Source organism: Bombina bombina, chromosome 1, assembly GCF_027579735.1.
Source record: "Bombina bombina isolate aBomBom1 chromosome 1, aBomBom1.pri, whole genome shotgun sequence".
Classification (NCBI taxonomy): domain Eukaryota; kingdom Metazoa; phylum Chordata; class Amphibia; order Anura; family Bombinatoridae; genus Bombina; species Bombina bombina.
Window position 1 is genome coordinate 868,040,666 of NC_069499.1, and position 72,089 is coordinate 868,112,754.

General features: G+C 37.8%; 1 long non-coding RNA gene across 3 annotated transcripts; it reads right to left on the reverse strand.

Annotated features, from left to right (window-relative positions):
- Positions 1–15,942: 15,942 nt before the first annotated feature.
- On the reverse strand, positions 15,943–48,980 carry LOC128646077 (uncharacterized). 3 transcript variants are annotated; one of them, XR_008400184.1, is made up of 12 exons: positions 48,906–48,980; positions 45,841–45,982; positions 44,145–44,214; positions 43,156–43,262; positions 39,218–39,359; positions 36,530–36,636; positions 33,528–33,609; positions 32,576–32,651; positions 23,577–23,694; positions 18,213–18,300; positions 17,864–18,000; positions 15,943–16,151 (listed from the first exon to the last, which is right to left on the reverse strand). It is a non-coding gene; the product is annotated as an uncharacterized LOC128646077 (long non-coding RNA). The 3 variants fall into 3 exon arrangements; XR_008400183.1 differs by lacking the exon at positions 44,145–44,214; XR_008400185.1 differs by lacking the exons at positions 39,218–39,359; positions 43,156–43,262; positions 44,145–44,214; positions 45,841–45,982; positions 48,906–48,980 and adding an exon at positions 37,524–37,825.
- Positions 48,981–72,089: the final 23,109 nt, after the last annotated feature.

Genomic DNA, 72,089 nt, shown 5'->3' on the forward strand with positions numbered 1-72,089 from the left:
TCTAAAAGAATATAGTATAGTATAATAATATATCTCCCTAGATACAGATTTACGAGCCTGTAACATAGTATTAATCACAGAGTCAGAGAAACCTCTTTGACTAAGAATCAAGCGTTCAATCTCCATACCTTTAAATTTAAGGATTTGAGATCCTGATGGAAAAAAGGACCTTGCGACAAAAGGTCTGGTCTTAACGGAAGAGTCCACGGTTGGCAAGAGGCCATCCGGACAAGATCCGCATACCAAAACCTGTGAGGCCATGCTGGAGCTACCAGCAGAACAAACGAGCATTCCTTCAGAATCTTGGAGATTACTCTTTGAAGAAGAACTAGAGGCGGAAAGATATAGGCAGGATGATACTTCCAAGGAAGTGACAATGCATCCACTGCTTCCGCTTGAGGATCCCTGGATCTGGACAGATACCTGGGAAGTTTCTTGTTTAGATGAGAGGCCATCAGATCTATTTCTGGAAGTCCCCACATTTGAACAATCTGAAGAAATACCTCTGGGTGAAGAGACCATTCGCCCAGATGTAACGTTTGGCGGCTGAGATAATCCGTTTCCCAATTGTCTATACCTGGGATATGAACCGCAGAAACTTGACAGGAGCTGGATTCCGCCCATACCAGAATTCGAGATACTTCCTTCATAGCCAGAGGACTGTGAGTCCCTCCTTGATTGATGTATGCCACAGTTGTGACATTGTCTGTGAAAACAAATGAACGATTCTCTCTTTAGAAGAGGCCATGACTGAAGAGCTCTGAAAATTGCACGGAGTTCCAAAATATTGATCGGTAATCTCACCTCCTGAGATTCCCAAACCCCTTGTGCTGTCAGAGACCCCCAAACAGCTCCCCAACCTGTCAGACTTGCATCTGTTGAAATTACAGTCCAGGTCGGAAGAACAAAAGAAGCCCCCTGAACTAAACTATGGTGATCTGTCCACCACATCAGAGAGTGTCGTACAATCGGTGTTAAAGATATTAATTGAGATATCTTTGTGTAATCCCTGCACCACTGGTTCAGCATTCAGAGCTGAAGAGGTCGCATGTGAAAACGAGCAAAGGGGATCGCGTCCGATGCTGCAGTCATAAGACCAAGAATTTCCATGCATAAAGCTACCGAAGGGAATGATTGTGACTGAAGGTTTCGACAAGCTGATATCAACTTTAGACGTCTCTTGTCTGTCAAAGACAGAGTCATGGACACTGAATCTATCTGAAAACCTAAAAGGTTACCCTTGTCTGAGGAATCAATTAACTTTTTGGTAAATTGATCCTCCAACCATGATCTAGAAGAAACAACACAAGTCGATTCGTATGAAATTCTGCTAAATGTGAAGACTGAGCAAGTACCAAGATATCGTCCAAATAAGGAAATACCACAATACCCTGTTCTCTTATTACAGACAGAAGGGCACCGAGAACCTTTGTAAAAATTCTTGGGGCTGTAGCTAGGCCAAACGGTAGAGCCACAAACTGGTAATGCTTGTCTAGGAAAGAGAATCTCAGAAACTGATAGTGATCTGGATGAAGCAGATATGCATCCTGTAAATCTATTGTGGACATATAATGCTCTTGCTGAACAAAAGGCAGGATAGTCCTTAGTTACCATTTTGAATGTTGGTATCCTTACATAACGATTCAATATTTTTAGATCCAGAACTGGTCTGAAGGAATTCTCCTTCTTTGGTACAATGAAGAGATTTGAATAAAACCCCAGCCCCTGTTCCAGAACTGGAACTGGTATAATTACTCCAGCCAACTCTAGATCTGAAACACATTTCAGAAATGCTTGAGCCTTCGCTAAGTTTACTGGGACACAGGAAAGAAAAAATCTCTTTGCAGGAGGCCTTATCTTGAAGCCAATTATGTACCCTTTTGAAACAATGTTCTGAATCCAGAGATTGTGAACGGAATTGAACCAAATTTCTTTGAAAAAACGTAATCTGCCCCCTACCAGCTGAGCTGGAATGAGGGCCGCACCTTCATGTGGACTTGGGAGCTGGCTTTGGTTTTCTGAAAGGCTTGGATTTATTCCAGACTGGAGATGGTTTCCAAACTGATACCGCTCCTGAGGATGAAGGATCAGGCTTTTGTGCCTTGTTGTGACGAAAGGAACGAAAACGATTATTAGACCTAAATTTACCTTTAGATTTTTTATCCTGTGGTAAAAAAGTTCCTTTCCCTCCAGTAACAGTTGAGATAATAGAATCCAACTGAGAACCAAATAATTTATTACCCTGGAAAGAAAGGGAAAGCAGAGTAGACTTAGAAGACATATCAGCATTCCAAGTTTTAAGCCATAAAGCTCTTCTAGCTAAAATAGCTAGAGACATATACCTGACATCAACTCTAATGATATCAAAGATGGCATCACAAATAAAATTATTAGCATGTTGTAGAAGAAGAATAATGCTATGAGAATTATGATCTGTTACTTGTTGCGCTAAAGCTTCTAACCAAAAGGTTGAAGCTGCAGCAACATCCGCTAAAGATATAGCAGGTCTAAGAAGATTACCTGAACATAAGTAAGCTTTTCTTAGAAAGGATTCAATTTTCCTATCTAAAGGATCCTTAAAGGAAGTACCATCTGCCGTAGGAATATTAGTACGCTTAGCAAGAGTAGAGACAGCCCCATCAACCTTAGGGATTTTGTCCCAAAATTCTATTCTGTCAGATGGCACAGGATATAATTGCTTAAAACGTTTAGAAGGAGTAAAAGAATTACCCAAATTATTCCATTCCCTGGAAATTACTTCAGAAATAGCACCAGGGACAGAAAAAACTTCTGGAATAACTACAGTAGATTTAAAAACCTTATCTAAAAGTTTAGATTTAGTATCAAGAGGACTAGAATCCTCAATTTCGAATGCAATTAGGACTTCTTTAAGTAAAGAACGAATAAATTCCATTTTAAATAAATATGAAGATTTATCAGCATCAACCTCTGAGACAGAATCCTCTGAATCAGAAGAACCAATATCAGTATCACAATGATGATGTTCATTTAAAAATTCATCTGAAAAATTAGAAGTTTTAAAAGACTTTTTACGTTTACTAGGAGGAATAACAGTCATAGCCTTCTTAATGGATTTAGAAACAAAATCTCTTATGTTATCAGGAACACTGAGTATTAGATGTTGACGGAACAGCAACAGGTAATGTAACAGTACTAAAGGAAATATTATCTGCATTAACAAGTTTGTCATGACAAACAGTACAAACAACAGCTGGAGGAACAGATACCAAAAGTTTACAGTAGATACACTTAGCTTTGGTAGCTCCAGCACCAGGCAGGGATTTTCCAGAAGTATCTTCTGACTCAGCTTCAACGTGGGACATCTTGCAATATGTAATAGAAAAAACAACATATAAAAGCAAAATTGATCAAATTCCTTAAATGACAGTTTCAGGAATGGGAAAAAAAATGCCATAGAACAAGCTTCTAGCAACCAGAAGCACAAAATAATGAGACTTAAATAATGTGGAGACAATAGTGACGCCCATATTTTTTTAGCGCCAAAAAAAGACGCCCACATTATTTGGCGCCTAAATGCTTTTGGTGCCAAATGACGCCACATCCGAAACGCCGACACCTTTTGCGCAAAAAAAACGTCAAGTATGACGCCGGAAACAGAAAAAAAAATTTGCGCCAAAAAAGTCCGCGCCAAGAATGACGCAATAAAATGAAGCATTTTCAGCCCCCGCGAGCCAAACAGCCCACAGGGAAAAGTCAAATTTTTAAGGTAAGAAAAAATGATTTATTCATATGCATTATCCCAAATATGAAACTGACTGTCTGAAATAAGGAACGTTGAACATCCTGAGTCAAGGCAAATAAATGTTTGAATACATATATTTAGAACTTTATATAAAAGTGCCCAACCATAGCTTAGAGTGTCACAGAAAATAAGACTTACTTACCCCAGGACACTCATCTACATGTAGTAGAAAGCCAAACCAGTACTGAAACGAGAATCAGTAGAGGAAATGGTATATATAAGAGTATATCGTCGATCTGAAAAGGGAGGTAAGAGATGAATCTCTACGACCGATAACAGAGAACCTATGAAATAGACCCCGTAGAAGGAGATCACTGCATTCTAATAGGCAATACTCTCCTCACATCCCTCTGACATTCACTGCACGCTGAGAGGAAAACCGGGCTCCAACCTGCTGCGGAGCGCATATCAACGTAGAATCTAGCACAAACTTACTTCACCACCTCCATAGGAGGCAAATTTTGTAAAACTGATTTGTGGGTGTGGTGAGGGGTGTATTTATAGGCATTTTGAGGTTTGGGAAACTGCCCCTCCTGGTAGGAATGTATATCCCATACGTCACTAGCTCATGGACTCTTACTAATTACATGAAAGAATTTATACATATACACACATATACACACACATATATATATACACACACATATATATATACACACACATATATATATACACACACATATATATATACACACACATATATATATACACACACATATATATATACACACACATATATATATACACACACATATATATATACACACACATATATACACACACACATATATACACACACACATATATACACACACACATATATACACACACATATATACACACACATATATACACACACATATATACACACACATATATACACACACATATATACACACACATATATACACACACATATATACACACACATATATACACACACATATATACACACACATATATATACACATATATATACATACATATATATATACACATATATACATACATATATACATACACATATATACATACATATATACACATATATATACACATATATATACACATATATATACATATATATACACATATATATACATATATATACACATATATATACATATACATATATATACACATATATATACACATATATATATACATATACACACACACACATATATATATACATACATACATATATATATATATACATATATATATATACATACATACATACATATATATACATACACACATACATATATATACATACACATACACATACATATACATACACTGTATTAGGCTACAGTGTGTGATTTTTTTTAAATTTTGGGATGGTGGTGTGCCACAGGATTTTTTAATGTAAAAAAGTGTGCCACGGCAAAAAAAAAAAAAAAAAAAAAAAAAAAAAAAAAAGGTTAAAAATCACTGCTCTTAGGGACTGGAAAAACATCAGTGTAGGCAGGAACCTCTAGAAATCTGTCCATTTTACACAAATTTCTCGGGAACTACAATAGGGTCACAATCATCCAAAGTCGCTAAAACCTCCCTGAGCAACAAGCGGAGGTGTTCTAGTTTAAAATTAAAAGCCATCATATCCGAATCTGTCTGAGGGAACATCTTTCCTGAATCAGAAATCTCTCCATCAGACAGCAAATCCCTCACCCCCAACTCAGAACATTGTGATGGTACATCGGATATGGCTAATAAAGCGTCAGAGGGCTCAGCATTTGTTCTCACACCAGACCTATTGCGCTTCCCCTGCAACCCTGGAAGCTTAGATAAAACCTCTGAGGGTAGTATTCATAACTGCGGCCATATCATGCAGGGTGAAAGAATTAGACGCACTAGAAGTACTTGGTGTAAGGAAAGTGGTTGCAGTAATTGCTCATATGACACTTGCTTAAACTTGTGTGACTTTGCCTTTAAGAGAGTGTGCCTTTAACAGAGTAAAAGACATTAATTAATTTCAAGTAGATGACACTGAATTTCACCAAGTCATGCTACAAGTGGTAAACAACCGATGGATGCTGATGATAAGAAGTCAAAACCCAGACAGAACAAGGGTGTAACCTTGGCAGGGGTCACTTACTGACATTAAGGAACATCTTGATAACACATCAGTATAGGGGCTAAGTAATAAGTAATATTAATTGCAATAGGCTAAGTAATAAAGCCATTATGATGTTTAGCTATTAATTATATCTATGGAAAGATTGTTAAAACTATTATTGATGTATTTGACAGAAGTAACTGCATAAGACCACATAATTAGATGTATAATGTTAGGCAGAAAAACATGAAGGATGACTGCATCAGAGTTTAGGAATACGTCAGAAATAGTGACTGGGCATGCCCTGATAAGCTTGGTTGAGGCTAAGGCAGACTGGCCAGATGTCTTGGGTCACAGCCAACCTCAAAGGGAGCGGTCTCAGGATCTGTGGATATGAGCCAAAACTGTTACGTAAGTGAACAGTATAAAGAAGGGTACCTGTGGGCAATCTGATCAGTGTGTGTATTTTTGAGTGTATCTTTTCGGTGTATTTTTGAGACCTGTGGATGGACGCAGCTTCAGTGTAATTTTTCCCGCTGATCGCCTTTTTTCTCCGGGTCCAAGATTGCCCAGATGTCCCCTCCCATTGCGCCCCAGAAGCGGCAGGATAGGATGATGCAACCCGAGATCACAGTGATGTATTATTTGTTTGAAACTAGCTAGAATTGTTTTAATGGTAATACAACATAAGATTGTTATCAGTCGTTGCGCAGGCAACTAAATGTAACTGAAAGCTGCATAGATGATTATATAAGTATTACAATTGCATAAAGTGTTATAAGCATGAACAGTGGTTTATGGTATTTCGTTTCTATAATTATGTTGCAGAATAACATGAATTTATCAGGTAAGTTCTTACATAAATTATTTCTTTCATATTAGCAAGAGTCCATGAGCTAGTGACGTATGGGATATACATTCCTACCAGGAGGGGCAAAGTTTCCCAAACCTTAAAATGCCTATAAATACACCCCTCACCACACCCACAATTCAGTTTAACGAATAGCCAAGAAGTGGGGTGATAAGAAAAAAGTGCGAAAGCATATAAAATAAGGAATTGGAATAATTGTGCTTTATACAAAAAAATCATAACCACCACAAAAAAAGGGCGGGCCTCATGGACTCTTGCTAATATGAAAGAAATGAATTTATCAGGTAAGTTCTTACATAAATTATGTTTTCTTTCATGTAATTAGCAAGAGTCCATGAGCTAGTGACGTATGGGATAATGACTACCCAAGATGTGGATCTTTCCACGCAAGAGTCACTAGAGAGGGAGGGATAAAATAAAGACAGCCAATTCCTGCTGAAAATAATCCACACCCAGAATAAAGTTTAATGAAAAACATAAGCAGAAGATTCAAACTGAAACCACTGCCTGAAGTACTTTTCTACCAAAAACTGCTTCAGAAGAAGTAAACACATCAAAATGGTAGAATTTAGTAAAAGTATGCAAAGAGGACCAAGTTGCTGCTTTGCAAAACCGATCAACCGAAGCTTCATTCCTAAACGCCCAGGAAGTAGAAACTGACCTAGTAGAATGAGCTGTAATCCTTCGAGGCGGAATTTACCCGACTCGACATAGGCATGATGAAATAAAGATTTCAACCAAGATGCCAAAGAAATGGCAGAAGCTTTCTGGCCTTTTCTAGAACCGGAAAAGATGACAAATAGACTAGAAGTCTTTCGGAAAGACTTAGTAGCTTCAACATAATATTACAAAGCTCTAACAGCATCCAAAGAATGCAATGATTTCTCCTTAGAATTCATAGGATTAGGACATAATGAAGGAACCACAATTTCTCTACTAATGTTGTTAGAATTCACAACCTTAGGTAAAAAAATTCAAAAGAAGTTTGCAGCACCGCCTTATCCTGATGCAAAATCAGAAAAGGAGACTCACAAGAAAGAGCAGATAATTCAGAGACTCTTCTGGCAGAAGAGATGGCCAAAAGAAACAAAACTTTCCAAGAAAGTAATATAACGACCAAAGAATGCATGGGTTCAAAAGGAGGAGCTTGAAGAGCCCCCAGAACCAAATTCAAACTCCAAGGAGGAGAAATTGACTTAATGACAGGTTTTATACGAACCAAAGCTTGTACAAAACAATGAATATCAGGAAGATTAGCAATCCTTCTGTGAAAAAGAACAGAAAGAGCAGAGATTTGTCTTTTCAAGGAACTTGCGGACAAACCTTTATCTAAACCATCCTGAAGAAACCGTAAAATGCTCGGTATTCAAAAAGAATGCCAAGAAAAAAAGATGAGAAAGACACTAAGAAATATAAGTCTTCCAGACTCTATAATATATCTCTCTAGATACAGATTTACGAGCCTGTCACATAGTATCAATCACAGAGTCAGAGAAACCTCTTTGACCAAGAATCAAGCGTTCAATCTCCATACCTTTAAATTTAAGGATTTGAGATCCTGATGGAAAAAAGGACCTTGTGACAGAAAGTCTGGTCTTAACGGAAGAGTCCACAGCTGGCAAGAGGCCATCCGGACAAGATCCGCATACCAAAACCTGTGAGGCCATGCTGGAGCTACCAGCAGGACAAACGAGCATTCCTTTAGAATCTTGGAGAATACTCTTGGAAGAAGAACTAGAGGCGGAAAGATATAGGCAGGATGATACTTGTAAGGAAGTGATAATGCATCCACTGCCTCCGCCCGAGGATCCCGGGATCTGGACAGATACCAGGGAAGTTTCTTGTTTAGATGAGAAGCCATCAGATCTATTTCTGGGAGTTCCCACATTTGAACAATCTGAAGAAATACCTCTGGGTGAAGAGACCATTCGCCCGGATGCAACGTTTGGCGACTGAGATAATCCGCTTCCCAATTGTCCATACCTGGGATATGAACCGCAGAGATTAGACAGGAGCTGGATTCCGCCCAAACCAAAATTCGAGATACTTCTTTCATAGCCAGAGGACTGTGAGTCCCTCCTTGATGATTGATGTATGCCACAGTTGTGACATTGTGTATCTGAAAACAAATGAACAACTCTCTCTTCAGAAGAGGCCAAAACTGAAGAGCTCTGAAAATTGCACGGAGTTCCAAAATATTGATCGGTAATCTCACCTCCTGAGATTCCCAAACCCCTTGTGCCGTCAGAGACCCCCACACAGCTCCCCAACCTGTAAGACTTGCATCTGTTGAGATTATAGTCCAGGTCGGAAGAACAAAGAAGCCCCCTGAACTAAACTATGGTGATCTGTCCACCATGTCAGAGAGTGTCGTATAATCGGTTTAAAGATATTAATTGAGATATCTTTGTGTAATCCCTGCACCATTGGTTCAGCATACAGAGCAGAAGAGGTCGCATGTGAAAACGAGCAAAGGAGATCGCATCCGATGCGGCAGTCCTAAGACCTAAAATTTCCATGCATAAGGCTACCAAAGGGAATGATTGTGACTGAAGGTTTTGACAAGCTGATATCAATGTTAAACTTCTCTTGTCTGACAAGGACAGAGTCATAGACACTGAATCTATCTGGAAACCTAAAAAAGTTACCCTTGTCTGAGGAATCAATGAACTTTTTGGTAAATTGATCCTCCAACCATGATCTTGAAGAAACAACACAAGTCGATTCGTATGAGATTCTGCGAAAAAGTGAAGACTGAGCAAGTACCAAGATATCGTCCAAATAAGGAAATACCAAAACCCTGTTCTCTGATTACAGACAGAAGGGCACCGAGAACCTTTGAAAAAATTCTTGGAGCTGATGCTAGGCCAAACGGTAGAGCCACAAAACTGGTAATGCTTGTCTAAAAAGAGAATCTCAGAAACTGATAGTGATCTGGATGAATCGGAATATGCAGATATGCATCCTGTAAATCTATTGTGGACATATAATGCCCTTGCTAAACAAAAGGCAGGATAGTCCTACAGAAACCATCTTGAATGTTGGTATCCTTACATAACGATTCAATATTGATAGATCCGGAACTGGTCTAAAGGAATTGACCTTCTTTGGTACAATGAAGAGATAAAATAAAACCCCAGCCCCTGTTCCAGAACTGGAACTGGCATAATTACTCCAGCCAACTCTAGATCTGAAACACATTTCAGAAATGCTGAGCCTTTGCTGTGTTTACTGGGACACGGGAAAGAAAAAAATCTCTTTGCAGGAGGCCTTAACTTGAAGCCAATTCTGTACCTTTCTGAAACAATGTTCTGAAACCAGAGATTGTGAACGGAATTGATCCAAATTTCTTTGAAGAAAACGTAATCTGCCCCATACCAGCTGAGCTGGAATGAGGGCCGCACCTTCATGGGTACTTAGGAGCTGGCTTTAGGTTTCTATAAGGCTTGGATATATTCCTAACTGGAAATGGTTTCCAAACTGATACCGCTCCTGAGGATGAAGGATCAGGCTTTTGTTCCTTGTTGTGAGGAAAGGAAAGGAACGAAAACGATTATTAGACCTAAATTTACCTTAGATTTTTTATCCTTTGGTAAAAAAATTCCCTTCCCTCCAGTAACAGTTGAGATAATAGAATCCAACTGAGAACCAAATAATTTATTACCCTGGAAAGAAAGGGAAAGCAAAGTTGACTTAGAAGACATATCAGCATTCCAAGTTTTAAGCCATAAAGCTTTTCTAGCTAAAATAGCTAGAGACATATGCCTGACATTAACTCTAATGATATCAAAAGATGGTATCACAAATAAAATTATTAGCATGTTATAGAATAATAATAATGCTATAAAATGATGATCTGTTACTTGTTGCGCTAAAGCTTCTAGCCAAAAAGTTGAAGCTGCAGCAACATCCGCTAAAAATATAGCAGGTCTAAGAAGATTACCTGAACATAAGTAAGCTTTTCTTAGAAAGGATTCAATTTTCCTATCTAAAGGATCCCTAAAGGAAATACTATCTGCCGTAGGAATAGTAGTACGTTTAGCAGGAGTAGAGACAGCCCCATTAACCTTAGGGATTTTGTCCCAAAAAAACTCTAATCTGTCAGATGGCACAGGATATAATTGCTTAAACGTTTAGAAGGAGTAAATGAATTACCCAAATTATTCCATTCCCTGGAAATTACTTCAGAAATAGCATCATGGAGATTAAACACTTCTGGAATAACTACAGGAGATTTAAAAACCTTATTTAAACGTTTAGATTTAGAATCAAGAGGACCAGAATCCTCTATTTCTAATGCAATTAATACTTCTTTAAATAAAGAACGAATAAATTCCATCTTGAACAAATACAAAGATTTATCAGCATCAACCTCTGAGACAGAAACCTCTGAACCAGAAGAAACATTATCAGAATGATGATGTTCATTTAAAAATTCATCTGAAAAAAGAGAAGTTTTAAAAGACTTGTATGTATACTAGAAGGAGAAATAACAGACATAGCCTTCTTAATGGATTTAAAAAATAAAATCTCTTATATTATCAGGAACACTCTGAAAATTAGATGTTGACGGAACAGCAACAGGTAATGTAACAGTACTAAAGGAAATTTTATCTGCATTAATAAGTTTGTCATGACATGCAATACAAACAACAGCTGGAGAAACGGATACCAAAAATTTATAGCAGATACACTTAGCTTGGTAGCTCAAGCACCGGGCAGCGATTTTCCTGAAGTATCTTCTGACTCAGTTGCAACGTGGAACATCTTGCGATATGTAATAGAAAAAAACATATAAAGCAAAATTGATCAAATTCCTTAAATGACAGTTTCAGGAATGGGAAAAAAATGCCAGTGAACAAGCTTCTAGCAACCAGAAGCAATAAATAATGAGACTTAAATAATGTGGAGACAAAAATGACGCCCATATTTTTTAGCGCCAAATAAGACGCCCACATTATTTGGCGCCTAAATGCTTTTGGCGCCAAAAATGACGCTACATCCGGAACGCCGACACTTTTGACGCAAAAAAATGTCAAAAAATGACGCAACTTCCGGCGACCCGTATGACGCCGGAAACAGAAAAAAAAAAAATTTGCGCCAAAAAAGTCCGCGCCAAGAATGACGCAATGAAATGAAGCATTTTCAGCCCCCGCGAGCCTAACAGCCCACAGGGAAAAAGTCAAATTTTTTAAGGTAAGAAAAAATTGATTCAAATGCATTATCCCAAGTATGAAACTGACTGTCTGAAAATAAGGAATGTTGAACATCCTGAGTCAAGGCAAATAAATGTTTGAATACATATATTTAGAACTTTATAAAAAAGTGCCCAACCATAGCTTAGAGTGTCACAGAAAATAAGACTTACTTACCCCAGGACACTCATCTACATGTTGTAGAAAGCCAAACCAGTACTGAAATGAAAATCAGCAGAGGTAATGAGATATATATATATATATATATAAAAGAGTATATCGTCGATCTGAAAAGGGAGGTAAGAAATGAATCTCTACGACCGATAACAGAGAACCTATCAAATAGACCCCGTAGAAGATCATTGCATTCAAATAGGCAATACTCCCCTCACATCCCTCTGACATTCACTGCACGCTGAGAGGAAAACCGGGCTCCAACCTGCTGCGGAGCGCATATCAACGTAGAATCTAGCACAAACTTACTTCACCACCTCCATAGGAGGCAAAGTTTGTAAAACTGAATTGTGGGTGTGGTGAGGGGTGTATTTATAGGCATTTTAAGGTTTGGGAAACTTTGCCCCTCCTGGTAGGAATGTATATCCCATACGTCACTAGCTCATGGACTCTTGCTAATTACATGAAAGAAAAAAACATTGTTATCATAAGGATTGCAGAAAACCTGTGTCAGTCATTTCCTTGCTGAAAAGTGATATATGATAACATATCCTGAAAAAGAATCTCATAACACTTGGCGTCGCTTGTGCGGGCGTTAATGGTTGTGACACTTGGGGAGAATTAGATGGCATAACCCGATTCCCTTCTGACTGAGAATAATCCTGCGACATACTTTTAGTAGCTAAAATATGTTCTTTGCAATTAATTGACCTTTCAGTGCATGAGGGATACATTCTAAGTGGGGGTTCCACAATGGCTTCTAAACATATTGAACATTGACTTTCCTCAATGTCAGACATGTTGAACAGGCTAGTAATGACTACAAACAAGCTTGAAAACACGTTATTTAGTGAAAAAAAAATAATCTTAAAAACGGTATACACGTTCTGCAAAAAACTGCTTTAAAATACACCAATGTTTTCTAATTTTTGATATCAGACTCAATTTGTGTAGTTAAGTTTGCCCCACAAGAAAAACAAACATTTAACCCTTTATTGTGCAAACCAGATTGATAATAGGCCTAATTCCGGAAAAAAACACCCAGCACCTCGCCACAGCCCTGCTGTGGCGCCTACCTGCCCTGGGAGATTGGAAAAATGGGGTTAAAGCTTCGATTTGGCCCAAAACTTCCACAAGGGCCCTCCAGAGTTGAAGCTTGCTGCATCTAACTTTGTCTTTACAGCCTTAAAGAACCGCACCAGAGCGGTTTTGAACTAGCCATGTGGGTTCTGAGACCTCAAAAAATAAGTCAAGTGTACCCTCAAAGTTGCCAAAAAACGTTATGGCCCAAAAAAAATGTTAACAGCACTCTCAGTTCACAAAACGTTTGCCCACAAACATTCAAAAACTCAGTGTCAACCACTTTTTAATTAGCCCCTTATGCAAGCTTAGTAATGCCCTTCTATAGCTCTTAGGATTACTGCTTACCCTTACCATCATGGGGATACGGTCAGCCTTTCTGAAATACAGTCTCTCCAGAAAAAATGACTGAACATACCTCACTGCTATATAGCATGAAAACGTTCCTTACACTGAAGTTTCTTGTACCCCTCAGCCTCTGTGGGAACCATTCTGGATCTTAGTGACAAATGCTAAGATCATCATCCTCCAGGCAGAAGTCTTCATCCATCTGCTGCCTGAGAGTAAATAGTACACACTGGTACCATTTAAAACAAAAAACTCTTGAAGAAATTAAAAACTAATATTTTATCACCTTTCACTTTACCCTTCCTAGTACTTAGAGTAAGCAAAGAGAATGACTGGGGGGTGGAGCTATATAGACAGCTCTGCTGTGTCAGTATATTTATGAAAATCTAATTAGTGCTCTCCAAATAATACATCCGCTTATGGCAGGGTTATAACACAATACAAATAATAATCCTTAAAAATAGAAACCCTTAACCAACATGCATCTACTAGAAACCATACGATTAATATAAATACCTGAATTCTTTTATTTAGTTAATATCCATTTACATTTTGAAATATATTTGCAATACCACAATATGACAATATTATATGCGCTTCAAAACTATTTAAATATGCTATGCAAAGTTCATACACGCTTACCTTTAAAACCAGCCTTATTTACAAATAGCCTTTCATTCAGTTTACACGAGACTAAAATCTTTATCTTTTAACATCCAAGCGATACAATTCTAACAGTGCTTATAATCAATAGGAGATATATATATATATATATATACACACACACTGCAATTTAACTGCAATTTATCCTAATACAATATTAATTTACAATATCAGAACTTGCACAGATAAGTTACTTAGCCAATCAGATACAGATTTAAACAATATATAGGCTGTGACTACCAATTTGAAATACAATTTATTTCTCTGACTCTGCCAAACTCAGCAACAATGAATGCTTATTTTAAATTGTTTTTGCATACAAACAGGCCAGCTAAGAACTATCCAAAACAATGACACAGTTTAAAAGTACAATCTGCTCTTTAAATCTGTTATAGCAATCTTAATACATTACCAAAAAGAGTACCAAATCGATATTCAATATTCCTTGATAGGAATATTTTGACCTCAGAAAATACCAATAAGTATAATTTGCAGTCAATGAGAATAGATCATCTTTGCTTGAGTAAATGGTATTTCACGCCCAACAGGAACCAGTTTACAAGTTTAGCTTAGCAGAGATCTGTCTCTCTCTATGTTGCAATCACTTTATATGGGTTCTGAAATTGTTGTTACATTTTAATTAAACCAAATGCTCTATTGTTCTCACTTTAGCTAGGAATGTCTCTTTTAAAGTAATCTTTATGAGTTTCCTGTGTAATTGAAAAAGTGGGGGAGAATTAAACATGGTTGAGGTCAGCCCTTCTGAACGAAATGAGTCATTTTCTACTGACCAGCAAAATATCCGATTAAAGATATGTATTTATTAATCTTGAAATATATGATTAAAATATATTTACTAACCTTACATATACCTTGACAGCTGTGGTGCTCTTTGCCACTTCCTGTTAGCAGGAGGATAATATCCCACAAGGATGAATCCGTGGACTCGGCGTACCTTATAGAAGAAATTTATGTTACAGAATTCCCCCCTGTAGATTGTGAAACAAGCACACTTTCAAAACAAAAACAGGGGGTGTTCAACATCCCACAAGACATTTCATAATTACCTGTGAATCAGACAATTCTTAACTAGGAGTTGTCCTTTTCTTCAGGTCTACTCTCCCCCCTGCCTAGTTAGTTTTCCCTTGGGTCACCTAAAGCTTTACTCAATTTAAGTGGTCTGGTGCTCAAATATCCATGAAATATTTCCCTGTGATCTCTTACCCCACATGTGACCCTGCACCTTACCCAGCTCTCTTAGTGGGACACCAGGAACCTGGAAACCTTAAGCTGGCCGGTGATGTGGGTCCTGAATTTGTCCAAGCTGGAGACAAGGAGGAAATCAATCAATGACTCATGATAGCAAACAACCTACCCTTATTACAAAGGGGTGACGTTTTGTACATGTACAATTTCGTGACCCTCTATGGCTTATTGGATAATAGGGCTCTAAAAACCTGCTACTCCTTATCAATAACCACCCTGTTGCCCAAGGTTGCTGGTGATCCAGATTACAGTAATTCAACCTAATAAAAAAAGTCTGTTGTCCTCTATCAATTGTGGGTGCCTCATGACCCTCCAAATGCTCATGTTCCACCCCAAGCATGAGCCTCTTCCTTCATCCAAGTCCCCAATGAGTTAGACGTCATCATGGATCACCAGAATCTAGCAATGCAAATACTGATGTTCCTCAAGAGCAAGAGGTTTATAACTGTAGAACGTAAACATTTCATATTGTAAAGAGCCAAAAATAAACACACCCATGTAAGAGAAGTCAAAGCTTTATTGACACACAGCAACACAACACTTAAAATAGCAGACAGAGGTCATAAATCCAAATTACATCCATGTTTATCGTTCAAGGTAGTCGAAGAAAAATGCTGCACTTCTGCCATAATCACCTTTTTTTCCCTGTGCACATCGTGTGTATATAAGTTTAATTGTTCATCTTTAAAGAGACAGCTATGACAGAACCTGCAATAAAAAAAAAAAAAAATTAAAATGAGCACATGGGACAAACATTCATGCCAAACAGAAGTTTCCATCCTACAATACAATCATCTGAACAATAACATAGCTATTTCTTTCTCCATACATTTTTTGAAAGTATTGTTGAAATTCCTTTATCTCTAATGGCTGAGTAAGGACTTTATCTTTTACTTTAATGGAAGTTATATTTTTACTCGACTTCTGAAAATTGATAATTTTAGCTAGGAATTTCCCTGTCTTGTTACCATAGGACATGAACTTACTATTCCGCCTAATTTCTGCTTGTGTTTCTCACTATTATTCTGTATATATATTTGGTATTTGTTGATGACCTGATTTGTGAGTTGCAACCAATACTTATTATTTGCCTTCTTTGTTTTAACAAAGAAGGCTATTATTTCTCCCCGAGCAACTGCCTTAAATGCCTGCCACAGTATCTCTATATTTTCAACTGATTCTTTATTCTTGGCATAAGTTACTGGCGTTAATTATCAGAGAGCAGGACTGGTGCATGATCAGAGATGGTAATTGGGGTGATTGTTGTCTTTTGAACCAGGGTAAACAGATTCTTACTGATCAGAAACATATCAATGCGCGACAGAGATTTGTATGCCTTAGACAAACAAGTATATTCCTTACTGTCTGGGAAAGTATTCCTCCATATATCTAAGAGTTCCAAGTTATAACAAAACTTTTTAAATGTTCTAGTGTCTCTATTCCCCAATTGCTGCCTACCCGCATATTGTTACCTATGTAATAGTCCAGATGCTACCATATTCAGATCCCCACCCAAAATAACATTTCTGTCTGCCCCCATCAATTTGCCTTGAGATTGTTTTCCAAAAACACCTTTTCTTCTCATTTGGGCAATATATATTGCACAATGTTATTTTTTTTCCCTAACTACATTTCTAGAATAATAAATCTACTTTTCTAAAAATTTGATATTGCAAATTTTTCTTAAACAGTACGGCCACACCTTTTTTCTTGTGCGTACCTGGGGCATATACTACTTCGCCAACCCACCCCCATTTAAGCTTCTGACTTTCTAACTCGTCAAGGTGTGTTTCTTGTAACATACCTATATCTACTTTAAGTTTGTTCAAATGTTGTAACACCGCTTTCCTCTTTATATAATTTATAATAAAATCAAATTATATTAAATTGTGCAATTTGTGCTTTGGCTAGCTCAAAAAAGGGACACAAGTCAAAATTAAACCTTTATGATTCAGATAGAACATGCAATTTTTAACAACTTTCCAATTTACTACCACCATTAAGATGTGCAGTCTTTTTATATTTACACTTTGAGTCACGAGCAGCAACACAGTAAGTACCATGGGCTGTTTGGATTAACTTGATTGGTTAAATATATTGTAATATAATTTGAAAATACCTATTTTATTTGCACTGCCAATTGTACCACAGTCTGCAAAATTTTAAGAACCACTGTTCTAGACAACTAAACTTTTATAGGGTCCTCTTTATAAAAAGGGATTAAAAAAAATAGGAATGTATATTTTTATTTCATTAGGACAACACATTTTATTTTTCCTTCTAAAACAGACAAAAATCTGCACTTCCAGTCCAGTGCTTAAACAATACGCTGCATATTAAAGGAACATGAAACCCCAATTTTTTCTCTCATTAGAAAGAGTGTGCAATTTTAAACATTCTAATTTACTTCTATTATCTACTTTGTTTCATTCTCTTGATATTCTTTGCTTGAAAGCATATCTAGATAGGCTCAGTAGCTGCTGATTGGTGCGTGCACATAGATGCCTCGTGTGATTGGTTCACCCATATGCATTGCTATTTCTTCAACAAAGGATATCTAGAAAATAAAACAAATTAGATAATAGTAAATTTGAATGTTGTTTAAAATTGTATTCTCTAACTGAATCATGAAAGAAATTTTTTGGGTTTAGTGGCCCTTTAAATAAGTCACTGCTGTGATCAGTCCGATTACAAAGAAAGTGAGCAAATATGCTATTAACAATTCCTGAATGTCAATACACTACCAAACGCAAAACCGTTCATTCTTACCTAGCTTAATGTCACTGGGCTAAAGTCACAAGTTGTGTTCCAATTATTCAATAGTTGCAGAAAGGCGTTCGATTAGGTTCTCTGTAATCTGTGGGAAAAAAAACAAACACACTTAGCGTAAGAAACCAGACAACTTGATGCTTTAGGTGCATCTAGTATACAAATGTACAGAGCTGTTGCCTTTCCCATATTAGCATAAAAAAACAATTTGATTTGAGAAATGTCCTCCGTCTGTTTTGCATGAAAATCTAAATCAGCTCATCACATAAGGGAAAATTGTGCCAAAGGCAACTTCCCTAAAAAAACAAAACAATATTGTACACAATATCGTATCAGAGGCGTGCACACAAATAAAATATATGAATCAGACTGTAAAATATGATAGTACAAATCAAAAAAGGCAAAACAAATGATCACACAATTGGGGAAAATTGATTAAGACAGTAGAGAAATATCTGTGACCAGATGATCTCAATCCAATATTATGAGCAGTCAGCTCTTTGAACAGTGAAAAATAAAATGTCCTAAAAGACAAAACGTAGAAGAGATGCCTTATTATGCAGTCTCTCTTATACTTGGAGATTCACATGTATTCAATATACAGGGTATTCACAAGGAGAACGCACGGTGCAATTCAGACAAGCCAAGGCTTCGGAGCCACACGGCCGATTCACTTTCTTCACCAAGGAGCATGAACGCTTGTTGATTCCTCACACCTATGAAAGCATAAGCATCGGGCAAAGAAAATGCCCAATTACACAAATTGAAGTCTTTTCAGAGGATTTCTTGTAACTCTTCCATCAAGGTCAGTCACATCCTGAAGACCCCACCGGTAAAGAAATCTTTGAACCACTGAAGGTATGGAGAGACAAATAGGAGGGACCATTTACCTTTTAGTCACTACCTACCCAATTGCTAAGAATTCACAACACATGCTATCAGCTCGTCACATAAGGAAAAAGTGTGCCAAAGGCAACTTCCCTAACTATGCATGGCCAAAAGAACCGATTGCACTCTGCTTCCACTTCCCATGAACACAGAATGTGGGAACAGCCGCACTCTGCTCCCACAGCCAGTAGACACAGTTGGCAGTCACAGAATGAAAATGTTTACCTTCGGACCAGGTTAAGAAGAGACATTTCCCTAACTATTTCCCATAAGCTCAGAGAGATAGCACATGAAGTAAACATTAACTGGGTCTGCGCTCAAGCCATAAAAAAAAAAAAAAAATATTGTACACAATATCGTATCAAAGGTGCGCACAAATATATGAAACAGACTGTAAAATGACTGTACAATCAAAAAAGGCAAAACAAATGATCACACAATTGGGGAAAATTGATTAAAGAGACAGTTGAGAAATATCTGGGACCAGATGATCTCAATCCAATATTATGAGCAGTCAGCTCTCTTCGAATGGTGAAAAATACAATGTCCTAAAAGACAAAAGTAGGAGATGCCTTATTATGCATTCTCTTTTATACTTAGAGATTCACATGTATTCAATACACAGGGTACTCACAAGGAGAATGCACACAGTGCAATTCAGACAAGCCAAGGCTTTGGAGCAGCTTGGCTGATTGACCCTCTCCACCAAGGAGCATGAACGCGTGTTGATTCCTCACACCTATGAAAGCATAAGCACCGGGCAAAGAAAATGCCTGATTGCTGTAATTGAAAGAATGTTTGCCACATCCTGAAGATCCCACCGGTAAAGAAATCTCTTTGAACCACAGAAGGTATGGAGACACAAATTATGACTATGTACCCAAATTGCTAAGAATTCAACACATGCTATCAGCTCATCACATAAGGAAAAATTGTGCCAAAGGCAACTTCCCTAACTATGCATGGCCAAAAGAACCGATTGCACTCTGCTTCCACTTCCCATGACCACAGAATGTGGGAACAGCCGCACTCTGCTCCCACAGCCAGTAGACACAGTTGGCAGTCACAGAATGAAATGTTTACCTTTGGACCATGTTGAGAAGACATTTCCCTACCTATATCCCTTAGGCTCAGAGAGATAGCACATGAAGTAAACATTAACAACTGGGTCAGCCCTCAAGCCATAAATAAAAAACACCAAACTAACAATATTGTACACAATATCGTATCTGAGGTGCGCACACAAATAAAATATATGGAACGTAAGACTGTAAAATAGGATAGTACAATCAAAAAAGGCAAAACAAATGATCACACAATTGGAGAAAATTGATTAAAAAGTCAGTTGAGAAATATCTGTGACCAGATGATCTCAATACAATATTATGAGCAGGAAAACTAATCAAAACAAAAACAGACCGAGTGAAGACCGAGAGCTGCCTTCTTTCTTATACGGACTTTTGTGGGACTGTCTACTTACACTGTTCATATTGGCTACTACCCAGTGCCACGTGTGTATACACATATATACATTCATCTGTTGATTATAATAATTCTTTTAATCATTTTTGTATTTTATTTTGCTATCTCCACAATTTTTTAAATTTTTGGGGTTTTTATAAATGTATATTTACACTTGGGTAACCCACATTTGTTGATTAGCGCCTCCTATAGGTTATCTGTGGTATTACTATCACAGAGTTTCCAGTTTTTAATATTATGAGCAGTCAGTTCTCTTCGAATGGTGAAAAATAAAATGTCCTAAAAGACAAAAAGTAGAAGAGATGCCTTATTATGCAGTCTCTCTTATACTTGGAGATTCACATGTATTCAATATACAGGGTACTCACAAGGAGAATGCACACAGTGCAATTCAGACAAGCCAAGGCTTCGGAGCCGCTCGGCTGATTCACCCTCTCCACCAAGGAGCATGAACGCGTGTTGATTCCTCACACCTATGAAAGCATAAGCACCGGGCAAAGAAAATGCCCAATTACACAAATTGAAGTCTTTTCAGAGGATTTCTTGTAACTGTTCCATCAAGGTCAGTCACATCCTGAAGACCCCACCAATAAAGAAATCTTTCAACCACTGAAGGTATGGAGAGACAAATGGAGGAACCATTTACCTTTTGGTAACTACCTACCCAATTGCTAAGAATCCACAACACATGCTATCAGCTCATCACATAAGGGAAAAATGTGCCAAAGGCAACTTCCCTAACTATGCATGGCCAAAAGAACCGATTGCACTCTGCTTCCACTTCCCATGACCACAGAATGTGGGAACAGCCGCACTCTGCTCCCACAGCCAGTAGACACAGTTGACAGTCACAGAATGAAATGTTTACCTTCGGACCATGTTGAGAAGACATTTCCCTACCTATACCCCTTAGACTCAGAGAGATAGCACATGAAGTAAACATTAACAACTGGGTCAGCGCTCAAGCCATAAAAAACAAACAATATTGTACACAATATCGTATCTAGAGGTGAGCACACAATATATGGAACGTAAGACTGTAAAATAGGATAGTACAATCAAAAAAGAAAAAAAAAAAAAAAAAATGCACATAATTGGGGAAAATTGATTAAAAAGACAGAAGACAGTTGAGAAATATCTGTGACCAGATGATCTCAATCCAATATTATGAGCAGTCAGCTCTCTTCGAATGGTGAAAAATACAATGTCCTAAAAGACAAAAGTAGAAGAGATGCCTTATTATGCAGTCTCTTATACTTGGAGATTCACATGTATTAAATATACAGGGTATTCACAAGGAGAACGCACACGGTGCAATTCAGACAAGCCAAGGCTTCTGAGCTGCTCGGCCGATTCATCCTCTCCACCAAGGAGCATGAACGCTTGTTGATTCCTCACACCTATGAAAGCATAAGCACCGGGCAAAGAAAATGCCCGATTGCTGTAATTGAAAGAATGTTTGCCACATCCTGAAGATCCCACCGGTAAAGAAATCTCTTTGAACCACAGAAGGTAAGGAGACACAAATTATGACTATGTACCCAAATTGCTAAGAATTCAACACATGCTATCAGCTCATCACATAAGGAAAAAGTGTGCCAAAGGCAACTTCCCTAACTATGCATGGCCAAAAGAACCGATTGCACTCTGCTTCCACTTCCCATGACCACAGAATGTGGGAACAGCCGCACTCTGCACCCACAGCCAGTAGACACAGTTGGCAGTCACAGAATGAAATGTTTACCTTCGGATCATGTTAAGAAGAGACATTTCCCTAACTATTTCCCTTAGGCTCAGAGAGATAGCACATGAAGTAAACATTAACAACTGGGTCAGCCCTCAAGCCATAAATAAAAAACACCAAACTAACAATATTGTACACAATATCGTATCTGAGGTGCGCACAAAAATAAAATATATGGAACGTAAGACTGTAAAATATGACCGTACAATCAAAAAAGGCAAAACAAATGATCACACAATTGAGGAAAATAGATTAAAAAGTCAGTTGAGAAATATCTGACCAGATGATCTTAATCCAATATTATGAGCAGTCAGTTCTCTTTGAATGGTGAAATATACAATGTCCTAAAAGACAAAAAGTAGAAGAGATGCCTTATTATGCAGTCTCTTATACTTGGAGATTCACATGTATTCAATATACAGGGTACTCACAAGGAGAACGCACAGTGCAATTCAGACAAGCCAAGGCTTCAGAGCCACACGGCCGATTCACTTTCTTCACCAAGGAGCATGAACGTGTCGATTCCTCACACCTATGAAAGCATAAAGCACCGGGCAAAGAAAATGCAAAATTACACAAATTGAAGTCTTTTCAGAGGATTTCTTGTAACTGTTCCATCAAGGTCAGTCACATCCTGAAGACCCCACCGGTAAAGAAATTTCTTTGAACCAGTGAAAGTATGGAGAGACAAATAGGAGGGACCATTTACCTTTTGGTCACTACCTACCCAATTGCTAAAAATTCACAACACATGCTATCAGCTCATCACATAAGGGAAAAGTGTGCCAAAGGCAACTTCCCTAACTATGCATGGCCAAAAGAACCGATTGCACTCTACTTCCACTTCCCATGAACACAGAATGTGGGAACAGCCGCACTCTGCTCCCACAGCCAGTAGACACAGTTGGCAGTCACAGAATGAAATGTTTACCTTCGGACCACGTTAAGAAGAGACATTTCCCTACCTATATCCCTTAGGCTCAGAGAGATAGCACATGAAGTAAACATTAACAGCTGGGTCAGCCCTCAAGCTATAAAATGCATGAGCACCGGGCAAAGAAAATGTTTGATAGCTGTAATTGAAAGTCTGTTTGCTGATGCAAACACAAATGTAAGTCTTGCCAGTGGTCTATTGACAACTGGTTGAACAGGAGGTCACAAGAAATAAAATCTAGCAGTCACTGCAAGTTAATAACAATAAAGCATATGCCATATAGTAAAAGGCAACAGTAGCTCCAGTCTGCCCTTACCTGTAAACAGTCATGGTGCCATTGTAATGAGCGAGAATCATCTAGCGACAGCGTGGAAGCATTTCTTCTGCGTAAACAAGAGGTGAAGTGAGCATCTCTCCATACACGGTCACATATGCTGAGGAAGAAAAAAAAGAAAGCTTTAATGCTCTCGTAGTGCCATATAGATTTTACTGCAATTAGAAAATACCTCTCAAAACCACCTTGGTCCCACTAGAAACTAACAACCGTTATATTTTTCACCACAATAGCAAAATTAGCTTGCATTTTCTAAATACGCTTCCGTAAGTTGTGTCACCTTAAAAACAATGTTACATTTCAGCAGAGGGTATTAGAATACTTTTTTTTTTAGTGTTAAACAAAGTTATAAATTATAAAATGGAGCTCAAAATGTAAAATTTTGAATTAAAGAACCTGAAAGAATTTTATGGATAAAGTGAAAGTGTTCTCCCCAAGACCTTTTTGATTAGGGCACTAGGCTACTATTTTACTGACCCCAGATAAAATGTAAGCCAATATTAAGCTAAAATAGCCAATATTAATGTTTTCCAATGTTTTCTTGCCTAAAGTAAAAACTTTTATACAAAATTGTGCAATTAATGTGCGCTTTGTATTATAACATTTTCTGCCATAGTATTGCACTGCCCCCACTCAGCAACTTCCTCATCCCACCAGGGTGGCTACATTTTCTGTGAGTGTTTTAGCCCTGTATCATAAAATCTATAACCTACAGTGCGCTTTACTTCATACACTACTCCCTTTTCTACAGTTAGTATTCCTTTCATGGGACTTATCTGTTAATATATTCACAATCAGAAGGGAGATTAAAGGGACAAACCTTTCTGGTCCAGTAATTTTAAGAGACTATTTCCATTTACTTATATTAACAAAATGTACTGTAAATAAACGTAGAAGTGCAAAAAGAGTTCAAGAGATTAAAGTGAACTTCACAATAGAGGAAGAACAAGAGCCTGATAAATAACCATGTAGCCATCAAATCATGGTCCCTTTACACAAATACATTGGAATGGGTACACATCACAAAACACAAATGTATATTAGAAAGTGTTCTCCTCAGGGCATATTTAGTGGGTACCACCAGCTCATTTTACTGACCACCTAACTAAAGCCAGTATTCAGATAAAATAAGCAAATATTTGTAGTTCAGATTATCATTTAATCAACCTGTGTTAAACTCAGCAATTAATGTGCGATTTGGTTTAACAAGGGACACTAAACCCATTTGTTTTCTTTCATGGATTAGAGCAGCAATTTTAAGCAACTTTCTAATTTACTCCTATTCATTTTTCTGTTCTCTTGCTATCTTTATTTAAAAAGCAGGAGTGTAAGCTTACCAGCTGGCTCATTTTAAGTTCAGAACCCTGGATAGCGCTTGCTTATGGGTAAGTCGCCAATAAGCAAGCATAACCCAGGTCCTCAACCAAAAGCTAAACATTCCTGCTTTTTAAATAAAGATAGCAAGAGAACAAAGAAAAAGTGATAATGGGATTAAATTAGAAAGTTGCCTGCTCTAAATCATGAAAGCATTTTTTGGGGGGGGAATTTAGTGTCACTTTAAAGTAAATGTAAAGTTAAAGTGTTTACCTAAAGTGAAACGATAGAAGTTAAAAAAAAAAAAAAAAATGAATGAGGGTTTAATTCATGAAATCTTCAAGATATACTTAACCTTCAGATATATTTCACTATAAACGCTACACGGATAAGAGCTCAAGCTCCGGTCGCCATTTTCATCAATTGATTGACAGATGACTCATCTGCAATAAACCAATCGTTTTCCCCCCGGGCAGTGACAATTGTGCAAAGGGACTGAACGCAGACGAGTCATCTGTCAATTGATGAAAATGGCAACCGGAGCTTGCGCTCTTATCCGTGTAGCGTTTATAGTGAAATCTCTCGATAAGTAGATCCTAAAGATTTCAAAAATGAAACTCATTCATTTACCTTCTATCGTTTCACTTTAGGTAAACGCTTTAACTTTACATTCACTTTAAGTAATATTTATAAATAACATCATCTTATGATGAAGGCTGCTAGACATGAAGCCAACGCTATTAGACACTAAGGGCGTTTAAATGACAAAATACTAATTGTGCAACGTGTAATTCGGCTTCCTCTTATTTGCAAGGAGCACTGAAAGATGTTCCTGCAATTAAATATTGCTCGACTAGATTTACATTTTGCAATCTAATACATTAACAATGATTTATTGCTAGGCTTAAACAATCCAATTTATATTTTTTGTATAACAGCAAGTTGGAAAAAAAAAAAAAAAAAAAAACTTATACTTCTATTAGCAAATGTACTTTATTTTCATGCAATTCTTTAAGAGCTACTTCTGTAGAAAGTGTGCACTTGTCTGGAGAACTAGAAGGCAGCAGTTTTGCAACAATGCTTTTGAGCACTAGATGGCAGCAGACTACACACAATGTACAATATTGTTACAAGCATTTTTGCTAAACTCCTACAATATGGTTCTCCTGACACATGGATGCTCCTGAACCTGCCTATTTTTTTATTTTGTTTTATTTGTTTTACTTAACATAGGATAATAGAATATAAATTTGCTAATAGACATAACATGATACAGAGACATAGGTTGTCCTGAAAAATGAACAAGATTACCAAAAGTTCTAGTATCAGAGAAAAAATAAAACTGCTGCTGCTGATCAAGGCCTATAGATTGAGTTGTTTTTTGTGGTTTGCTCCCCAAATGTTAAGCTTTTTTGTGAGGTACCCATATAACATACATTAAACATTAGAAAATAACTTTAGTTTACAGAAATAGAATGAGTAAATGCCACCACACGCAAACTTGTAAAGATTCCACTCTCTATTGTATGAGTTAATGTGAAGTGTAAGGAACAGGATCCAACATAACTGATTTGTGAATGTGCGCCGCTTATGTCACGCAGGGTGCAAGAATACGAGAGATGGAAGCTTCATCAATTGGCACCACTAAAAGTTTAAAATAAAAAGTGCAGTTTTGAAGAACGCAGCCAGCACAGGAGGGAAAATAATGTCTTAGCGAGCATTAACCCACTACATGGTGCAGACACATTAAAAAGGGGACACTAAACCCAATTTTTTTCTTTTTTGTGATTCAGATAATGCAATTTTAAGCAAATTTCTAATTTACTCCTAATATCAAATTTTCTTCGTTCTCTTGCTATCTTTATTTAAAAAACAGGAATGTGATGCATAGCAGCAGGCCCATTTCTGGTTGAGAACCTGGGGTTATGCTTGCTTATTGGTGGGTAAATGTAAGCTTCCAATAAGCAAGCGCTATCCATGGTGCTGAACCTAAAATGGGCTGGCACCTATGCATCACATTCCTGCTTTTAAAATAAAGATAACAAGAGAACAAAGAAAAATTATTAGGAGTAAATTAGAAAGTTGCTTAAAATTCCATGCTCAATCTGAATCATGAAAGAAACCGTTTCGGTTCAATGTACCTTTAATAAGAAGCTACCTAGAACTAAATGCTAATCTGGATTAAGAATCTAAAACAACCCCCCCCCCCCCCAATTAAAAGTATACAGATTGCAAGCAGCAATATACATATGCTATGTTATATATCTAACACATACTACAAACAAAACACCTACCTATGTATCTACACAAAGAATACCATGAGAATGAAGCAAATTTGTGTGCAAAAAGAAATTGGAGAAGAGAGATTGTGGGTTTAATATCCCTTTTTAAAGGAATAGTAAGTGGTCGTATCCTTCACTTACAAATGTAACTACCACTTCCTATTCCTTTAAAAAGGGATATTAAACCCACAATTTATTTTCCAATTCCTTCTTGCTCTCAAATTTGCTTCATTCTCATGGTATTCTTTGTTGAGTAGATACATAGGTAGGTGTCTGGAGCACTACATAACAGGAAATAGTGCTGCCATATAGTGCTCTTGCAAATGGATAACATTCTTGTAAAACTGCTGCCATCTAGTGCTCTTGCACATGGATAACATTCTTGTAAAACTGCTGCCATCTAGTGCTCTTGCAAATGGATAACATTCTTGTAAAACTGCTGCCATATAGTGCTCTTGCACATGGATAACATTCTTGTAAAACTGCTGCCATATAGTGCTCTTGCACATGGATAACATTCTTGTAAAACTGCTGCCATCTAGTGCTCTTGCACATGGATAACATTCTTGTAAAACTGCTGCCATATAGTGCTCTTGCACATGGATAACATTCTTGTAAAACTGCTGCCATCTAGTGCTCTTGCAAATGGATAACATTCTTGTAAAACTGCTGCCATCTAGTGCTCTTGCACATGGATAACATTCTTGTAAAACTGCTGCCATATAGTGCTCTTGCACATGGATAACATTCTTGTAAAACTGCTGCCATATAGTGCTCTTGCACATGGATAACATTCTTGTAAAACTGCTGCCATCTAGTGCTCTTGCAAATGGATAACATTCTTGTAAAACTGCTGCCATCTGGTGCTCTTGCACATGGATAACATTCTTGTAAAACTGCTGCCATCTAGTGCTCTTGCAAATGGATAACATTCTTGTAAAACTGCTGCCATATAGTGCTCTTGCACATGGATAACATTCTTGTAAAACTGCTGCCATCTAGTGCTCTTGCAAATGGATAACATTCTTGTAAAACTGCTGCCATATAGTGCTCTTGCAAATGGATAACATTCTTGTAAAACTGCTGCCATCTGGTGCTCTTGCACATGGATAACATTCTTGTAAAACTGCTGCCATATAGTGCTCTTGCAAATGGATAACATTCTTGTAAAACTGCTGCCATATAGTGCTCTTGCAAATCTGCTGCCATCTGGTGCTCTTGCACATGGATAACATTCTTGTAAAACTGCTGCCATCTAGTGCTCTTGCAAATGGATAACATTCTTGTAAAACTGCTGCCATATAGTGCTCTTGCAAATGGATAACATTCTTGTAAAACTGCTGCCATATAGTGCTCTTGCAAATGGATAACATTCTTGTAAAACTGCTGCCATATAGTGCTCTTGCACATGGATAACATTCTTGTAAAACTGCTGCCATCTGGTGCTCTTGCAAATGGATAACATTCTTGTAAAACTGCTGCCATCTGGTGCTCTTGCACATGGATAACATTCTTGTAAAACTGCTGCCATATAGTGCTCTTGCACATGGATAACATTCTTGTAAAACTGCTGCCATATAGTGCTCTTGCACATGGATAACATTCTTGTAAAACTGCTGCCATATAGTGCTCTTGCAAATGGATAACATTCTTGTAAAACTGCTGCCATATAGTGCTCTTGCAAATGGATAACATTCTTGTAAAACTGCTGCCATATAGTGCTCTTGCAAATGGATAACATTCTTGTAAAACTGCTGCCATATAGTGCTCTTGCTAATGGATAACATTCTTGTAAAACTGCTGCCATATAGTGCTCTTGCACATGGATAACATTCTTGTAAAACTGCTGCCATATAGTGCTCTTGCTAATGGATAACATTCTTGTAAAACTGCTGCCATATAGTGCTCCAGAGCTTACCTCAGCTTTAAAAAAAAATATGTAATTTAATCCCTTCAATGCACAAAGGTGGGGAATCGCCGATCAAAATTGGTTTTTGGTAATCACATGCACTGCAGGCCGGGGACCATTAGTGACCTAATGGACGGCACTCCCAGGCTTCACAGGAGTGCTGGTGATGTCACCACGTACGCACGTGATGACATCACAAAGGGGCTGAACCAGGATGCACCGGTAGCAGAAATGGAGCTGGATGGGGGATTCCTACAAACCCTAGAGGATAACGTACAGTAGACATGGTGTACACTTTTCTCCTCAACGGCATCCATTTGAATAAGTTGTATTCAGGGAGCACCTACAACTGCTATCAACTCATTCAGCAATATGCATTGTTTCCGTTTAACCCCTTAACGAACAGTGCCGTACAGGCGCAGTAGTTTATTAGCCCTAAAGGATGCCGCTGTCCTGGGCTTTCTGCGGCAATCTAGCTGACAGTGGCGAGATTGCTCTATTCTGCATGTCCCACTCGAGAAAAGAGAGCAGTGTGTGAATCCTACACTGCGCAAAAGGAAAAAAAACACACTACAGCCACACTTAATCTTACAAGCTACATAATTAACCCCTACACTGTCAGGAATTTCATAAGTCTGTGCCAAGTTCATACTTTACCGTTATCTTGTGGGATTTAACAAAAAATTAATCATAGTAAACTTTCTTTAGCGGAGAACGGAAATAAAGGGACATCTAAGGCGCATGATCCTGTGCTAGTCCTGGGACATACGGATGCTGACATTTAGTCTATAATGGGAGGAGGCTACCAAAGACACAGAGGTCACATACGGTCATTTTTTACAGATACACTAAGGTGATATTTTATAGTCAGCCTTTTACAGATTTGCTACATCACTTTCAAATGATTCAGCATTTGGTTGTCGCTTTAAAAGTACAACTCCATCAGATCTGAAACCGTTTGTCTTAATACAGAATTAAAGGAACTGAAGTCAAAAACTTTGAATGATTCAGAAATAACATGCAGTTTAAAGACATCAAAATTTTGCAGTCTTTTTATATTCACACTTTCTAGGGGAACAAGCCCCTACTGAGCACGTGCACAAGCTCACAGGGTATATTTTTCTTTTTAGGAGCATGTCCGTAGGCTCAAGAAGTACGTGCCCATGTCTTAAGCACTGCATAAGCAAAAGGGTTTGCAACAATGCTCAAGACATCCACTCTTAAGCCTACCTCATTATGCTCTTATGAAAAGAAGTTTAAGCAAAAAAAAAAAAGGGGGGGGGGGGGTGTGAGGTACATTATAAAGAGAAGTAAAATAAAGCGTGAGGTACATTATAAAGAGAAGTAAAATAAAGCGTGAGGTACATTATAAAGAGAAGTAAAATAAAGCGTGAGGTACATTATAAAGAGAAGTAAAATAAAGCGTGAGGTACATTATAAAGAGAAGTAAAATAAAGCGTGAGGTACATTATAAACAGAAGTAAAATAAAGCGTGAGGTACATTATAAACAGAAGTAAAATAAAGCGTGAGGTACATTATAAAGAGAAGTAAAATAAAGCGTGAGGTACATTATAAAGAGAAGTAAAATAAAGCGTGAGGTACATTATAAAGAGAAGTAAAATAAAGCGTGAGGTACATTATAAAGAGAAGTAAAATAAAGCGTGAGGTACATTATAAAGAGAAGTAAAATAAAGCGTGAGGTACATTATAAAGAGAACTAAAATAAAGCGTGAGGTACATTATAAAGAGAAGTAAAATAAAGCGTGAGGTACATTATAAAGAGAAGTAAAATAAAGCGTGAGGTACATTATAAAGAGAAGTAAAATAAAGCGTGAGGTACATTATAAACAGAAGTAAAATAAAGGGTGAGGTACATTATAAAGAGAAGTAAAATAAAGCGTGAGGTACATTATAGAGAAGTAAAATAAAGCGTGAGGTACATTATAAAGAGAAGTAAAATAAAGCGTGAGGTACATTATAGAGAGAAGTAAAATAAAGCGTGAGGTACATTATAAAGAGAAGTAAAATAAAGTGAGGTACATTATAAAGAGAAGTAAAATAAAGTGTGAGGTACATTATAAAGAGAAGTAAAATAAAGCGTGAGGTACATTATAAAGAGAAGTAAAATAAAGCGAGGTACATTATAAAGAGAAGAAAAATAAAGTGTGAGGTACATTATAAAGAGAAGAAAAATAAAGCGTGAGGTACATTATAAAGAGAAGTAAAATAAAGCGTGAGGTACATTATAAAGAGAAGTAAAATAAAGTGAGGTACATTATAAAGAGAAGTAAAATAATAGCGTGAGGTACATTATAAAGAGAAGTAAAATAAAGCGTGAGGTACATTATAAAGAGAAGTAAAATAAAGCGTGAGGTACATTATAAAGAGAAGTAAAATAAAGCGTGAGGTACATTATAAAGAGAATTAAAATAAAGCGTGAGGTACATTATAAAGAGAAGTAAAATAATAGCGTGAGGTACATTATAAAGAGAAGTAAAATAAAGCGTGAGGTACATTATAAAGAGAAGTAAAATAAAGCGTGAGGTACATTATAAAGAGAAGTAAAATAAAGCGTGAGGTACATTATAAAGAGAAGTAAAATAAAGCGTGAGGTACATTATAAAGAGAAGTAAAATAAAGTTGTACACAAATATTCTGATAGACTGAAGCAAAGAGTTAGTGATCATTACAGCATCCCAGAACCAGTTCTCACCTATAGAGGCAATAGGAAATTAAGTAACTGAACAAGGTACAGTTTATATAGAGGGTGTGCGAGTTCTAGATGTGTTACAATAGTCACATTTTATCTATACTCATGAACCTATGAGATGGTGACAAAACAAGACGAAATCCTTAAAAAAGCCAATGCTTCAGTTTTGTGATTTGGAAATAAACAATTTTAAAACAGCTTTCCTTATTACTTCTAATATGCAGGAACAAATAAATAGCTAGCTCCCTTTACTGTAAGATATGTGCATATTCTTTTTTTGACCAGAAATACCAAGAGAAAATTGAAGTAAATTTAGAAATGAGGTAGACATAGATATTCCTTCCACCTGGGCCATGTGAATTTTTAAACCCGGAACCTTAGTGACTTAGCATTAAGTGCCATTGCTATGACAATGAGACTTATGCAATTTTAACAAAACCAAGTAAGCAGAACATAAAAGGGATATGAAACCCAAATGTTCTGGGTAGCGCTTGCCGATTGGTGGCTAAATGTAGCCAATAAATCAGCAAACGCTACCCAGGGTTCTGAATCAAAATGGGTGGCCTCCTAAGCTTACATTCCTGCGTTTTCAAAAAAAGATTAAGAGAACAAAAATTTGATATGAGTAAATTGGAAAGTTGCATGCTGTATCTGAATCATGACATAAAAACATTTGGGTTTTTATATCCCTTTTAGATGTAGGGAAACAAAAATGCAAGCATTGAAATATGTAAATGCTACATCTTCACAACCACTCATGCTTACCTGGGCTGATGTAACGGAGAAATGTTTCATGTAGACATTTTGTCCAGTGCTTGAACATCTGTATATAAAACAAAATCTATATACAGAAAACAAAATTAGTGTAAGAAACTAGACAACCTGGTGCTCTAAATGCACCCAGTGTACAAAAAGTACAGAGTTAAAGTTGCCTTTCCCATATTTAAGCCAAACATATTATACATAACAATCATACATAATAAATTATACATAATTATAGAAATTTTGTACGATAACCAAAAAAACTGAAATCTGATTAGCTTCCCATGATCATAAACAGTGAGAGCAGCCGCACTCTACACTCACTATCCGTGAACACTTCAGCAGACACAGAATTCAATGTGTTCAGTTACCATACTACAAATTCTAACTTTATACAGAATAATAATAAAACATTATACATATATCTCAACGTAGCGTTCTGAACACGTCTGAGGACGGATGAATCTGGTTGAATCCTTGTCATACTTGAATGGTGTCCCAGCGAAGTCTCATCTTGTGCAGCAGAATGACGTAGCAGATCTTGTGCAGCAGAGGTGTCCTCATGCAGCAAACAGCAGCTTGACCGGATAACCTTAAACAAATGTTAATGGGAGATGCACAGGAGACAGATATACATTCACAATAGACCAAGAAAAAAAAATGCCAAAAAGGCATTTGGAGGTAGAGATTGTTATCTGCCTAGCTTTCCATGATCACGGGTGGTGAGAGCAGTCGGCCGCACTGTCCCCACTGCCTATAAACACAGCTGTCAAACACAGAATACAATGTATACCTCATCCTGCCTTCGTTATGGCAAATGATCAAACATCAAATCATAAAACCTTAGCTTAACAGCAGCATTAAGGTTTCTGCTTTATAATTTATAAAGCAGTTTGTTACAAAATTGAATCTAATATATGGGAAAGGCAACAGTAGCCCCCGTCTCTGTCCTTACCAACTTGCAGCCTGGATGTCAGCAGACGCAGTTGAAGTGAAGACCTCTGTATATTATGGCCTCTCGCTTCACATTGCTGCATCTGTTGAGAGGAAACAAAGTTTCAATTCTTGCACAGCAATACATAAGTAGCTATAAAAAGTCATTTTTGTAGCTATCCCTAAAAGGCAAATACAGAGAAGGGGGGTGTAGTGAAGTGTGCTTCTCGCACTGCATGATAAACACAAATAGGATCATTCATGTACAGATTATAAGAGCAACACTCTTCCCCCCCCCCCTCAATATCTGTCTAAAAGGTCATGAAAAGAAAGTATTTTCTATCTTTCACATCTGTTTCCCAATGGTGTATATATAATATATATGTTAACATAACAAAAGTGACATAGGGACACAAACAAAATTAAATTACAACACATAAGAAAAAACAGTAATATTTAAACATGGTTTTAAAATATAACTCTAGGATGCTTGACTTATAAATTAAACATTCACGATTCAATTTGCTTTATTCTTTTTGGTATCCTTTGTTGAAGAATAAAGCCAAGTCGGCTGAAAGGAGCCCAGGAGTGTGCACGTAAAATACAAAGTGTCAAAAGAACTGAAATAAGAGGGCCGTCTGCAGAAGCTTAGATACAAGGTAATCAGAGGTAAAAAGTATATTTAATATAACCGTGTTGGTTATGCAAAACTGGGGAATGGGTAATAAAGGGATTATCTATCTTTTTAAACCATGACAATTCTGGTGTAGACTATCCCTTTAACAAAAGGATACTAAGCAAAATTGATAACAGAAATAAAATAGGAAACTTGTTTAAATGGATTAGATAGTGATTTTAAAAAGGACAGTTCACCTAAAAATGTTCTCCAATTTAAATTGTTCTCAATGATCCCTTTTACCTGCTGGAGTGCATTTAATGGTTTCTAATTAACTCCTTTACCCCTATTTTGGCATTTGAAATAGCTTATTTAGCTGGTGGTTTCCCAACCTATACTGGAGTCTCAGCTATTGCATAGCCTAAGTAAACACAGCCATCAGAAGAAATTACACTCACAGTGGGGTGCAGGATAGTAAAGTAATACAATTATTATTTTCCATTGTTCCCTCTATGTATTGAGCTTTAGTTTTCCAGAGAAATATAAGATAAGGAAGCAAGTGTGTGTACACATCGTGATAACATAATGAGATCTGATATCAACTGAAACTCAACCCATTGTAATAGGCTGTGGTTTAAAAGCACAAAACCAGCTACTTCATATACACAAATAAACCTGAAAATGCAATTTCTCACATTTTATCTACTGCAGCTGGTATAAACAAGTCATTGAAAATAAATTTATATAAAAACTATTTTATAGTGTACTGTCCCTTTAACACAGTTATATTTATATATAACTTACCTCTGTGATTATCTTGCATCTAAGCCTCTGCAGACTGCCCCTTTATTTGTTCTTTTGACAGACTTGAAGTTTGTGTTATCTATATGAAAAACATGAACTAACACCCTCTAGTGGTGAAAAACCTGTTAAAATGCATTCTTAAGAGGCGGCCTTCAAGGTCTAAGAAATTAGCATATAAACCTCCTGAGTTAAGCTTTCAACTAAGAATACCAAGAGAACAAAGAAAAATTGGTGATAAAAGTAAATTGGAAAATAGTTTAAAATTACATGCCCTTTCTAAATCATGAAAGTTTTTTTTGAACTAGACTGTCCCTTTAAGTTTAATTTTTTTTACCACTGGCTGTTATTATGATCCCATGTGCAAGCAAGTAAACATTTACATTAAAAGGGACAGTCTAGTCAAAATTAAACTTTTATTATTCAGATAGGACTTGTAATTTTATTCAACTTTCCAATTTACTTTTATTATCAAATTTGTTTTGTTTTCTTCTTATTCTTGGTTGAAACTAAACCTAGGTAGGGTCATATGCTAATTTCTAAGCCCTTGAGGGCTGCCTCTTACCACATTTTTTAAATTGCTTTTAACAACAAGAGACTGTAGGCCATATAGATAACACTGTGTTCAGGCACAAGGAGTTATTTAAGAGTTAGCACAACACAATACTAAATGCAACTCAATAGATTTAATATAGTCACATTCATGTGATCAGGGGGGCTTTCAGAAGGTTCTTAGATAAAAAAAATAAATAAATAAGTATTAACACAACTGCTGGCTGTGCAAAACGGGGGGGGGGGGTAATAAAGGGATTATCTGTCTTTTAAAACAAGAATTCTATCGTAGACTGTCCCTTTAATAAATAGCTGCCTATGCTCGTCAATCTTGCTTAAGAAGCTAAAACACTGTTTTATCTCAGAAAAAAAAAAAAAAAGCTATATTGCCCAACAACATACTATTTAATGCCCCTTTAAGAGACAAGATAGATATACAATAGGACTATCAAATTCTTTCCCTATTCCTTTAAGGATAAAAAGTACAGTCAGGCCTCAAAAAGACACTGCAAGGACAAGTGGACAACATTACAGGGTCATTATAGTGGTAAAATTACATTAGTTAGAATATGTAATTGTAAGACTAGTGATCCTGCACCACTGTGTGGGTTAACACACACAGTAGAAATACTGCTTGGGACCCCCAGAGCAGTGCCGGTCCCAATCAGCAGCGCTTTCTGCTTGGGACTAGCAGTGCTCTGTGGGTCTTGAGCAGGACATTGTCTAATGCTATGTGTTTAGTCCCAAGCAGATACAATCAGTAACACAACTCAGATATTTAACTAGCGCGACCAATTGGGACCAGCACTACACTTTGCTGGTCTGAAGAAGTACTTCTACTCTGTGTTTACCCCTTTGCGGGTTAAAACACACAATAATGCAGGGTCGCTAGTCTTAAAATTCCATTTGCTAATAACAAATTAGAGCATGTAATGGTTTGACTATTATCACCATTTAATTATACTATATGTCTGCAACAAAAATGATCTACTGTTATACAGGAAACAGCTTGAACACTATGAATTTAATGTATTTTACAACAATTTAACTCTTACCTGGTTTAACAAAGGAGACACAGACATTTCTTTTGACAATGAAGTAGACACTGTAAGTGTTGGCTGTATGTCACCTGGTGCTGTAGATCTGATAACTTTAGCATCACCTACAGATACGGGGAAAAAAAAAAAAAAATACATACTACTTAAAGGGACATTCCAGTCAAAATCTAAATGCACATAGATGAATTACATCTTTGAATAGAAACATTTATAATATACATTTATTAGCAAAAATGTTTCTAGTAAAAAGTTATCACTATTTTAGTATTAACATTTTTCTCTGCACGTGCATGTGAAGCATTGCTAGATATTGTCACTATACCCACATTTTAAATAATGCAGCTGCTCAGATCATCACTGGGGCTTGTATCATGTCAGCAATGAACAAATTGAGTAATTACCAGATGGTACCAGCACCTTAGGCTCTCTAAGCAAGTGCTGTGTTTAAAATGCTAGTGCACGGTGCATACTTAAATACACTTTGGAAACAGCTATAGCTTTTATTAGAAGCATTTTTGATAATACATGTATATTACAAAATTGCTTCTGTTCAATACCGAAATGCACCCAATGTGGTTTCCAATTTTGGCTGGAATATCCCTTTAACGTAAGAAACAGGACATTGTGGTAAATTTGCATTGCCTATAGTTAATACTCAAGTAGAAAATGCAGAGATAAAACACTTATAAGAATGAACCTTAGATATGAACATAAAGTCTTAAGGTCTATATTCTGGGCTGCACAGCATATCTATTTAGTGGGTTTAAGTGGTTAGCTATATGACCAAATGCTTCAAAACTACCACCTAACAGTCACTCCATATCATCATTTCATAAATGCTACAATTATAAAATAAAGAGCATAAGAAGGGAAAGAAGAGTAAGAAACCCAGGTGTCTGTGGAATGGTATAAAAGGATCAGGAATTGGATTAGTAAAGATTTGGTAATTATAGGCAGTGACAGAGCAATAATAAATACAACAAGAGTTTACCATGAATGTTAGCTGTGCATTTTCTAGGCTGGGCTTGCATGGGACGTATGATGGGGAGCATGACCTAAGGCTGAGGAGACAAACTTGTAATGTACCACAGTATAGAACTAGCCTTGGGTAGCTTCAGCAGGGGCCCTCTGCTTCCACTTCCCAAAGACACCGCTGCTATGAAGACCGTTTATTGTACCTACCGCTAATAAACATATGGAAGAGAGATCTTTGCCAAAGAGGAGTTACTTGGATATAGCATGTGTGAAGCAGTCATGTAGGAAAACAAGACAAGGCTCCTTAGAGTACTTTGAAAAGGAGAGATATAGTGGTCATGTACTTTAATAGGAGAAATGCATTAGGCTATTTTTATTTAATATAGACTATAAAGTCAGAAACTTTACTTTGAAAAATAGGGGAAAAAGGGAAAATTCAAAAGGCTATATTAGAGGTAAATTATTTTATTTTAAAATATCATGCTCATAGGCGTCAAGAGACAATTTACCATCCACCATAGCTTTACAGCTGTATCCATGGGCACAGGGAGCAGGCGCGCACTGCTCCATATGTCCAAAAAGACAGCTGCCACCATGTGCAGAGAGCTCACTGCAACATCTGCCAGTGACCATGTTGGGACTATCAGGAGGGAAGAAAGTAAAATTATGCTGTTAAGCAGCTATTGAAAATAAGGGGGGGGGGGATGCCATGCTAGAGGCAGTAATTTATTTTAGACTATACATGACCAAAGGCTTCAGAAACAGTTTACACCCCACCATAGCCTTACAGCTGTAGCCACGGGCACCAGGAGCAGGTGCGGACTGCTCTTAGTGTCCGTAACTACAGCTGCCACCATGTGCAGAGAGCTCACTGTAACGTCTGCCAGTGACCATGTTGGGTCTAACAGGTCAGAAGAAAGTATAATTATGCTGTTAAGCAGCCATTGAAAATAAGGGGGGGGAGGGATGCCATGCTAGATAGAGGCAGTAATTTATTTTAGACTATACATGCCCAAAGGCTTCAGAAACAGTTTACACCCTACCATAGCCTTACAGCTGTAGCCACGGGCACCAAGAGCAGGTGCGGACTGCTCTTAGTGTCCGTAACTACAGCTGCCACCATGTGCAGAGAGCTCACTGCAACATCTGCCAGTGACCATGTTGGGACTATCAGGAGGGAAGAAAGTAAAATTATGCTGTTAAGCAGCTATTGAAAATAAGGGGGGGGGGAATGCCATGCTAGAGGCAGTAATTTATTTTAGACTATAGATGACCAAAGGCTTCAGAAACAGTTTACACCCCACCATAGCCTTACAGCTGTAGCCACGGGCACCAGAAGCAGGTGCGGACTGCTCTTAGTGTCCGTAACTACAGCTGCCACCATGTGCAGAGAGCTCACTGTAACGTCTGCCAGTGACCATGTTGGGTTTTACGGGAGAGAAGTAAATGATGCTGTTAAGCAGTCTTTGAAAATAGGGGGAAATAAAATATAATCCTAGAGGCAGAAATTATTTTAGACTAGTCACATGTCCAGAGGCTTCAGAAACAGTTTACACCCCACCATAGCTTTACAGCTGTAGTCACGGGCACCAGGAGCAGCCGCGGACTGCTCTTAGTGTCCGTAACTACAGCTGCCACCATGTGCAGAGAGCTCACTATAACATCTGCCAGTGACCATGTGACACCTACATATTAATAACCTGTACTTACCTGCAACCTGGTCTCACAGCCTTGTGGAAGAAAATTAAGCTGTCATATGCTTGAAGTTTCCATAAAACCATTCTGCCATCCAACACCGTTTTCTAACCGCTGGAGCCATTTTTGAACTGGACAGATATTCCAAACAAGCCAGCTAGAAGAGACAAAATAGACTTAATACATTTATATTATAGATTCCAGAGAAGTAACCTAGCAGAGGTAGTCAGGCTATGGAAACAGTATACTAAGGTATTTATTATAATAATTTGAGAAACCATTAATTAGCCTGTACACACATATATATATATATATATATATCCTGCTGGAGTGCATTGCATTGTTTACAAGTAGCTAGTTTACCCTTATTTTGGCATTTGAAATAGCTGATTTAGCCTGTGGTATCCCAACCTATACTGAAAGTTTTTGGACTTAAAAAGGACAGTCATTTTGGGAACAAAAACCATTGGGAAAAAAAAAAAAAACTTGACATTTAAATTTTTATAATTAAAATCCATTAATATTGTTTGTGCATTTCAAATTTATGAGCTTCCCAGGGCAGGGCAGTCATACGACCCCTGTGTACACCTGCTCATGTACACTGCCTGGCTTATTCATCCGCGCACAGAAACTGAGCAGTGTTTGAGAATGCTGGTGCACCGGCAACCAATCAGCCTTCTCTGCAAGCTGACATCTCCAAGGCAACCACAAAGCGTCCTCCGTGTCTGCAGCTCAATGTGAGCAGATCTGCATGCAGTGGGTGTTCATTTTCTATTATGAGACCAGCAGAACTATAACAGATATGTTTTAAATGAAGAAAAGTGTCTGTTTTGTTTACCAAGCCCCTTACAGCGAGTGTCCCAGACTACCTCATCAACAGTGCTAAACTGGGAGCTCCCAAGTAAGTTTGTAAAAGGTTTTATACTGGATTTTTAGATCAGTATCTGTGTATCTTATTCTTTATAGTAGTGTCTATTACATGCAGTTAAAGGGACACTGAACCCAATTTTTTTCTTTTGCGATTCAGATAGAGCATGCAATTTTAAGCAACTTTCTAATTTACTCCTATTAATTTTTCTTCGTTCTCTTGCTATCTTTATTTGAAAAAAAAGGCATCTAAGCTTTTTTTTTCGTTCAGAACTCTGGATAGCACTTCATTGGTGGATGAATTTATCCACCAATCAGCAAGGACAACCCAGGTTGTTCACCAAAAATGGGCCGGCATCTAAACTTACATTCTTGCATTTCAAATAAAGATACCAAGAGAATAAAGAAAATGTGATAATAGGGGTAAATTAGAAAGTTGCATGCTCTATCTGAATCACAAAATTAAACATTTGGGTTCAGTGTCCCTTTAAATGAAAATTGGTGTATACTGTCCCTTTAATGATTTCATATACTTGTAGTTGCTTAATCAAAATAAAAGCAATTAACTTGTAATGTGTTAGTAAAATATATTTTACATCATAATCCCTTTATTATCTATTCCCTAGTTTTGCATAACCAACGCTGTTATAGAAATATACTTTTTACCTCTGATTAACTTGTATCAATGCTTCTGAAGACTGCCTCCTTATCTCAGATCATTTGACGGACTTGCATGTCAGGCAATAAATGTGCTTACTCTTAAATAAATCCACGGCCACGTGCACAATGTTATTTATATGAAACACATGAACTAAAGCCCACTAGCAGTAAAAACTGTCAAATACATTCAGATAAGAGGCGGCCTCCAAGGGCTTATGAGCCTACCTAGGTTAGCTTTACACTAATACAAAAAGAACAAAGCAAATTGGAAAGTTGTTTAAAATTGCATGCACTATCTGAATCATGAAAGTTTAAGTCTGACTAGACTGTCCCTTTAAGTCCAAGTAATTGACAAACTATGTAAACACAGCCAGCAGAAGAAATTACACTCCTGGTGGGTAGAAGAAATAATTAATTAAAATACTTTTCCATTGTAAGTATTGGGGTTTGGTTTACAAACAGACAAGATAAGGAAGCAAATGTGTGTACACAAACTGGTAACATAATGAGATAAATTGTACCTGCAAGGTCAACCAAGTTAAAAGCCAGAAATTTAATATCTTATAAATAAACCTGAAAATGCAATTCCCCATACACTTTATATACTCTGCAACTGGTATAATAAGTCATTGAAAATACATTAAGCAATAAACAATGTTACTGTATACTGTCCCTTTAAATAGGAAGGTAAAAACAGAAATGTACATCAATGCATTTATATAGAAGCATTTACACAATACTGTATACAAAACAGGCTCAAACACAAAGCCCACTGAATGAATTTAAAGAGTAATATACTAGCAGGCAAGTTTTTTCCTTTTTTTTAAAAAAAAAAATATTTAAAAAAAACCTTCCTTGTGCAAGTGAGTAATACACCCATTTATTTAAAATGTTGTCTATTTCTATTGGATACTTCTAGAGACATTTACAGACTGATCTCTTACACTAAAATAATAATCTGCCATTGCAAGAGTTTCAGTTCCTTCCTAGCCTAATTATGTGCTTACCCACAAACAAGCTGCACATCCCATTCAGTACAAAGCAGTTTGTTTTTTACACTGCAGAGCTGTAACTCATTTACTTAGGAACTTTTTATCCACTGAAATCAAGAGAACTGACTCTTATTTGTAATCTGAGCTATAGATCAAATCAATGCTACACAACTAAACGTTTATAAACATCAAGACATCTGTTGTAAAATGCTAAATGCTTACAGTATTAATGGGGAAAGCATACGTAATGAAGATAGTGCATTTATAGGTTTCTGCATTGCAGCTAAACAGTTTACTAGGTCACATTAAAAGCATAATAAGCAGACAATAATTATTACCTAGGTAGGGTCATATGCTAATTTCTAAGCCCTTGAGGGCTGCCTCTTACCACATTTTTTAAATTGCTTTTAACAAGAGACTGTGGGCCATATAGATAACACTGTGTTCAGGCACAGGGAGTTATTTAAGAGTTAGCACAGCACGATACTAAATGCAACTCAATAGATTTTATAGTCACAGTCATGTGATCAGGGGGGCTGTCAGAAGGTTCTTAGATACAAAGTAATCAGAGGTAAAGAGAAAAAAAAAAAAAAAAGTATTAATACAACTGCTGGCTGTGCAAAACTGGGGGGGGGTAATAAAGGGATTATCTGTCTTTTAAAACAAGAATTCTATCATAGACTGTCCCTTTAATAAATAGCTGCCTATGCTCGTCAATCTTGCTTAAGAAGCTAAAACACTGTTTTATCTCAGAAAAAAAAAAAAAGCTATTTTGCCCAACATACTATTTAATGCCCCTTTAAGAGACAAGATAGATATACACTAGGACTATCAAATTCTTTCCCTATTCCTTTAAGGATAAAAAGTACAGTCAGGCCTCAAAAAGACACTGCAAGGACAAGTGGACAACATTACAGGGTCATTATAGTGGTAAAATTACATTAGTTAGAATATGTAATTGTAAGACTAGTGATCCTGCACCACTGTGTGGGTTAACACACAGTAGAAATACTGCTTGGGACCCCCAGAGCAGTGCCGGTCCCAATCAGCAGCGCTTTCTGCTTGGGACTAGCAGTGCTCTGTGGGTCTTGAGCAGGACATTGTCTAATGCTATGTGTTTAGTCCCAAGCAGATACAATCAGTAACACAACTCAGATATTTAACTAGCGCCACCAATTGGGACCAGCACTACTTTGCTGGTCTGAAGAAGTACTTCTACTCTGTGTTTACCCCTTTGCGGGTTAAAACACACAATAATGCAGGGTCGCTAGTCTTAAAATTCCATTTGCTAATAACAAATTAGAGCATGTAATGGTTTGACTATTATCACCATTTAATTATACTATATGTCTGCAACAAAAATGATCTACTGTTATACAGGAAACAGCTCCAACACTATGAATTTAATGTATTTTACAACAATTTAACTCTTACCTGGTTTAACAAAGGAGACACAGACATTTCTTTTGACAATGAAGTAGACCCTGTAAGTGTTGGCTGTATGTCACCTGGTGCTGTAGATCTGATAACTTTAGCATCACCTACAGATACGGGGGGGGAAAAAAAATACATACTACTTAAAGGGACATTCCAGTCAAAATCTAAATGCACATAGATGAATTACATCTTTGAATAGAAACATTTATAATATACATTTATTAGCAAAAATGTTTCTAGTAAAAGTTATCACTATTTTAGTATTAACATTTTTCTCTGCACGTGCATGTGAAGCATTGCTAGATATTGTCACTATACCCACATTTTAAATAATGCAGCTGCTCAGATCATCACTGGGGCTTGTATCATGTCAGCAATGAACAAATTGAGTAATTACCAGATGGTACCAGCACCTTAGGCTCTCTAAGCAAGTGCTGTGTTTAAAATGCTGGTGCACGGTGCATACTTAAATACACTTTGGAAACAGCTATAGCTTTTATTAGAAGCATTTTTGATAATACATGTATATTACAAAATTGCTTCTGTTCAATACCGAAATGCATCCATGTGGATTCCAATTTTGGCTGGAATATCCCTTTAACGTAAGAAACAGGACATTGTGGTAAATTTGCATTGCCTATAGTTAATACTCAAGTAGAAAATGCAGAGATAAAACACTTATAAGAATGAACCTTAGATATGAACATAAAGTCTTAAGGTCTATATTCTGGGCTGCACAGCATATCTATTTAGTGGGTTTAAGTGGTTAGCTATATGACCAAATGCTTCAAAACTACCACCTAACAGTCACTCCATATCATCATTTCATAAATGCTACAATTATAAAATAAAGAGCATAAGAAGGGAAAGAAGAGTAAGAAATCCAGGTGTCTGGGGAATGGTATAAAAGGATCAGGAATTAGGTTAGTAAAGATTTGGTAATTATAGGCAGTGACAGATATATAATAAATACAACAAGAGTTTACCATGAATGTTAGCTGTGCATTTTCTAGGCTGGGCTTGCATGGGACGTATGATGGGGAGCATGACCTAAGGCTGAGGAGACAAACTTGTAATGTACCACAGTATAGAACTAGCCTTGGGTAGCTTCAGCAGGGGCCCGCTGCTTCCACTTCCCAAAGACACCGCTGCTATGAAGACCGTTTACTGTACCTACCGCTAATAAACATATGGAGAAGAGAGATCTTTGCCAAAGAGGAGTTACTTGGATATAGCACGTGTGAAGCAGTCATGTAGGAAAACAAGACAAGGGTCCTTAAGAGTACTTTGAAATGGAGAGATATAGTGGTCATGTACTTTAATAGGAGAAATGCATTAGGCTATTTTTATTTAATATAGACTATAAAGTCAGAAACTTTACTTTGAAAAATAGGGGAAAAAAGGGAAAATTCAAAAGGCTATATTAGAGGTAAATTATTTTATTTTAAAATATCATGCTCATAGGCGTCAAGAGACAATTTACAATCCACCATAGCTTTACAGCTGTATCCATGGGCACAGGAGCAGGCGCGCACTGCTCCATATGTCCAAAAAAACAGCTGCCACCATGTGCAGAGAGCTCACTGTAACATCTGCCAGTGATCATGTTGGGTCTAACAGGTCAGAAGAAAGTAAAATTATGCTGTTAAGCAGCCATTGAAAATAAGGGGGGGGGGAGAATGCCATGCTAGAGGCAGTAATTAATTTTAGACTATACATGACCAAAGGCTTCAGAAACAGTTTACACCCTACCATAGCCTTACAGCTGTAGCCACGGGCACCAGGAGCAGGTGCGGACTGCTCTTAGTGTCCGTAACTACAGCTGCCACCATGTGCAGAGAGCTCACTGTAACGTCTGCCAGTGACCATGTTGGGACTATCAGGAGGGAAGAAAGTACAATTATGCTGTTAAGCAGCCATTGAAAATAAAGGGGGGGGGGGGGATGCCATGCTAAAGGCAGTAATTTATTTTAGACTATACATGACCAAAGGCTTCAGAAACAGTTTACGCCCCACCATAGCCTTACAGCTGTAGCCACGGGCACCAAGAGCAGGTGCGGACTGCTCTTAGTGTCCGTAACTACAGCTGCCACCATGTGCAGAGAGCTCACTGTAACGTCTGCCAATGACCATGTTGGGTTTTATGGGAGAGAAGTAAATTATGCTGTTAAGCAGCCTTTGAAAATAAGGGGGGGGGGAATGCCATGCTAAAGGCAGTAATTTATTTTAGACTATACATGACCAAAGGCTTCAGAAACAGTTTACGCCCCACCATAGCCTTACAGCTGTAGCCACGGGCACCAGGAGCAGGTGCGGACTGCTCTTAGTGTCCGTAACTACAGCTGCCACCATGTGCAGAGAGCTCACTGTAACGTCTGCCAATGACCATGTTGGGTTTTACGGGAGAGAAGTAAATGATGCTGTTAAGCAGTCTTTGAAAATAGGGGGAAATAAAATATAATCCTAGAGGCAGAAATTAATTATTTTAGACGAGTCACATGTCCAGAGGCTTCAGAAACAGTTTACTCCCCACCATAGCTTTACAGCTGTAGTCACGGGCACCAGGAGCAGCCGCGGACTGCTCTTAGTGTCCGTAACTACAGCTGCCACCATGTGCAGAGAGCTCACTATAATATCTGCCAGTGACCATGCGACACCTACATATTAATAACCTGTACTTACCTGCAACCTGGTCTCACAGCCTTGTGGAAGAAAATTAAGCCGTCATATGCTTGAAGTTTCCATAAAACCATTCTGCCATCCAACACCGGTTTCTAACCGCTGGAGCCATTTTTGAGCTGGACAGATATTCCAAACAAGCCAGCTAGAAGAGACAAAATAGACTTAATACATTTATATTATAGATTCCAGAGAAGTAACCTAGCAGAGGTAGTCAGGCTATGGCAACAGTATACTAAGGGATTTATTATAATAATTTGAGAGACACAGAGAGACACAGAGAGACACAGAGAGACACAGAGAGACACAGAGAGACACAGAGAGACACAGAGAGACACAGAGAGACACAGAGAGACACAGAGAGACACAGAGAGACACAGAGAGACACAGAGAGACACAGAGAGAGAATATATATATCCTGCTGGAGTGCATTGCATTGTTTACAAGAAGCTAGTTTACCCTTATTTTGGCATTTGAAATAGCCGATTTAGCCTGTGGTATCCCAACCTATACTGAAAGTTTTTGGACTTAAAAAGGACAGTCATTTTGGGAACAAAAACCATTAAAAAAAAAAAAATTACTTGACATTTACATTTTTATAATTAAAATCCATTAATATTGTTTGTGCATTTCAAATTTATGAGCTTCCCAGGGCAGGGCAGTCATACGACCCCTGTGTACACCTGCTCATGTACACTGCCTGGCTTATTCATCCGCGCACAGAAACTGAGCAGTGTTTGAGAATGCTGGTGCACCGGCAACCAATCAGCCTTCTCTGCAAGCTGACATCTCCAAGGCAACCACAAAGCGTCCTCCGTGTCTGCAGCTCAATGTGAGCAGATCTGCATGCAGTGGGTGTTCATTTTCTATTATGAGACCAGCAGAACTATAACAGCTATGTTTTAAATGAAGAAAAGTGTCTGTTTTGTTTACCAAGCCCCTTACAGCGAGTGTCCCAGACTACCTCATCAACAGTGCTAAACTGGGAGCTCCCAAGTATGTTTGTAAAAGGTTTTATACTGGATTTTTAGATCAGTATCTGTGTATCTTATTCTTTATAGTAGTGTCTATTACATGCAGTTAAAGGGACACTGAACCCAAATTTTTTTCTTTCGTGATTCAGATAGAGCATGCAATTTTAAGCAACTTTCTACTTTACGCCTATTAATTTTTCTTCGTTCTCTTGCTATCTTTATTTGAAAAAGGCATCTAAGCTTTTTTTTTTCTTTCAGAACTCTGGATAGCACTTTTTTATTGGTGGATGAATTTATCCACCAATCAGCAAGGACAACCCAGGTTGTTCACCAAAAATGGGCCGGCATCTAAACTTACATTCTTGCATTTCAAATAAAGATACCAAGAGAATAAAGAAAATTTGATAATAGGAGTAAATTAGAAAGTTGCATGCTCTATCTGAATCACGAAAGAAAAAATTTGGGTTCAGTGTCCCTTTAAATGAAAATTGGTGTATACTGTCCCTTTAATGATTTCATATACTTGTAGTTGCTTAATCAAAATAAAAGCAATTAACTTGTAATGTGTTAGTAAAATATATTTTACATCATAATTCCTTTATTATCTATTCCCTAGTTTTGCATAACCAACGCTGTTATAGAAATATACTTTTTACCTCTGATTAACTTGTATCAATGCTTCTGAAGACTGCCTCCTTATCTCAGACCTTTTGACAGACTTGCATGTCAGGCAATAAATGTGCTTACTCTTAAATAAATCCACGGCCACGTGCACAATGTTATTTATATGAAACACATGAACTAAAGCCCACTAGCAGTAAAAACTGTCAAATACATTCAGATAAGAGGCGGCCTCCAAGGGCTTATGAGCCTACCTAGGTTAGCCTTACACTAATACAAAAAGAACAAAGCAAATTGGAAAGTTGTTTAAAATTGCATGCACTATCTAAATCATGAAAGTTTAAGTCTGACTAGACTGTCCCTTTAAGTCCAAGTAATTGACAAACTATGTAAACACAGCCAGCAGAAGAAATGACACTCCTGGTGGGTAGAAGAAATAATTAATTAAAATACTTTTCCATTGTAAGTATTGGGGTTTGGTTTACAAACAGACAAGATAAGGAAGCAAATGTGTGTACACAAACTGGTAACATAATGAGATAAATTGTACCTGCAAGGTCAACCAAGTTTAAAGCCAGAAATTTAATATCTTATAAATAAACCTGAAAATGCAATTCCCCATACACTTTATATACTCTGCAGCTGGTATAACAAGTCATTGGAAATACATTAAGCAAAAAACAATTTTACTGTATACTGTCCCTTTAAAAAGAAAGGTAAACACAGAAATCTGCATCAATGCATTTAAATAGAAGCATTTACACAATACTGTATACAAAACAGGCTCAAACAACACAAAGCCCACTGAATGAATTTAAAGAGTAATATACTAGCAGGCAAGTTTTTTCCTTTTTTTTAAAAAAAAAAATATTTAAAAAAAACCTTCCTTGTGCAAGTGAGTAATACACCCATTTATTTAAAATGTTGTCTATTTCTATTGGATAATTCTAGAGACATTTACAGACTGATCTCTTACACTAAAATAATAATCTGCCATTGCAAGAGTTTCAGTTCCTTCCTAGCCTAATTATGTGCTTACCCACAAACAAGCTGCACATCCCATTCAGTCAGCACAAAGCAGTTTGTTTTTTACACTGCAGAGCTGTAACTCATTTACTTAGGAACTTTTTATCCACTGAAATCAAGAGAACTGACTCTTATTTGTAATCTGAGCTATAGATCAAATCAATGCTACACAACTAAACGTTTAGAACATCAAGACATCTTTTGTAAAAGTTTAACAGCAACATACTTGCAGTATGGGAAAGCATAGGTAGTGAAGATAGTGCATTTATAGGTTTCTGCATTGCAGCTAAACAGTTTACTAGGTCACATTAAAAGCATAATAAGCAGACAATAATTATTGTCTCATATACACCCTCATCTGCAGGCAAACACATGATATAAATATCACTGCTGAATATAAGATACAAATCACATATTTAACACAACACAAAGTAATGCAACTCTCACCTGGTAAACACACAAACATCTCACAATTTTTTTGGCGCAATTTCAGCCTTCCAGAAGCAACCTCATGGCTTTATGATCATGTGGCATACAGCAACCAATCAGAATAAAGGTTTTTTTTTTTTCGTTGTTTTTTTTTTTTTTAACATGCTTTATTTGTATGTAACACTACAGTACATGATGAAAAGTGAATTTCTGACTAAACAGTTCATTTGTATTATGGTTTTTTTTCTAGCAGATTTAACAACATTTAATTAAATGTAAGTTATTTTCTTGGATATACAGCAATATTTTACTTTAACAATTGGTATGGGGTGACCAACAATAATGCAGGACTGGTTATATCTCCAAAAGCAAAAGGGAACAGTCTTAAAGGGACATGCACACACAGCCTTTAAATAGACAACTCATGTCACACACAGTCTTAAAGGGACAGATCACAGTATGTGAACACACTCTAAGTCTTAAAGGGGCAGGCACACACAATGCACACAGACTTAAAGGGACATGAAACATTTTTTTTCTAACATGTTCCAGATAGAGAATACAATTTTAAACAACATTCCAATTTATTTCTATTATTTAATTTGCTTCATTCTTCAGATATCCTTTGTTGAATAAATATCAATGCACATGGGTGAGCAAATCAGCAGCCACTGAGCCTATTTAGATATTCTTTTGAACAAAGGATATCAAAAGAATGAAGAATATAAGATAATGGAAGTAAATTGGAAAATTGTTTAAAATTGCATGCTCTTCCTTAATCATGAAAGAAAAATTTAAGGGGACAGCACACCACATGCATGCAATTATGGTACAGGCACACAAGAAACACTTAGTCTTAAAAGGATAGGCGCACACACATTTTGCACACAGCCTTTTAAAGGGACAGGCACTTAAAGGGGCAACACACCACACATGCAATCTTAATGGCACAGGTGCACAAGCACCCAAGAAACACTCAGTCTTAAAGGGATAGGCGCAGACACACATAATGCACACAGCATTTAAAAGGAACATGCACACACACAACGTACACATACTTAAAGAGGCAACACACCACACACATGCAATCTTAATGGTACAGGTTTACAAGCACAAACGGAACACTTAGTCTTAAAGGGATAGGCACAGACACACAATGCACACAGCTTTTAAAGGGACAAGCACACACACAATGCACACAGACTTAAAGGGACAGCACACCACACGTATGCAATCTAAATAGTACAGGCACATAACCACCCAAGAAACACTCGGTCTTAAAGGGGTATGCATACACACAGCTTTTAAAGGGACAAGCACACACAATGCACACAGACTTAAAGGGACAACAAACCACACGCACGCAATCTTAATGATACAGACGCACATGCACCCAAGGAACACTCAGTCTTAAAGGGACAGGCACACACACAATGTGCACAGCCTTTAAAGGGACAGACACACATACACAACACACACAGACTTAAAGGGGCAACACACCACACGCATGCAATCTTAATGCTATAGGCGCACAACCACCCAAAGAACACTCAGTCTTAAAGGGGTAGGCATACTAGGGTTGCCACCCGTTCCTTAAAATACAGAACACTTATAAGTTACACATGCTGCAGGGTGTGCAGAGAGGAATATGAATAGTGCTGTCTATAAACACAATACATGTTCCTCCCTGCACACCCTGCAGCATGTGTAACTCATATGTGTCCAGGAAAAAATGGCTGAGGTGGCAACCCTAAGGCATACACAAATAATGCATACAGCCTTTAAAGGGACAGGCACAACACACACAGACTTAAAGGGATAACAAACCACATGCATTCAATCTTAATGGTAAAGGTGCACCCAAGCAACAATCAGTCTTAAAGGGATAGGTGCAGACACACCACACACAGCCTTTAAAGGAACCGGCAGATACAACACAGACTTAAAGGGGCCACACACATGCAATCTTAATAGTACAGGCGCACAACCACCAAAGGAACACTCAGTCTTAAAGGGGTAGGCATACACACAATGCACACAACCTTTAAAAAGGGACAGACCACCTTATGTGCACACACACAACCTTGTACTCTCTCAAAGCAATGCACTCAGCCTTAAAGGGTCAGACACGTACACTCATGCACACAACTCACTCAGCGTTTAAAGGAACTTTAAACACTTGTCCTTAGGATTTTGTGTTTTTTTTATTCATAAAGTTTTTTTAGTTTTTAAAATGCAAATCCCTTTTTTTTTTATTATAGGTGTTCCAATTTGTGTTTTTTTTTACATTTACTTGTGCTTTCTGAGCGCTCCATGCCGAATCCGTGCAGACATGGCTGTGAGTGGACAAAACCGGAAGTCTGTGCTTATTGTTGTGAGCGCACAGGAATGTAGACGCTCACAGCATAACTAAAAAACTACTGCTGCTATAAAGTTTGCAGCTATTATCTTTATTTTTTTCTCAAGAATATCTTTTAAACCGGCATCAGCTAGTGTTGCTATATAGCTATAGCTAATACACTTGTAAGCTAATCATTCTTTTTTACTCTATTCATAATGTAAAATTCATTCTTGTGGTGTGAGGGAAAGAGGGATGGGTAGGGATCGCCCAACACACTGTTCCATCGGCGAGGCGGCTGCTGTCTCAAATTTATTCTGGTATCTTCAACACTAAGCTGTGTCACCCTTCTACCCCTCTGCTTTCTCTCCAAGCTCCCGGGGTCCCCCTCAAGCCATACATTTTTTTTCTTTCCTATAACTTTCAGAGTTTGTTTAGATCGGACCCTTTGCAAATCTTCTCCTTAGTTTTTTATTTGTGGCTTTGACCAGCAGCTCACGCTCTCTGTGCTCCTCATGTTATAGCATCAGTGGCTTGTCTAATTAGCAGGTATTAGGAAGATCATAAAAGATAATGTAGGTAATGCTTCATTTGTCTTGTTTAGGAGTAGGGAGAGGTCAGCTATAGTGTAGTGTTCTGTGCACACCATGGATAATAATGATCAGGCAGCCATATGATCATTATTATCCATGGTTTGCACAGAACACTACACTATAGCTGACCTCTCCCTACTCCTAAACAAGACAAATGAAGCACTCCCTACAGTATCTTTTATTACAATCTAAACATAAATGGTAAAAATAAATGACAATTACATGGAAACAGAAGGTTTTTAGGGTCCCTTTAAAAAGACAACTTACACCACACGCACACAATCTTATTGGTAAAGGAGCACAAATACCCAAGGCACACAGTCTTAAAGGAACAGCTGATACCATACACAGTCTGAGAGGCAAACACAAGTCTGTGTATCCTTCAGACTAGTACCAGGCTCCTCTCCCCTTGAGTTTTATGTCCCTCAGGCATTAAAGGGACATAAAACTCAAACATTTTCTTTCATTATTCAGATAGAGCATGCAATTTGAAACTTTCTAATTTACTTCTATTATCTAAACTGTTTTGTTCTCTTGAATTCTTTTATTGACAGGGATACCTAGGTAGACTCAGGAGATGCTGATTGTTGGCTGCACATATATGTCTCATAGGGTTGCCAGGTGTCCGTTATTAGACCGGACTGTCCGGTATTTCAGGCTACTGCCCGGTAATTTTATTTTAAAAAAACCGGACATAGCCTTTGCAGTTTTCTTTAAAAAAAAAATTATGCCTGGCTTGTGGCTGCTGCTAGCTGCTTACCCGTAACCCCACACAACCAACCAGCCCCTGTTTAGCTAATAGCCCATGTGTCTCAGTCTCACTCTCAACTCAGGCTCTGCTCAGCTGTCTGATCGGATCATCATCTTTCTGATCCGATTCCTGACAGTGATGTGCGGAGCCGGAGTTGAGTCGGGGCCTCTCTCTGCGCTGCCTGCCGTATTGCACGTGATCACGCGGGTCACTTGAGCGTGACGTCATCACGCCAGAGAACAGAAGACCCGCTCTCAGCAGCCTCAGTCTGTGTGTCATTCATTGCCTGCAGGCGCGGCAGAGGCAGAGAGAGAGTCTGAGTGCAACTGCAGAGTGACAGCCAGCAATAAGTTAGTGAGTAGTGACAGCCAGCAATAAGTTAATAGTGCGTGCTGCCCTGCTAGTCTGCTTCCCTCCCTTGTTGTGAAAAATTTTGAATTTTGAAATAATAATGTGATAACTCTGCTGTTATATTAATTTAACAGACACTGTGAAGGCAAGTGTGTGTGCCTGAATAAGTCATCATAAATTATCTACACTGTGTCACACAAATCATTGAAGCAGCAGCCAGCCAATATAATATATATATATATATATATATATATATATATATATATATATATATGTGTATATATATATATGTATGTGTGTGTGTGTATGTATATACTGTATATGTGTATATATATATATATATATATATATATATATATACTGTGTATATATTGTATGTGTACATATATATATATATATATATATATATATATATATATATATATATATATATATATTTATCTTTTTCAGTAAATTTCACCGCAAACTAAAAAAATTTCTTGGGTGTTCGGTATTTTTGTGGAGGACACCTGGCAACCCTAATGTCTCATGTTATTGGCTTTCCAATGCTCCTAGTAATGCATTGCTGCTGCTTCAACAAAGGATACCAAGAGAATGAAGCAAATTAAATAATAGAGTAAACTGGACAGTTGTCTAAAATTGAATCATGAAAGAAAGATTTCAACATCCATGTCCCTTTAAGGCCTAATTGATCTTTTATGCCTCCTTAAAAGGTACAGGACACCTTACTGCAGCATGAACAAAAATCACTCTTTGACAAAAGCCTTTTATGATACTACCCCTGTCACATAAATTACACATTTGGGGCTGTTAGCTACTGGGACCCATGAAGCACCTAAGCTAACAGAGCTTTAAAAGGACACCGTCTTAAAGAAACAGGCACACAGGCAGCCTTTAAAGGGACAACTGCACACAATTTAAATGGTACACGCCTTAAAGGAATAGATTACACCACACACAGACAACAAACAGTCTTAAAGGGACATATGCTCTCACACAATACATACAGCCTTAAAGCACTCTAAATACAGTATTAAAGGGACAGATCACAGCATGCACAAAGAAAGGTGGTGCATGCAGTCTTAAAGGGAGAGCTCACACCATATGCACAGTGTCTTCAGGGTACAGTCGCACGCAGAGTCACACAACCTTAAAGGAACAGCTCACACCATGCGGACACAGTCTTAAATGGGCTTACACACACACTTACAGGGACAAACAAACAGCAGGTACAAAAACACACAGCCTTAAAGGAACAGCTCACACCATGCGGACACAGTCTTAAATGGGCTTGCACACACACAATACGCGCAGGCTTACAGGGACAAACATGCAAAAATGAGATATCCTTTTGGAACAACGTGAATCCTATTGGATTTTTAAGTTGGATACCCTGGAGCCGAGGGGGCTGAATAGAGAGATTGATTGGTCTGTATTCTATTGAACTGATGTTGCTCTTGTGTTCAAGATTCTTCAGCACATTGTTTTTGTTGCAAATTAACCTGTTAATGTAATATATCTATTATTAGTTGGATGAAGTTTTCTCTATACTATATTCTTTGTATATGTGATCCTTTTTTCAGAGGCTTCATAGCTGTATGTTTTAAAAAATGTTGTACTTGTATATACCTGTTTTTGACCAGTAGATGGTGCTGTTACATTTATAGTAAGCATTTCATAAGATTGTAAGGGTTAAAATCCCAGTGTAAGGTATTTAAACAGGTGCACCTGTATTATCACTTACCACATGATTAAGGGGCATAGCTCCCCGAAACGTTGTGGCTGTATGACTCTGCACTCATTCCAATAAAGCATTAAATAATTGGGCATTTTGGAGAGCTTCATCCTCATTTTTGCATTATTGTTGGGGAGTTTGGTAGTGACTCCTTGAAGCTCTATCCACTGGTTTTGTTGCTGGATAAATCTGATATTGTGTTACAGGTTCAAACAAGCAGCAGGCACAAAAACACACAGCCTTAAAGGGACAGCTCACAGTTTTCATTCACAGATTCAAATGGTTTAAAAATGTTATTGTTTAAAAAGATAGATAATCCCTTTATTTACCATTCCCCAGTTTTGCATAACCAACACTTAAAGAAATATACGTTTTACCTCTGCAATTACCTTGTATCTAAGCTTCTGCACACTGCCTCCTCATCTCAGATCTCAGCATACAAATTTAGACAATTTTCCAATTTACTTCTATTATCAAATTTGATTAATTCTCTTGGTATAATTTGTTGAAGGAGCAGCAAAGCACTATTGGGAGCTAGCTGGACATATTGCATCAGTCAATAACAAGATGCATATAAGTGCAGCCACCAATTAGCAGCAAGCTCCCAGTAGTGCATTACTGCTCTTGAGCCTACCTAGTTTTGCTTTTGAAATAAGGATTCAAAGAGAACAAATTAGATAATAGAAGTACAATGTAAAGCAGTTTAAAATGGCATGTTCTATCTGAATCACAAAAGTTTCATTTTGACTTTACAGTCCCTTTAATCCCATAGTTCCTCTGCAATTCTATGTAAATAGAATCAACCCCTTACTAAATTTCAAGAAGCACAATGAATAGAATTTTGTTTGGATTGGGACAGATCTGCACAAGGACCTAAGTGTGAGAAGGGAGGGGCAAGCAGTAAAAATTAAAATGAAACTTATAATTATTTTAAACTTTATTATTATATTTATTTTAATTGTTATTAAGACAATTATTATGTTTCTTTGCTGAAAAGTTGATCAAATATGAACAATTGACTTATTAAACTAGAGATAATTCACCTCCCAATAATTTCATAATACAACTGGAAAAAAAAAATCTGAAATCTTATTCTAAAAATTAAACCTTTATGTAGAAAACCATGATTTAAATCGAGTCTGACTCTAGTGATTTCAATTGTGGTTTAAAAATTTGTAATTCGGGATTGAAATGAATTTGATTTTCTTTTTGTCTGGTTATATTGATGTAATGAAGGTTAAATCATCATGCTCTTCATTGGCTGCCTTATCCCGACTCAAGCATATAATTAGCATAGGAAGAATACTTTTCCAACAAGAACAAAGTCAATTATTAACAATTCGGAATCTGTATAGAAGGACACCACAAAGCATCCTGGTTTATATGATGTTACACATCCTGAAATTATGCATGAGGAAGGGCTGAGCTAGGCCCGAAACGTTTCAGATATTTGTTGACTCATGTTGTAATATTAATAAAGGTCTTTTATTATTGGAAGTGCTGGAGGACTTGTTGCTTTACATATGATTTGAGACTTGGTAAGTCTCCTCCGGGCACTCAGTTTAACCCTTTAACGCCGTTAGGACATTGTATTTTGTCCGAATTTTTCTGGTGCTTTAGCGTTGAAGGACGAAATACAACGTCCTAACTGCTTTCCCGAAGCCACTGGCGCTTCCCTGATGGGATCGTGATCTGGAGGGTGTGCCTAGCATCATAGGGACGCCCCCTGACGCGATCCCATCATTGAAATCTTGTGATCACTTGCACGATCGCAAGATTTCAAATTTGTTCCGATGTAGACAAGTTAACCCCGGCAGGAAAAGGGTTAAAAAGTGCTGTTCCTATTCCTGGATTGCTTACACATCCTGAAATTAGTCAGTGTTATTACCTCAGTATGTTTAACCTGCTAACCTACTCCTGTCATTGGACTGTAGTAATCAAGAACAATATATACACACGTTTTTGTTTATGTTTTACTTCTACTGAAACACTAATGAACGTTTAACAAGTAGGCGCCATTTTATGAGGTAAATAGTCATTTTGCTGTTGCAGTGATAGAAGATTTTAATTCAGTTCTCTGAATCAGTGGGATGTGGGGGTTGGGAGGTCACTGCTGGGGATCCACTGCCAAAAACTCTGTAGGCAGCAGCGGTGTCCATAGGAGACCATAAGCACTGGCCCCATAAAGCTAGCTCAAAGATGGGCCTAGAAAACAATTACATTACCAGCACACAAAGAGTCTGATATCTTAAAGGGACATAAGACCAAATGTTTTTCCCTTTCATGATTCAGATAGAGAATGTACTTTTAAACAACTTTCCAGTTTACTTCTATTATCTAATTTGTTTTAATCTCTTGAAATCGTATGTAAAAAAGGGATACCTAGGTAGACTCAGAGGCTGCTGATTGGTGGCTGCTCATATATGCATTCAGCGTCCTCCCAGTAGTGCATTGCTGCTTCTACAACAAAGGATACCAAGATAATAAAGCAAATTGGATAATAAGTGAATTGGAAAGTTATTTAACATTGTATTCTTTCTCTGAATCATGAAATAAAATTTTGCATTTCATGTCCCTTTAAACCTTGCTAAGCCCTGAAATGAGCCGAACAGCATGAGCGGCCGCCTACTTCTTCATTCTGATCCTCACAAAGGATCTGAATGCACATATCTAGACTAGGGTTCCCCCCTCAGTCATGTTTTCCTGGACACTTATGAGTTACACATGCTGCAGGGTGTGCAGAAGACAACATGCATTGCACACCTAAACATCACACGAATAGTGACCCTAGAAAGCACTATTCATGTTCCTACCTGCAACATGTGTAACTCATAAGTGTCCAGGAAAGCATTGCTGAGGTGTCAACCCTAATCTAGCCTATATATATGTCAATTAAAGTGATATAAAACAGTTGCAACAATCATTTTAATAAAACATATCTTATTTGCTCGTACATCAACTGCACAGCATGGTAAAAAAATGTGCATTTTATGCAGAGTATTACCTATATATTCTCCTTTGCTAGCAGGCTCCATAGCTTCTGGTAGCAGCCCTGCAAAGGGGCTGGGAGCTGTACAGGAAGTGGGCGGTGCTAACAAGTGCACGGAGACTTATTATTTAAAAAGTACTTTAAGTTAAAATTAAATAAATATTGTTTATAAGCTTTACATTAAAAAAATATATGTATTGCCTTCTGTCTTACAGTAGTGGTGTGTGTAGTGCTCAACTTACAGTTGAGGTGGTCATTTTTAAAAAAAATCACTATATCCAAAAACAGAGAGGGACTGGTCCGGAGTAGGGTGGTAATTGCCTCCTGGTCACTATTTATGGACTAAATCAGGGCCAATTGTTAATAATAAATGTGTACTGTTTGCTTTTTGTGTGTGTGTCAGCAGCCACGATAGAGAATTGCTGTGGGTATAATGACCCAGCTTCCTGCTAGCACTGCAGACTATTTCTCAGACAGTTCTGCATCTGATATCTTGCCCCTCTTTCCCTCTCCCTTCTCTCTGCCCGAATGCGGTGCTGACAGCCTATAACTTGAGGCAGGCACTGCATGCAGCTATTGTACAGTAAATCAATTAATCTCTATCTAAGAGGGGCAGGGGGGCTGCTAAACTAAGGTAGGATGACCAGACATCTTGTTTTTAATGGGATTGTCCCACTTTTTCATACACTGTCCCCAGGGCCGCCATCAGGGGGTGACAGGGGTGACTCCTGTCAGGGGCCCAATGGGCTAGGGGGGCCCCATGAGGCAAGAACTAAAAAAAAAAAAATTTTTTTTTTTACATTTTGGCAGCCACCAGTGGGTACTACAGCAGAGTGCTAATTGAGCATGGGAAATGTTATAACAAGGAGTAAAGTATTAGCATTTGAGAGGATTTCTGAGTGTGCACTAAACCACTATGCACAGTGTGAGACAGACTTGGCACTTTGTTTGTAGAGTGTGTGCCTGAGTCAGACGGCTGATCACTTTCAATTGCAGAGGAGGTAGAAATTACTTAGCAAATGTTTTTTATTTCTTTGTGCAATTTAAGATTGTAACTTCAGTGTGGTAGTAGTTGTATGGTGGGGCCAGGGGTCCATAAAAACACATTTTTTAGCAGCAGTGTATTTATGATTATTTGACAATGCTATAGAAATTCTATATTTAAAACCATGCAGAAATGTTTCCTCCTCAATACACAAATGATATATATTACATTTCAGTTTACTGCCCCTTTATGCAAGGACTTTCCAGATACAAGGAAGCATTGTATCTAAGATTTTTACATCTGCATAACATGTTATACTCTGAGACTAAGATTGCTCAGTGTTGGAAATGAGACAGGTTAACTTAAAACTGTTCAGTTTACTCTACAGCTGACTTAATTTTGAAATGCATACCAAAAAAACTTAAATCCTGCATTTAACCAGATCTAATGGTATGAGTACCACAGCTTATGGTTCTAACAAGACTATATAGAGTACAGCATTTTCAAAATCCACAAGTACAGCTGACAGATGGGAACATTTGTACACTATATTTGAAGTGGTGCTCTTGGTTGGGGAAAATATCAAACAAACATATGTCAACCTTTTAAAAGTAATTTTCTTCATCTAGCCATCTACCCAGATCATTAATGTACAATTTTGAATTCACAGAATTATTTTTGTTTGCACATTTACAAATATGATTCTTTAAAAAGTGATCTCTTAATTTCTGCATTTTTTTTTATCATGCATGTCACACACTGTTGATTTAGGGGATGCAAGGTGCATAAATGTTTCCTCCTGTGAGTGTTTCTGTGGGTGTCTGTGTTTATGTCTTTGTGCTTTGGTTTGTGTCTCTATGAGTGTGTATGTATTTTTTTTTCTGTTGGTATCTCTTTGAGGATGGGTGTGTGTCTTTGAGCTTTTTCTATGGGTGTCTCTGTGAGGGTGGGCGTGTGTTTGACCTTGTGTATTTTCTCTGGATGCCTCTGTGAGGGTGGGTGTGTATGTCTGTGGATGTCTCTGGGAGGGTGTGTGTGTGTGTGTGTGTATGTATGTCTGTGTTTTCTGTGGATGTCTCTGTGAGGGTGTGTCTTTTCTGTGGGTGTCTCTGTGAGGGTGTGTGTTTGTCTTTGTGTGTTTTCTGTGGATGTCTCAGTGAGGGTGTGTATGTATGTCTTTATGTGTTTTCTGTGGGTGTCTGTGTGTGTGTGTGTGTATGTCTTTGTGTGTTTTCTGAGGCTGTCTCTGTTGGTGTATGTGCAAGTTTGAGTTTGTGTGTGTGTGTGTGTCCATTGTCTGTTCCTTTTTAGGACATTTTGACCTTACTACTGATTATTCACATCTTTCTACAGACTTTGAGACTAATGAGACCTTTCCGGAAGTCACTGATCTACCATTTAACCTTTAAATTATTGTTTAGGCAGTTCAGGGCCCTTCCTTTCAGCCACTGCATGCTGTTGTCATCATTTAGTTGGCATCTTCCTTTACAAAAAGATAATCAGAACTCCATATTTTGTTTTCTAAATCTCCTTTTTTTACAAAACTGTAGTTTACCTCATTACTTGTCAGGTCAATGTAAACAAGTGCTAAGTGTCTGTTTGGGTGTCTGTGTCTGAGTTTCTTTCCGTGTTTGCTAGAGTGTCTATATGTGAATCCTTATGTGTGATTGTGTTTGTTTCAGTGTATGTTACTACCTTTACAACATTTCCAAGTTTAAATAGACACTTAAGAATAAAGTGCATATACGTTTTAGTCACTTGGTCAAAAATTGCACATGTCAAAGGAGGGGAGGGGGGGCCCTGATCAATGGTTAAGTCAGGGGCCCCAAAATTTCTAGTGGCGGCCCTGACTGTCCCAGTGTCTCCATAACTTTTTGAATCGCACCAAATCGTCCTGTTTTTTTACATGAGTAGTAATCATACACTCGCCTAGTACATTATATAGCACAGAGTTATATACACAGCCGATAAAATATACAGCTCTTAGACTTTTAGCATTAGACAGCATGGCATTAAATACACAGAACTACAATCTCCAGGCCAGCATGCCTTGTGTCAAGTAAATGCCACTTCTGTTCCTGTGTGAGATCTCTGGAGTGTATTAGAACCCAGAGTCAGAATTTGGTTCAAGTTGGGATTCTCTAAGTCCAGGTATAGACTTTGGTTTCTGTGCAAGGAGGTGCGGGTGATGTGGGGTGACCACAGTTGTCCAGACCTGGGGTGCTAACCTAGGGTTGCCACCTTGGCTAAAGTTTCCTGGACACTTATGAGTTACACATTCTGTTGGGTGTGCCAGAAGGAACCTGTATTGTGCTGTTCATCAGCAGTATTCATGTGATGTCCAGAGACGCAATACATGATCCCCTCTGCTCACCCTGCAGCATGTGTAACTCATAAGTGTCCAGGAAAACATGGCCGAGGTGGCAACCATATGCTAAGCACTCATAGCGCCACTTGTGTTCTACTGTGTAGCCAGCCAGCCCTACAGTGTATATGCACACTCTGGCTCCCACATACTCCAGCTACCAGGACCATTGTTGCTTTCCCTCTGCTGCAGGGACCGCAATCAAAACCCAGATATGGTGTGCGGATCCGGCAGCAGTGTCCTGCATAGAGTCTGGGAGTGCAGAGGGTTGGCCATGGTCGAAATAATGAGAGGATGGGGTAATGGGACAATTATAACATGGGAAGTGAGTGGCTCAGATGTGCTATTGATTTAGTATGTATAGTTTAAATATATAGTACATAAACAATAGTATCTTATACTGCAGTGTCCTATTGGTTAAATATATAGTACATAAACAATAGTATCTTATACTACAGTGTCCTATTGGTTAAATATATAGTACATAAACAATAGTATCTTATACTGCAGTGTCCTATTGGTTAAATATATAGTACATACACAGTAGTATCTTATACTGCAGTGTCCTATTGGTTAAATATATAGTACTTACACAATAGTATCTTATACTGCAGTGTCTTATTGGTTAAATATATAGTACATACACAATAGTATCTTATACTGCAGTGTCCTATTGGTTAAATATATAGTACTTACACAATAGTATCTTATACTGCAGTGTCCTATTGGTTAAATATATAGTACATACACAATAGTATCCTATACTGCAGTGACCTATTGGTTAAATATCTAGTACTTACACAATAGTATCTTATACTGCAGTGTCCTATTGGTTAAATATATAGTACATACACAATAGTATCTTATACTGCAGTGTCCTATTGGTTAAATATATAGTACATACACAATAGTATCTTACACTGCAGTGTCCTATTGGTTAAATATATAGGATATAAACAATAGTATCTTACACTGCAGTGTCCTATTGGTTAAATATATAGTACATAAACAATAGTATCTTATACTGCAGTGTCCTATTGGTTAAATATATAGTACATACACAGTTGTATCTTATACTGCAGTGTCCTATTGCTTAAATATATAGTACATAAACAATAGTATCTTATACTGCAGTGTCCTATTGGTTAAATATATAGTACATACACAGTAGTATCTTATACTGCAGTGTCCTATTGGTTAAATATATAGTACATAAACAATAGTATCTTATACTGCAGCAGTGACGTGCAGTGACGTCAGAGGCTGGTGAGGCAGTGGCTTGGATTCACCTTCATTCTTTAGATATCCTTGGTTGAAGAAATAGCAATGCACATGGGTGAGCCAATCACATGAGGTATCTATGTGCAGCCACCAATCAGCAGCTACTGAGCATATTTAGATATGATTTTCAACAAAGGATATCAAAAGAATGAAGACAATTAGATATTAGATGTAAATTGGAAAGTTATTTAAATTGCATGTTCTTTCTAAATCATGAAAGAAAACATATGGGTTTCATGTCCCTTTAAATGGTGTCTTGGAAAACTGGTCAACTTAGTAAACATCTGATTTTAGTCTAAAGGATGTAACAGAAACACTTGCCAGATAACAAAATGCTTGCTCTGATTATGAGATCTAGAAATCCATGCCCATTAAAATATGTATAAAACATACTTTTTACTTTTATGCTGCAAATTATGATTATAGATTCTTTCATTATTCAGTAAATATAAAAATGTCTTGATCCAGTGGCGGCTGGTGAAATTTAAAGATGGTGGGGCGCTTGACCCCACCCCTTTAAATAAAGCCACCCCATCAGATGGCACTACCAATTCATTAATTAAATAAATAAAAGGTAGACAGAAACACATACACAGAGGGTTAGAGAGAGAAAGAGAGGGAAAGAGAGAGAAAGAGAGACACACACACAGAGGGTTAGAGAGAGAGAGAAAGAGAGAGAGAGAGAGAGATACACACACACACACTGAGGGTTAGAGAGAGAGAAAGAGAGAGAGAGAGAGACACACACAGAGAGTTAGAGAGAGAGAGAGAGAGAGAGAGAGAGAGAGAAAGAGAGAGACACAGAGGGTTAGAGAGAGAGAGAGAGAAAAAGAGAGAGAGAGACACACACAGAGGGTTAGAGAGAGAGAGAGACACACACAGAGGGTTAGAGAGAGAGAGAAAGAGAGAGAGAGACACACACAGAGGGTTAGAGAGAGAGAGAAAGAGAGAGAGACACACAATCAAACACAGAGGGTTAGAGAAAGAGAGAGAGACACAATCAAACACAGAGGGTTAGAGAGACACATAAGGGATGAGAGAGTCAGAGGGGGAGGAAGAGAGACAGAGAGACCATGGGGGAGAACAACACATAAGGAGAGAGATGGATAGATAGATAGATAGATAGAGAGAGAGAGACACACACACAAGGGGGGAGGGAGAGAGACCACTGCATTTTTAAGTAATAAAACAGCAGAGCTACAGAGAGTTCAGAAAGTGAAGGCAAGCTGTTAAGTTAGTGGGTGTAAAGGTTGAGGAAACAAAATACAAAAACGATCCTTCAACTGCTGTTAAAGAGTAAAAACACAAAAAACACATTCAATAAATTATAATTTTCACTAACAGAATTCCTTTCAGTGAAATCTAAGGTTGTAGAACTTACTTCAAAGATGTGTCTTAAACACTGCTTATTGACTGAATATCTTCCTGCTCTGCCTCTGTCTGTATTAAGGAAGTGACAGTGGCACATTCCACTGCACTTAGAGGGGAAGTACAGAACTCTCTTTTTCACTTTAGCAAAAGCTAGCAGCTTCACAGCACAGCAACAAAATAAATGAAAGTAGTTTTTTTCTGTTTTTGTTTTGTTTTATATGATTTAACATCCAGCCCCAACCCTAAGTTCCACTTACTAATGCCTCTCACTGGATTGGTTCAGCCCAAATAGGACTGCCTCAAATAAGCAATTATGGGACATGCAATGAGCTTAACCACTTTAATCCAGTAGGTGGTGCAGCATGTTGTGTAATGGTGGGCAGACCTGCTTGTGCCTCTCCATTGCACAACATGTATCTGTGAAAAAAAAAATGCTGGGGAAAAAAAAATTGCAATTTTTTTATTTTATTTTTTTAAAGCCCATAAAAAAATATATATTTTTGCCCATATGAGAGGTGAAGCACTGCCTCACCTGCCTCTAGTGACTGCACATCACTGTACTGCAGTGTCCTATTGGTTAAATATATAGTACATAAACAATAGTATCTTATACTGCAGTGTCCTATTGGTTAAATATATAGTACATACACAGTAGTATCTTATACTGCAGTGTCCTATTGGTTAAATATATAGTACATAAACAATAGTATCTTATACTGCAGTGTCCTATTGGTTAAATATATAGTACATAAACAATAGTATCTTATACTGCAGTGTCCTATTGGTTAAATATATAGTACATACGCAATAGTATCTTATACTGCAGTATCCTATTTGTTAAATATATAGTACATACACAATAGTATCTTATACTGCAGTGTCCTATTGGTTAAATATATAGTACATACACAGTAGTATCTTATACTGCAGTGTCCTATTGGTTAAATATATAGTACATAAACAATAGTATCTTATACTGCAGTGTCCTATTGGTTAAATATATAGTACATAAACAATAGTATCTTATACTGCAGTGTCCTATTGTTTAAATATATAGTACATACGCAATAGTATCTTATACTGCAGTATCCTATTTGTTAAATATATAGTACATTCACAATAGTATCTTATACTGCAGTGTCCTATTGGTTAAATATATAGTACATACACAATAGTATCTTATACTGCAGTGTCCTATTGGTTAAATATATAGTACATAAACAATAGTATCTTATACTGCAGTGTCCTATTGGTTAAATATATAGTACATAAACAATAGTATCTTATACTGCAGTGTCCTATTGGTTAAATATATAGTACATACACAGTAGTATCTTATACTGCAGTGTCCTATTGGTTAAATATATAGTACATACACAGTAGTATCTTATACTGCAGTGTCCTATTTGTTAAATATATAGTACATACACAGTAGTATATTATACTGCAGTGTCCTATTTGTTAAATATATAGTACATAAGCAATAGTATCTTATACTGCAGTGTCCTATTGGTTAAATATATAGTACATAAGCAATAGTATCTTATACTGCAGTGTCCTATTGGTTAAATATATAGTACACACACAATAGTATCTTATACTGCAGTGTCCTATTGGTTAAATATATAGGATACTCATATATGCAGAGGGATAATTATTGAAGGTCAACCACAAGCAGTGCAGCTTCCATCAGGTTAAATGTCTCATCATAGTATTCATTTAGTGTCACACGGTTTACCTTGCTGGTTGCCCACAATCATTTAGCACAAAATGCTGTAGTAGTCAAACGGTTAAAGCTGCATGTGGCGTTGTATATAACATTGCAGCATCCAAGAGGTTAACCTTGTACCCATATTTAGTCCAATGTAGCAGCAGCAGTCAAGGAGTTAACCGTGTAGGGTACTTACTGCAGTTATGGGTTTGAGCCTGCTGTGTACTAATGATTTATATATAGGGAAGTTTTTATACAATATATATAGTGTGGAAATTTCCACTTACCCACGACCGATAAAAAGAACAGCAGATGAGTAATACTGATTGCACCAATAACAAAATGTTTTCCTCTTACTTAACCCCTTAATGACAAGTGACGTACCAGGTACGTCCTGCAAAAACTTGCAGTTAGTGACAATGGACGTACCTGGTACGTCACTTGTCTAAGAGAGTGCTGGAAGCGATCGCAATCGCTTCCAGCAGCTCTCAGGGTATTGCAGTGATGCCTCGATATTGAGGCATCCTGCAATACCCTTAGAAAGCATCCGATGCAGAGAGAGCCACTCTGTGGCCCTCTCTGCACCGGTAGCGATGCGGCCGGTTCGTTGGTGGGTGGGAGCGCAACTGGGAGGCGGGTGGGCGGCCCATCGCTACCCGGCATCCGGCTCCTGTTAGTGCAATGTGCACGCCGGGTGCCGGGAGCGTGCGGGGGCGCGCATGCGCGTGCGCGTGCGCGCGCGGGTGCGCGCGCACGCCCGCGATCACCTACTGACACCAATGACACCAATGAGTGGGAAGAGGGGGGGAAATACTGACACTGACACCAATGAGTGGGAAGAGGGGGGGAAATATATATATATGAGGATCTGGGAGGGGGAGGGGGTTGGGGTATTGTGGGGGGCTGCTACACTACAGAAAAAAATAAATTAGTAATAAAAAATAATTAAAAACACTTTTTTGGGGGGCAAATTGGGTACTGGCAGACAGCTGCCAGTACCCAAGATGGCGGCAATTAGGTAGGGGAGAGGGTTAGATTGCTGGGGGGGGGGATCATGGAGGTTGGGGCTAAGGCAGGAGTCCATCACAGCTAAAACATTTTATTTTTTTTTATTAAAAAAAATAAAAACTACTTTTATTTAGTACTGGCAGACTTTCTGCCAGTACTTAAGATGGCGGGGACAATTGTGGGGTGGGGGAGGGAAGAGAACTGTTTGGGAGGGATCAGGGGGTGGGATGTGTCAGGTGGGAGGCTGATCTCTACCCTAAAGCTAAAATTAACCCTGCAAGCTCCCTACAAGCTACCTAATTTAACCCCTTAACTGCTGGGCATAATTTACGTGTGGTGCGCAGCAGCATTTAGCGGCCTTCTACTTACCAAAAAGCAACCACAAAGCCATATAAGTCTGCTATTTCTGAACAAAGGGGATCCCAAAGAAGCATTTACAACCATTTGTGCCTTAATTGCAGAAGCTGTTTGTAAATAATTTCAGTGGGAAACCTAAAGTTTGTGACAAAATTTGTGAAAAAGTGAACTTTTTTTTTATTTGATGACATTTGGCGGTGAAATGGTGGCATGAAATATACCAAAATGGGCCTAGATCAATACTTTGGGTTGTCTTCTAAAAAAAAATATATACATGTCAAGGGATATTCAGGTATTCCTGACAGATATCAGGGTTCCAATGTAACTAGCGCTAATTTTGAAAAAAAGTTGTTTGGAAATAGCAAAGTGCTACTTGTATTTATGGCCCTATAACTTGCAAAAAAAGTAAAGAACATGTAAACATTGGGTATTTCTAAACTCAGGACAAAATTTAGAAACTATTTAGCATAGGTGTTTTTTGGTGATTGTAGATGTGTAACAGATTTTGGGGGTCAAAGTTAGAAAAAGTGTGTTTTTTTCAATTTTTTCCTCATATTTTATATTTTTTTTTATAGGAAATTATAAGATATGATGAAAATAATGGTATCCTTAGAAAGTCCATTTAATGGCGAGAAAAACGGTATATAATATGTATGGGTACAGTAAATGAGTAAGAGGAAAATTACAGCTAAACACAAACACTGCAGAAATGTAAAAATAGCCATTGTCATTAAGGGTAAGAAAATTGAAAAATGGTCCGGTCATTAAGGGGTTAAAAGAAAGAAAAAAGTGCAAAAAGAAAATGCTGCAATATGTTAAATCATGGTGTTATTGCACAGTTGCTTGTATATAAGGAGTTAAACACATAGATAATATCAGCTCCAGTGCAGCAATGCACTACTGGGAGCTAGCTGAACACATCTGATGAGCCAATGACAAGAGAGAAATGTGGGTAGCCACCAATTACCAGCTAGCTCCCAGTAGTATTATACACTGTGCATGTACTCTTGGTAGAGTTACAACTCAATATGACTTTACAGCTGCGTAGACTGCACATACACAATGCAATTAACAAATAAACAGACAATAAAAAAGAAAGGAACAATAAATCATATAATAACACCTAAAACAAACACACTGTGCCTCCCGGTATCTCTCATGTATTCCCCCTCTACTACTTCTATATTGGCTTCCATTTCCTACACCAATATCCTATGTCATGTGTTTGGGCGCTTTTTGTCTTACGAGTGTTATGATGTGTGGGAGTCAAATTTATTCCTCAAGTATTCTTCCCAGAGTATCTTAATCTGTATGTACTTGTCTAACCTTCGCTGTTTAAGGTAATGGTATTCCTCTAGCAATATGGAGCGGTTGCACTCTGGCACCCACAGCGCTGTGGTCGGGATTACGGAGCTTTTCCAATTCTTGGCTATCAGTATCTTAATACTATTACTTGCCATATTAAAAAATGACCTGGGGCATTTTGTTTCAGTAGCGCATATATCACTGATAGTGTGTGTTTTGTAGGAGATTCTTTATGACACAAATACTCAAATATTGTCAGGGGTCTCAACATATTCCTTTTGTGTGGATGTCCTGATAGGTAGTTATAACACTGCATATAAAAATACCAATCTCCAAAACAATTAAAACCTTTTTCAATTAGGGCCGTCTTAGAAAGCAACTGAGTTTCATTCCCTAGGTGACATATCATCAACTCCCTGTCCGGTTGTGTGTCATTTTTTATCTTTGCCAAGAGGCCAGGGGCAAATTCCTTATTAGAGATGAAAGAAGTAGGAGGGGAGTAGGTAGAGGAGATGTTAGGGAACTCTACAAGGGTCCTTTCCCATATCAACATGGTCTCCTGTAATGTGTGTGCGAGATGGACCTGTGACGATCCCATAATTGACGGCGTCCAGCACCGTGTACCCAAGTGTAAACAGCCAGTTATCTCATGTTCAAGGCGAACCCAAATTTTAAAATTGAAGTTAGTGTACCAGTCCACTATTCTCTGTAAGTGTGTGGCCTTCCAATATACGACTAAGTCAGGTACACCTAGCCCCCCGTTATCTAATGTCTGATACATGTCCTTCCTATTGATCCTTGCATGGTGTTTGTTCCATATAAATTCAAAGATTTTAGTTTGCAAGGATGTAAGAAAAGTGCGTGGGAGGGCTATGGGTAGTGTCTGTATGATATATAGTATCTTTGGTAGGATACTCATCTTGAAAGTGTTGATCCTACCTATCCAGGATAGAGGTTTCCTACGCCAAGAGGACAAGGTGGATATAATGGTCGATTGGAGAGGTAAGAAATTTGTCTCGAATATTTGGTTAATCTTTGGAGTCAGAAATATTCCTAAATATTTCAATCTTTCCAATTTACTTTTATCATCAAATTTGCTTTCTTCGCTTGGTATTCTTTGTTGAAAGCTAAACCTAGGTAGGCTCATATGCTAAGTTCTAAGCCCTTGAATGCCACTTCTTATCTCAGTGCATTTTGACAGTTTTCACAGCTAGACAGTGCTAGTTCATGTGTGCCATATAGATAATGTGCTCACTCCTGGGGAGTTATTTATGATTCAGCACTGATTGGCTAAAATGCATGTCTGTCAAAAGAACTGAAAGGGGCAGTTTGCAGAGGCTTAGATACAAGGTAATCACAAAGGTAAAAGTGTATTAATATAACTGTGTTGGTTATGCAAAACTGGGGAATGGGTAATAAAGTGATTTCTATCTTTTTAAACAATAACAATTCTGAAGTAGACTGCAGGGCCGCCATCAGGGGGTGACAGGGGTGACTCCTGCCAGGGGCCCAATGGGCCAGGGGGGCCCCATGAGGCAAGAACTAAAAAAAAATTTTTTTTTTTTAAATTTTGGCAGCCACCAGTGGGTACTACAGCAGAGTGCTAATTGAGCATGGGAAATGTTATTACAAGGAGTAAAGTATTAGCATTTGAGAGGATTTCTGAGTGTGCACTAAGCCACTATGCACAGTGTGAGACAGACTTGGCACTTTGTTTGTACAGTGTGTGCCTGAGTCAGATGGCAAATCACTTTCATTTGCAGAGGAGGTAGGACTTACTTAGCAAATGTTTTTTATTTCTTTGTGCAATTTCGGATTGTAACTTCAGTGTGGTAGTAGTTGTATGGTGGGACCAGGGGTCCATAAAAACACATTTTTCTTAGCAGCAGTGTATTTATGATTATTTTACAATGCTGTAGAAATTCTTTATTTAAAACCATGCAGAAATGTTTCCTCCTCAATACACAAATGGTAGGTGCCCTTTTGGAAGATATGTATATATATATATATATATATATATATATATATATATATATATATATATATATTGAGGAAAAAAAGTATTTAGTCAGCCACCAATTGTGCAAGTTCTCCTACTTAAGAAGATGAGAGAGGCCTGTAATTTTCATCATAGGTATACCTCAACTATGAGAGACAAAATGTGGAAACAAATCCAGACAATCACATTGTCTGATTTGTAAAGAATTTATTTGTAAATTATGGTGGAAAATAAGTATTTGGTCAATATCAAAAGTTTATCTCAATACTTTGTTATATATCCTTTGTTGGCAATGACAGACGTCAAACGTTTTCTGTAAGTCTTCACAAGGTTGTCACACACTGTTGCTGGTATGTTGGCTCATTCCTGCATGCATATCTCCTCTAGAGCAGTGATGTTTTGGGGCTGTCGCTGGGCTACACAGACTTTCAACTCCCTCCAAAGGTTTTCTATGGGGTTGAGATCTGGAGACTGGCTAGGCCACTCCAGGACCTTGAAATGCTTCTTACGAAGCCACTCCTTCGTTGCCCTGGTGGTGTGTTCGGGATTATTGTCATGCTGAAAGACCCAGCCACTTTTCATCTTCAATGCCCTTGCTGATGGAAGGAGGTTTGCACTTAAAATCTCACGATACATGGCCCCATTCATTCTTTCATGTACATGGATCAGTCGTCCTGTTCCCTTTGCAGAGAAACAGCCCCAAAGCATGATGTTGCCACCCCCATGCTTCACAGTAGGTATGGTGTTCTTTGGTTGCAACTCAGCATTCTTTCTCCTCCAAACACGACGAGTTGTGTTTATACCAAACAGTTCTACTTTGGTTTCATCTGACCATATGACATTCTCCCAATCCACTTCTGGATCATCCAAATGCTCTCTAGCATACTTCAGACGGGCCCAGACATGTACTGGCTTAAGCAGGGGGACACGTCTGGCACTGCAGGATCTGAGTCCCTGGCGGCGTAGTGTGTTACTGATGGTAGCCTTTGTTACGTTGGTCCCAGCTCTCTGCAGGTCATTCACTAGGTCACCCCGTGTGGTTCTGGGATGTTTGCTCACCGTTCTTGTGATCATTTTGACCCCAAGGGGTGAGATCTTGCGTGGAGCCCCAGATCGAGGGAGATTATCAGTGGTCTTGTATGTCTTCCATTTTCTAATTATTGCTCCCAAAGTTGATTTCTTCACACCAAGCTGCTTGCCTATTGCAGATTCAGTCTTCCCAGCCTGGTGCAGGTCTACAATTTTGTTTCTGGTGTCCTTCGACAGCTCTTTGGTCTTCACCATAGTGGAGTTTGGAGTGTGACTGTTTGAGGTTGTGGACAGGTGTCTTTTATACTGATAACAAGTTCGAACAGGTGCCATTAATACAGGCAATGAGTGGAGGACAGAGGAGCCTTTTAAAGAAGAAGATCAGGTCTGTGAAAGTCAGAAATCTTGCTTGTTTGTAGGTGACCAAATACTTATTTTCCGCCATAATATGCAAATAAATTCTTTCCAAATCAGACAATGTGATTGTCTGGATTTGTTTCCACATTTTGTCTCTCATAGTTGAGGTATACCTATGATGAAAATGACAGGCCCCTCTCATCTTCTTAAGTGGGAGAACTTGCACAAAATACTTTTTTGCCCCACTGTGTATATATATATATATATATATATATATATATATATATATATATAAACATTCCAGTTTACTGCCCCATTATGCAAGGACTTTCCAGATGCAAGGAGGCATTTTATCTAACATTTTAACATCTGCATAAAATGTTATACTCAGACTGATTGCTCAGTGTTTGAAATGAGACAGGTTAACTTAAAACTGTTCAGTTTACACTACAGCTGACTTAATTTTGAAATACATACCAACAGGCCTGCATTTAACCAGATCAAATGGTATGAGTACCACAGCCTATGCTTCTACCAAGACCATATAGAGTACAGCATTTTCAAAATCCATATGTACAGCTGACAGATGGGAACATTTGTACACTATATTTCAAGTGGTGCTCTTGGTTGGGGGAAAAACAAACATATATCAACCTTTTAAAAGTACTTGTCTTCAT